The sequence below is a fragment of the Triticum dicoccoides genome, chromosome 7A (genome assembly GCF_002162155.2).
Source record: "Triticum dicoccoides isolate Atlit2015 ecotype Zavitan chromosome 7A, WEW_v2.0, whole genome shotgun sequence".
Lineage (NCBI taxonomy): Eukaryota > Viridiplantae > Streptophyta > Magnoliopsida > Poales > Poaceae > Triticum > Triticum dicoccoides.
In genome coordinates this window covers 4,007,878-4,070,456 of record NC_041392.1, presented here as the reverse complement: position 1 = coordinate 4,070,456, position 62,579 = coordinate 4,007,878, and the positions used below count along the sequence as shown (strand labels likewise).

The following is a 62,579-nucleotide window of genomic DNA, read 5'->3' as shown; positions in this document are numbered from 1 at the left end:
CTCACCCCCACTGGTACCTCGAAGAAAGATAACAGAAACATAGGTAAACTCGTGAGCACCGAGTTAATCAGAATCAACCGGCCTCCATAAGACATGAGTTTTCCTTTCCAACAGCTTAGTTTCTTCTCAAATCTATCCTCGATGCACTTCCACTCACCATTCATTAACTTACGATGGTGTATTGGAATACCAAGATATGTGAAAGGTAGAGACCCAATTTCACACCCAAACAATTGTGTATAAGCTTCCTGTTCGTCTTTGGCTCTACCAAAACAGAACAACTCGCTTTTATGGAAATTAATCTTCAGCCCAGACAATTGTTCGAAAAGGCATAACACTAGCTTCATGTTCCTCGCTTTGGCCAAATCATGTTCCATAAAAATGATTGTATCATCAGCGTATTGCAGGATGGACAGACCACCATCCACCAGATGAGGCACCACTCCCTCCACCTGACCGGCCTCTTTGGCCCTCCCAATCAGGATCGCTAACATATCAACCACAATATTGAACAAAATAGGCGACATAGGATCGCCCTGTCTTAGACCCTTGTGCGTTCGGAAGTAGTGGCCTATGTCATCATTAACTTTAATACCAACACTGCCTTTTTGCGTGAAAGTTTCCACTTGATGTCTCCAGCGCTCATCAAAACCCTTCATTCGTAGAGCTTGCTGGAGGAACGGCCATTTGACTTGATCATAGGCCTTCTCGAAATCCACTTTGAAAATAACCCCATCTAGTTTTTTCGTATGAATTTCATGTAGCGTTTCATGAAGAACGACAACCCCTTCGAGGATGTTCCTATCTGGCATGAAAGCCGTTTGAGAAGGTTGAACTACAGCGTGCGCTATCTGAGTAAGCCTGATCGTGCCAACCTTGGTAAATATTTTGAAACTGACGTTGAGAAGGCAGATAGGCCGAAATTGCTCAATTCTCACGGCATCTGTTTTCTTAGGCAACAACGTTATCGTTCCAAAATTAAGTTGGAACAGCTGCAAATGTCCCGAGAACAAATCATAGAACATCGGTATCAGGTCCCCTTTGATAATATGCCAACACTTCTTGTAAAACTCAGCCGGGAAACCATCCGGCCCCGGTGCCGTATTACTTTTCATCTTGGCAATAGCCTCGAAAACTTCCTTTTCCGAGAAAGGGGCAGTTAACACATCATTCTCCACAGAAGTAAGTTGAGGAATATCGCTAACCCTAGACTCATCCAGGGATACACAGCTCTCCTCTGGTGGTCCAAACAACCGTTTATAGTATTCAGTAATGTAGATTTTTAGGTTGTCCTGGCCGACTATTGTACCCTCATCTTGCTCTAGCTAGAAGATCCTCTTCTTCCGGTGCTTGCCATTGGCAATCATGTGGAAGAACTGAGTATTCGCATCCCCCTGGACAACTTTTCTCACCTTTGCCCGCAATGCCCACTTTAATTCCTCCTCACGGAGAAAATCCTTCAACCTCATCTCAGCCTCATGCTTAATATGAAGCTCAGTGGGTAACAGAAACATAGTTTCTGCTTTTATGTCTAAGGTTTGTATAAGTGAAAGGAGTCTTTCCTTCTCGACCTTATACACTCCACCTAGATGTTTAGCCCACCCACGAAGGAAGCTTCTGAGATGCCTAATCTTGTTCTGCCATCATTCAATGGCAGTTGTACCTCCTACATCTCTGGCCCACTCTCTGGCAACAAGATCCAAAAATCCTTCTCTTTCAAACCACGCCAGCTCGAAAGAGAAAACATTTTTGTTACCCGAGTAAGTAGCCCCACCAGAATCGAGCAACAAAGGAGTGTGATCAGAAATCCCGCGAGAAAGAGCCTGAACAATTAAAACTGGAAACTTCTGTTCCCAAGCAACACTAGCCAGAACCCGATCCAACTTCTCGTAAGTTGGATTTGGCATCGCATTAGCCCAGGTGAACTTCCTACCTGAAAGCTCAATTTCTCTCAAATCTAAGCTTTCAATAATGGTATTGAACATAAATGACCATCTCCCATCGAAATTGTCATTATTCTTTTCATCGCGCCTTCTAATAATGTTGAAATCACCCCCAACCAGAATTGGGAGCCGCTCAGACCCACAGACTCTAACAAGGTCTGCTAGGAAATCAGGTTTGAACTCGGCCTGCGCTGCCCCGTACACCGCCACCAAAGCCCAGTCAAAACCATCAATTTTGGACCGCACCCTGAACTTAACCGCAAAATCCCCCATGACCACACTGCGAACTTCGAGAGAGTCACATCTAACACCAAGTAAGATTCCCCCCGACCTGCCTCTCGGCGGAAGACAATGCCAGTCAAACTCCATCCCCCCCGACAACGTATTGAGAAATTGAGGTGAGAAATTTTCTCTACCCGTTTTCGACAAGGCAATAAAGTCCAAACTATGCTCAATAGATGCCTCCGCAAGGAACCTTCTTTTAGCCAAGTCCTTAAGACCTCTGCTATTCCAAAAGATTCCTTTCATATCTCATCATGAAATTATTTTAGCCGTGCGAATCCTAGCGCTCCTACGGACTGCGGACATCGAGTAAGTTTTGCGCTTCCACTTGCGCTTAGGGCTGGTCGGGCCCTCCCGGTCCAAAGTGCCCATAACCGCTGGGTTATCTACTTCCAACCCTATATTCTCGTCCTCCTCCTCCGGCTCCTGGAGGGGCGGTACTAGGTCATGACAGAAATTATGAAGTACTCGAACTCCCAAGGCATCAATCTCAGAGTCATTCATTGGTTTGACCGCAGCTAAGTTACGAATTACTTCTAAAGCCCTCTCGGCTTCTAGATCAAGCAAATCGTTAACAGAATTAGTAACTTCACCCTCATTACTACCAAGTGAAATTCCTAATTGGTGTGCCTTATCCACAATTTGATCGTGCGAGAAATGCATAATAGTATTGGAAGTATTTACGGACATACCAGTTGTGACTTGGACTTCACGAAGCTTGGCCGCCCTGACGACACAGCGCTGCTGCAGGTCGTCCACCTCCGGATGGCTCTGAAGCCGACAACTCATGCGTCGGCCCTCAGCTGCCTGGTCCGGTATCCCGCCAAACATAATGACCTCCTCCCGCGAGAATTTATCCGGAGAGCGACCGCCTGTCACTCCCCGAACATCGGACCAACCAAACTATGCCATGCAATACTACGTAAGTACGTACGCACCTCGACCGCTTCGGATCAAGATCAAGCTGAGTGCGACGAGCTTCTCGCTTATGCCGCTGTCGTCGCCGTAGCCGTCGCCTTCGCCGGAATATTGATCACGGGGTGATGGAGTACGTGTGGGTGGGTCACGAGGTGGTACTGTTGCTCTGCCAAGCGTCGATCGGTATATGTACTACGTAGTACCCATTGCAGCAACGTCGAGAAGCTTCTAACTTAGCCACACACCTGTCGGCCTCCGTTGTTTCTGTTGCCGACTCGAGGCTACGTACTTTACCTGTCCCTCACCCTCTTTCTTTTTGCACCAGGTCGGCACAGTAGAATGACATGTAAAAAAAAGTGAACGAAAAGGGTCGGCGTTGTCAGAGAAAAATCCTCTTTAGCTACGGTTCCTCCGTAGGATACTGCCCTTTTTGTTTTGAGAAACGCATAGGAATCTGCCTTGCAAGTCTTAGAAAACGCGCGTGCACATGGGCCGCATCACGCCAGCCATGCCCCTTTCTCTCTCTTTGGGAAGGCTTCTGCCTTTCTCTCTCTAAAATAAACTTTCTTTCCCGTTGCCTGATAACGCGCATCAGCCGCCTGCACCGCCCGGCCAACCACATGAGTCTCCAGATGGCCCGCTGCTGCCTCTCCACATGCCCGCTATGTCAGGGTGTGCATTATGTTTTTTCGGTCTGGTTTATACGGATTTTATATTTGGTTTATACGGTTTTATACATAGACATGGCTTGGTTCGGTAATAACGGTTTACTTTCGGTTCAGTTTGGTTCTGGTAATGACCAAATTGTCACGAATTTTTGAGCCAACATATAACCTTTCCAAGGAGGAAAACAATTAGAAAAGGATAAAGAAGGGATGCTCGATAAGTAGCCAGACTAATCATGTAAACCGAAGCACTAAGTGGGTCAGAAAGCACTATAGCAAGGCAGCCCATTATGCTTTTGAACCCAAAGAATCTAAATTTTGGATTAACCAAATAGTTTTCTATTTCTAACAAAAAAATATGCAAATGGTTTCATATTTCAAAACTCAAACCAAAACCGGAACCTAGAAAAACCGAAATTTCTGTTCGGTCTCTTTTTTGGTTATCGGTTTGGTTTCGCACACCCTGACCGCCATGAACCCAAGCGGGCCGCTCGATGCATGTCATGCTTCCACGTGGGTTTCTTCCCTTGGGTATGTTGCATGTCATCATTGGCTTGTTTATTCGTTGGTGGAGACACGCTCGTTATTCGTTACTCCCTTGGTTCTAAAAACCAAGAGGCATGATTCTTCTCTTTCTTCTCTCGACGGAAAGCATGCACTCATTGGTAGCCTCCAAGTGATGACCTGTAAGTGCACAATGTTGTTGCGGTTTGTTATAAGTAGAGTTTGTTGAACCCACAAGGAGTGACACGCAGAGAAGTACCAACCCTACAACTACGTTGTCATGACGCAGCTCCGTTCGTTCGCACCTAGACGGTAGTCTAGGAATGTTTTATTCTATCGGATGGTATGGAAAAGATAAAAAGAAAGGGTATTTTAGCTAACTACGAACAAGATAGTAAAAATGGTAAATGAAAAAAGAGTAAAATGTGGCGCTTGAGTAATCTAGGTGTTCTCAAGGGGCTCGAAATTCTCACTACTAGCACGATCTACCTAACATATGCATTTGCATAATTCTAGGTTGCGGATAACTAAGCCACTCTGCATTGTTTTTAATGGACAGGCGAAGTCTGGTACAATACAAGTAATACATGCGTAGTCTCGATTTTCACAACGGCCGGCTTATGCCAGCGATGCCTTTCTCCTGTTTTGGAAGGGTTTTTAACTTTTTCTCTCTAAAAGTAATTCTACATGATTCACATGGTTCCGTTTGTCCAAATATATTGCTTGCCTCCTTTTATCAGTACATGCTATTGAATAAGTTTTTTAGTAGTGAGTTGGTTGGGTCTTGAACTTGACAGTTGACACCTCTTGGCTCCGACCTCATATTTAAGACTAAAAAAACCTAGACGTGGAGAGGAGGCCGAGGGGAGTTGGAGTGTTGGAATATATTGTTCGTCTCTTTTCATCAGTTCAGATTTTTTATATAAAATGCCTAGTGATTTTTCTCCTTCCTGAAATATATTTATCACTTCCTTGGGAAAGCATAAGGTGGAGACCGCGGTATGAGTTTCTTTGATCTGTTAGCTTCTCAGAGAACTAAAAAGAATAAAAGTGTGTACTTGGAGAGGATAGATGGGACATCCCTCCTATTGCACATTGGTCCTCTCAAAGGGCATGTACTCCCTCCGTTTCTTTTTACTCCGCATATAAGATTTGGTCAAAGTCAAACTACACAAAGTTTGACCAAATTTATATTAAAAAATATGAACATCTACAATACTAAAACTATATAATATGAAAATACGTTTCATGATGCATCTGATAATATTGATTTCATATTGTGAATGTTTATATTTTTTAATATAAAGTTAGTCAAACTCTACAAAGCTTGACTTTGACTAAACCTTATATGCGAACTAAAAAGAAACGGAGGGAGTACATGATAGTTTCCCAACCAGTTGACTTCAACATTATTGGGCGATTCTAAGTGAGGATATTGTCCGAGCGGTTAAGATTTCCTTTCAGACTAGGATTGCCTTATGGGGTCAATGACACGATGATTGTAATCATCCCAGAAGTGAATATTCTGGTGATGTGAAGATTTTTGCTCCATCAGCCTTTGCATGTTATCTATAAAATTATATCCAAGTGCCTAATTAACTATTTGCCGCCTATTCTGGATGGTATGACTTCTCCTTCTCAGAGTGATTTCATTCATGGTTCTGTAATCACGGATAATGCCCTGGTCACCTTTCATGAGTACTTTGCAGGATGACCAAGCTTTTATTTGCGCCTACAAATTGGACTTCACAAAAGCATATATTAGAGTTGACTGGAACTTTAAGTATTTGTTGGCAAGGTATGAGTTGGTAACATGCCAGTAATTGAGCCCTCCAGAGTGTTTAATCTAGGTTGATGGCAAATGCAGTTTTGAAAACCATGTAGCACTTACTATTATTCTTGAAGTGATCGCAAATTGATCCTATGAAAAATATCTGGCGCTCCCCATTCCCGAGGAGCGCATGAGAGCTGGTTCTTTTCAGCCCATTAAGAATAAAAATTTGAAGCGAGAGGCTGATTTGGCTGAGAAATGTTTGTCTGGGGCAGCCAAGGAAAACTCTGATTAAATCAGTGCTTCAGGCGTACCAACTTATGCAATGAGGGTTTTCAAATTCCCAATGAGTCTATGTGATGAGTTATCTCAAATAATCTCCGACTTCGATGAGGATGAGTGATGAGTGGGATAAAGCAACCAAAGCTTAAAATAACATGGATGTATGGGCTTCCGTGACCTGTCTATACTTAATCATGTTCTTCTGGCTAAGACAGTCTTGGGGTGTGTTGATAAATAAATATTCTCTCTTTCTGCCACCATTGAGGGCTAATTATTTTCATAATGGTCACCTTCTGGATATTGTTTTCCCGTGTAACACGTCGTCCCTAAGAAAGGCATTGTGTATGGTTTAGAACTTTTGAAGGAGTCATTTGGGGCATTTATTATGGTTAGCATGTCCAGATTTGGAGAGATAAGATACTACCTCGTACATCGGTCATTAGAGTTTCAGTTAAAAGGAACACGACTAGATTGAAAGGTGTGGCTGGCTGAGTTGTTTGTTCCAAGCATGAGAAAGATGGGACGAGGATGTAGTTAGATGCTCCGTTTTTCATCATGACTTGTAGAAAGTTCTACAATTTCGCATTTCCTGTATCCCTGGGGAAGATTTTGTTGCGTGACATTATGGGAAGAGTGATTTGCTTCTCTGTCCAAAGTGCGGTACAAGTTGGCCTTGACCCATAAAATGGTTCATGAGGACGCTGGCCAGTGTTGTGGGGCCTAATCTGCTCCGATCCATGCCGGCGTTGGTTCTTGGCGGCGGCCGCCGCCGTCTTGTGGTGCCGGATGGCCGGATCTGGCGTTTGGGTGTGGTTCCGGGGGAAATCCCTGGACGGCGCGGCGGCCCCACAAAGTTGACGTCTTTGGCGCTGATCCCCTCCCTGGAGGCTTTGAGGTGGACCCTCCCCCTCCTGCCTCCTCATTGAGCTCCGGGGAAAGCTGGTTCTCCCCTGGTCTAGGCGTCGACGGCACCTCAGTGGCGTGCTCCTTCTTGAAGGCAGCGGTTGGGATTTGCTCTTGGTGGTGGAGCAGCCGGTATCTCGGTTCCGAAGCATGACGGACTGGTTTTCCTACTTCATCCTTCTCGGCCTCGCCCATGCGTTCGGATGATTCTTCGGTCTTCTTCATGGTGGCGTGCCTTCGCCCCACAGCTCGCATCCTGTGCTCCATGCTGCCTTTGCCGGCTTTGATTCTCATCTGGTTGGGCGTTTGTTGCGTGTGGGTCAGCGTTGTCTGTTTCTCCTATGGCAGCTCGGTCACCTTGAGCTGGGCTATGTGGTAGCCACTCTGCTGGTCGCCGGTGCGGCACCCATCGAGCCTGGGTGAAAGGGTAGTGGCCCTTTGTGACGGTGGAGACAGCTCAAGTGTTTCCGAAGTTTGGCCGTGGACGTAGCCGACGCTCAATGCTTGCACGGCGTGTCCCTCCTCCCGGGCTCTCAGTTGGCTAGTTGGTGTAGGCATAGTGCTGGTCGTCCACAACGATGCTGTGTGCTTGCCTTCGGCTGTTGTCATTGTGCTGTTCTCCCTAGCACCTTGTATGTTCTTTCCGCTTTACTTTGCTTTCACCCCTTTTGTAATGTGGTGCCCTTATAATCCTGGCCTGTTAATGGCTTTATTAATTCAAACTCGGGCTAGGTTCGAGCTCTTCTCAGGCTCGGCCGGCGCCTTCTCTATAAAAAAGTATTTTGCTTGTCATGAAATAACTATGAGTCTTGCCGTGTAGAGGAATAGCGAGAAGCATCATCAGATCAGATGTAGCACCCGTGATATTTGTGATTCTGAGGAGGAGCGTTTTCCCGGCCTTGGCCATGTGTACTAAAGCTCCTGCAATGAGGCTTGCTATGCAGGATATTTGATGCTGCCAGAGGAAGATTTAGTTATTAGATCAGGCCCAGACTGGTTACTTTTACTGCTGGCTAATGTGGATTAGTCGTCTCTGGCGAAGATTCTTCTTATTTTATGGAGAACAATGATTTAATTTCCGGTGATGGTAAGGCTGCTACTTTGGCTTCCGTGAATTTCTTATAATTACTGGACTTCTTTGGCGGTAGATAATTACTAGTTTGGCGTTCAGACCCTACACCGATTATAAACTTTTGGTTGTTTGTTTCGTTGGATAGCTTATCAGGCTTGTCGTGGATAATTACTACTAGTTTTTATGCGAAAAGGAAATTTAATTTGACTGCAATATGCAAGTTGCAAGTCACTCCGGTCTTCTGTAAGCAGATCATTGGGATGACAGAGAGTCTCGCAAGCAGACATGCAAATGGTTATTTAACTAGGGAAGTGAATAATCGCATGAAAAAGAAACACAAGACAACAAGCCAAATAACTTTCCACAGCGGATCTTCTCTCGCCTTCCTCCTCCTCTTCCGTGAAAAAGAACATGCCATCAAAAGAAGGAAAAACGATATTTGGGGCCTTTCTGCAGGCTTACTTAGAGGAGATTTGGGGCCTTGTTGAGTAGGCTTTCACTTAGATCAGTGTAATCACATATGACGTATCTGGTTCGGATGCTCCCGTTTGTTGAAATATATTGCGTCTCCTTTTATCAGTACAAGCTATTGAATAAGTTTTTTTAATAGTGAGTTGGTTGGGTCTTGAACTTGACACCTCTTGGTTCGGACATCATATTTAAGACCTCAAAAACTTAGACATGGAGAGGAGGCGGAGGGGGGTTGGAGTGTTGGAATATATTGTTCGTCTATTTTTATCAGTTCAGATTTTTCTCACTACTATTAAAAAATCCAACAAGAATTTTCTTACGTGCACCCCCATAAGCGTACACGGACTCATTACCACCATAGGATTAGACCCACCAATCTCAATCTAACAGCTATCCTTCATCTAATCCGATCGTTGGTGTGCACTTAGTAATTTAACATGACTGACCGCATCCACCGCAGAGGAAAACAACTATGCACATAACGCAGGAACCGTTCTCCCCTTATCCCTTCCGCTAATCGCTCTCCTTCCTCGCCCACCTCGCACCCCCGATCTCCATCGCCACGTCCTGCGCCGATCTCAGCTCGTGCTCCTATGCCCCCGGCCACGCCGACCTCCGGCGGCGCTCCTCCCATCCTGCACCTCCAACTAGGGATGGCAATGGGTCGGGTTTGGGACGGGTTGAGCTGGTCCAAATCCAACCCATGACCCATCTTCCTACCCTCTGCCCATCCACCAAATTATCCATGGGCAAAACTTGTGCCCATGCCCAAACTGGCTGGAACCCACTTACCCATGGAGCTTCATGGGCATAGAAAAGTCAACATGAAGCCTTCACAAAGATCAAATTAACTCATCATCATTCACTCATAAACGACAACATAAACTACATGCAAAAGTAGGCAACAAGTAATACGATGAGTCCTTAAGTGTGACATACCAGAGGTTGATTCTGCAGCATATAACTTATGGCACCAGTTGCATATTGCCTGCCATTTCCCATTGATCCGCTCTTTCTACTGTCACTGGCATATGGCCCCACATGTCATACGGATATCCACCGGATATCCATGGAGCAGAAACTATAACCGTGCCCAACCTGACTGTTCGTGGGTACCCATATCCACGGACCCATGGGCAGAAATGCGCTCCATACCCTTACCCAACCAGGTCGGGTATCCATGGGTATCCAGATGCATAGATAAAATTGCCATCCCTACCTCCAACCCCGACTCCGCCGCGCCCAACGCATCTTTAATAGAGCGCCTGCACACAGAGAACGCCGGGGTGCATGGGCAACCTCCATTGCACTCCCTCCGACGGCCGCCCGGCGGTAACCCAGCTCCTCCCCTCCCTCATCTTCACCACCAACCGAGCCCCCCAACGACGAACCAAGAGGAGGCGGTGGCGGCTGAAACTTTGGATCGCTGATGGGGCGCGGAGATCCAACAAGCAATGGTGACGGCGCTTCAAACTCTGCAGGTATTGCCCTCCTCCCATCTCCAGCACGTTTCCTATTTATTTGACTCTCCCTGGAGATGGCGAGGTTCACCGACGTGGAGCTGCTAGCAGCCACGGTGGGGCTTGGTGAGTGCAGACGTTCAGTCCACTATAATTAACACCCAGCACCAAAACCCAGATTGTTTTCATGGAAAATTCAAAGCTTGTCATGTGTACCTCTAATGCAGTATTAGGATTAATGGCACACAAGAAGAATCCATCAAACACGCTCTGCGCTGGATGTAAATACTACTTCTAGGTAAGTTTCTGGATCACACCGGTTCATAATTCAACAAGCATGCCAAGCTTCTCAAGACCCAGAAGTTCGCGTCCAAGCTTGACCAGCAGATTAAGTTTTTTTAATGTCCAGGTTAGTTTTTTGTTCATACCCTATGCCTCCATTGAGTTCTTCTAGCTGTTGAGCGTCCAAAGTGGAATTAGCTATCAAAATGGGTTCAAGCTAAACTCTAATTTATTTATTTCTTTGGATTCAGGTGCACATGTCATAGGTGCAGATGGGCTTGATCAAGCCGTTAAATTAATTTCATTTACGAACTGATGTGAAGGCGATGTTTTTTAGTAGATATTTCTTCAACATATGAATGGTGCTTGCTTCTTGCGTCCAAAGATGATTCACTATTTTGTTGCTTCAAATTAGGCTCGAACCAACCATACCTACAGTAAACACATCATAATTAGAGCTAAACTATTTTGTGTTCCATTGATTTTCATAACATGTTGTTTGGATTGTTGTTGCTAATTTCTTTGAAATTGATTTTCATAGCATGCCGTTTGACACTGTCGGCCTCGCGAACCAACCATACCTACAGTAAGCACATCGCTATTATTAGCTGAAACTTTTTACATTCCATTTATTTTATAGCATGCTGTTGGACATTGATTTTGCTAATTTCTTTGACATTGATTTTCATAGCATGCCGTCTGACACCGTCGGCCTCACCGTACTCAGCCAGGTTGCCACAACAAGGCGTCAGGTAGCCATTCACCGTGTTTCTCCTATTTTCTTTCTCCGTCCGTCAATCAAGCGCTTCAAAAGCTGCTATAGGTTCATGGGCCGATTTACTTTCAGGAGTTCCATATGAACTGGTTGACTGTGGGTGCGGGCATGGGTACATCAGAGAAGGGCTCCACTCTTTCAGAGCTAAGTATTTTTTTAACTAAATAAAGATCCATGTCTGCACTGTTATATATTTGGTTCAACTCATATTACAAGTATGCATCTATCTATATATGTTCCCAAACGAGTGAACCCCTTCCAATGTCAAGATTATGCATGTCTTTCACATTGTAGCTTCCCATTGCCCGTTCGTATGTGCCTCGAATGGCTTCACCATTGCAAAAGGTATTGTAGTCGTGCACAACATACTACACCGAATTCTTTGTAGCTTTGTGGAATTTTGCTGAAAACTGTTGTTATTATTTGAGAATTGAGAGTGATGTTATTTTCTTCCTATGTTGTAGAGTCCAGAAAAGTTTGGTGAAAGGGAACACTATCATGGTCTTTTATAGAGCTACAGATCAATCTTTACGAATGTTTTTCTGTAGGCAATTGTTTGCTCTGCTTGAAACTGTGAGACCGGTATTTTGATTTGTTGTTTCTTCTTAACTGCAGATTTGTCACCTACTATTAGGTACATATATTGTGTTACTACACATTGCCTCTATATGTGTTCACTTGAAAAGATAAGACTATTTTACCAACCAATACTTTCAGCTCCCATTTGAAGGGAATATTATGGTGCTCGTGGGCTTTATGTTATCTTACCATTCTATACGATAAAAATGATTCCGTTCAATTCCTGTCTATCAACCTCTAACATGTTGTTTGTTGCTTTTCTTTTCTTGTTATGGTTTTTCCTGCTCTTTTCAAAATCATTAACTCATTGAGCATATAAGCACAGATAATGCAAGGTTTCTTTTGGTGCTTTTAGAACTTAAAAATGGTTCATTTTTATTGTAAAGGAGGGTATGCAATCACTATGGTGGCATTATGATGGCTCTTGTAAGTTTCGCATGGGAGTTTAAGGGAAAACTTGATTGTTCACATAGAGAAGGTATGCTTTTAGCCCTCTGTTTTGTTTTAAACACGAAAGTATGTGCTTAGCATGTACTCTTTTCACAGAGAGGTGTTGATTATTTTTGTGGTGAGCTGTGATGCAAGATTTTGCCGTGATGTTACAAAACAGATATCGATATCGAAAACTATATACTTGAAGATCTTTGGGCAAGGTAACTGATGGGTAACGTAGTAATTTCAAAAAAATTCCTACGCACATGCAAGATCATGGTGATGCATAGCAACGAGAGGGGAGAGTGTTGTCCACGTATCCTCGTAGACCGAAAGCGGAAGCGTTATATCAACGCGGTTGATGTAGTCGTACGTCTTCACGATCCGACCGATCCAAGCACCGAATCTACGGCACCTCCGAGTTCTAGCACACGTTCAGCTCGATGACGATCCCCGGACTTCGATCCAGCAAAGTGTCGGGGAAGAGTTCCGTCAACACGACGGCGTGGTGACGATCTTGATGTTCTACCGTCGCAGGGCTTCGCCTAAGCACCGCCACAATATTATCGAGGATTATGGTGGAGGGGGGCACCGCACACGGCTAAGAGAACGATCACGAAGATCAACTTGTGTGTCATGGGGTGCCCCCTGCCCCCGTATATAAAGGAGCAAGGGGGGAGAGGCGGCCAAGGGGAGGAGGCGCGCCCAGGGGGGCAATCCTACTCCAAGTAGGATTCCACCCTCTTTCCTAGTCCAAGTAGGAGAGGGGAAGGAAGGGAAGGAGAAGGAGAAGGAAGGAGAGGGAAGAAAAGGAGGAAAGGGGGGCCGGCCCCCTAGTCCAATTCGGTGGGGGGCGCGCGCCCTGCCTCCTCTCTTCCACCACTTGGCCCATGAGGCCCATTGCTTCTTCCTCATATTCCCGTAACTCTCCAGTACCCCCAAAAATACCCGAATCACTCGGAACCTTTCCGATGTCCGAATATAGTCATCCAATATATCGATCTTTACGTCTCGACCATTTTGAGACTCCTCGTCATGTCCCCGATCTCATCCGGGTCTCCGAACTCCTTCGGTACATCAAAACTCATAAACTCATAATATAACTGTCATCGAAACCTTAAGCGTGCGGACCCTACGGGTTCGAGAACAATGTAGACATGACCGAGACACGTCTCCGGTCAATAACCAATAGCGGAACCTGGATGCTCATATTGGCTCCCACATATTCTACGAAGATCTTTATCGGTCAGACCGCATAACAACATACGTTGTTCCCTTTGTCATCGGTATGTTACTTGCCCGAGATTCGTTCGTCGGTATCTCAATACCTAGTTCAATCTCGTTACCGGCAAGTCTATTTACTCGTTTCGTAATACATCATCTCGCAACTAACTCATTAGTTGCAATGTTTGCAAGGCTTATGTGATGTGCATTACCGAGAGGGCCCAGAGATACCTCTCCGACAATCGAAGTGACAAATACTAATCTCGAAATACACCAACCCAACATATACCTTTGGAGACACCTGTAGAGCACCTTTATAATCACCCAGTTACCTTGTGACGTTTGGTAGCACACAAAGTGTTCCTCCGGCAAACGGGAGTTGCATAATCTCATAGTCATAGGAACATGTATAAGTCATGAAGAAAGCAATAGCAACATACTAAACGATCAGGTGCTAAGCTAAAGGAATGGGTCATGTCAATCACATCATTCTCCTAATGATGTGATCCTGTTAATCAAATAACAACTCTTTGTCCATGGTTAGGAAACATAACCATCTTTGATTAACGAGCTAGTCAAGTAGAGGCATACTAGTGACACTCTGTTTTGTCTATGTATTCACACATGTATTATGTTTCCGGTTAATACAATTCTAGCATGAATAATAAACATTTATCATGAAATAAGGAAATAAATAATAACTTTATTATTGCCTCTAGGGCATATTTCCTTCAGTCTCCCACTTGCACTAGAGTCAATAATCTAGTTCACATTGCCATGTGACTTAACACCAATAGTTCACATCATCATGTGATTAACACCCATAGTTCACATCGTTATGTGACCAACACTCAAAGGGTTTACTAGAGTCAATAATCTAGTTCACATCGCTATGTGATTAACACCCAAAGAGTACTAAGGTGTGATCATGTTTTGCCTGTGAGAGAAGTTTAGTCAACGGGTCTACCATATTCAGATCCGTATGTATTTTGCAAATTTCTATGTCAACAATGCTCTGCACGGAGCTACTATAGCTAATGGCTCCCACTTTCAATATGTATCCAGATTGAGACTTAGAGTCATCCAGATCGGTGTCAAAAATTTGTATCGACGTAACCCTTTACGATGAACTTTTTTGTTACGTCCATAATCGAGAAACATATCCTTATTTCACTAAGGATAATTTTGACCGCTGTCCAGTGATCTACTTCCTAGATCACTACTGTACTCCCTTGCTTAACACAGTGTAGGGTATACAATAGATCTGGTACACAGCATGGCATACTTTATAGAATCTATGGCTGAGGCATAGGGAATGACTTTCATTCTCTTTCTATCTTCTGCCGTGGTCGGGCTTTGAGTCTTACTCAATTTCACGCCTTGTAACACAGGCAAGAACTCTTTCTTTGACTGTTCCATTTTGAACTACTTCAAAATCTTGTCAAGGTATGTACTCATTGAAAAAACTTATCAAGCGTCTTGATCTATCTCTATACATCTTGATGCTCAATATGTAAGAAGCTTCACCGAGGTATTTCTTTGAAAAACTCTTTTCAAACACTCCTTTATGCTTTCCAGAATAATTCTACATTATTTCCGATCAACAATATGTCATTCACATATACTTATCAGAAATGTTGTAGTGCTCCCACTCAATTTCTTGTAAATACAGGCTTCACCGCAGGTCTGTATAAAACTATATGCTTTGATCAACTTATCAAAGCGTATATTCCAACTCTGAGATGCTTGCACCATTTCATAGATGGATCGCTGGAGCTTGCACATTTTGTTAACACCATTAGGATTGACAAAATCTTCTGGTTGCATCATATACAACTCTTCTTTAAGAAATCCATTAAGGATTGCAGTTTTGTTATCCATTTGCCAGATTTCATAAAATGCGGCAATTGCTAACATGATTCGGATAGACTTTAAGCATCGATACGAGTGAGAAAATCTCATCATAGTCAACACCTTGAACTTTGTCAAAAACCTTTTTCGACAAGTCTAGCTTTGTAGATAGTAACACTACTATCAGCGTTCGTCTTCCTCTTGAAGATCCATTTAATCTCAATGGCTTGTCGAACATCTGTCAAGTCAACCAAAGTCCATACTTTGTTCTCATACATGGATCCTATCTCAGATTTCATGGCCTCAAGCCATTTTGCGGTATCTGGGCTCATCATCGCTTCCTCATAGTTCGTAGGTTCGTCATGGTCAAGTAGCATGACCTCCAGAACAAGATTACCGTACCACTCTAGTGCGGATCTCACTCTGGTTAACCTACGAGATTTGGTAGTAACTGGATCTGAAGTTACATGATCATCATCATTAGCTTCCTCACTAATTGATGTAGTAGTCACAGGAACAAATTTCTATGATGAACTACTTTCCAATAAGGGAGCAGGTACAGTTACCTCATCAAGTTCTACTTTCCTCCCACTCACTTCTTTCGAGAGAAACTCCTTCTCTAGAAAGGATCCATTCTTAGCAACAAATGTCTTGCCTTCGGATCTGTGATAGAAGGTGTACCCAACATTCTCCTTTGGGTATCCTATGAAGACATATTTCTCCGATTTGGGTTTGAGCTTATCAGGATGAAACTTTTCATATAAGCATCACAATCCCAAACTTTAAGAAACGACAACTTTGGTTTCTTGCCAAACCACAGTTCAGATTGTGTCGTCTCAACGGACTTAGATAGTGCCCTTTTAATGTGAATGCAGCTGTCTTTAATGCATAACCCCAAAAACGATAGTGGTAAATCGGTAAGAAACATCATAGATTGCACTATATCCAATAAAGTACGGTTATGACGTTCGGACACACCATTATGTTGTGGTGTTCCAGGTGGCGTGAGTATGTAAAACTATTCACATTGTTTTAATTGAATACCAAACTCGTAACTCAAATATTTGTCTCCGCAATCAGATCGTAGAAACTTTATTTTCTTGTCACGGTGATTTTCCACGTCACTCTGAAATTCTTTGAACTTTTCAAATGTTTCGGACTTATGTTTCATCAAGTAGATATACCCATATCTGCTTAAATCATATGTGAAGGTCAGAAAATAACGATACCCGCCGCGAGCTTCAACACTCATCGGATCGCATACATCAGTATGTATTATTTCCAATAAGTCAGTTGCTCGCTCCATTGTTCCGAAGAACGGAGTCTTTAGTCATCTTGTCCTTAAGGCATGGTTCGCAAGCATCAAGTGATTCATAATCAAGTGATTCCAAAATCCCATCAGCATGGAGTTTCTTCATGCGCTTTACACCAATATGACCTAAACGGCAGTGCCACAAATAAGTTGCACTATCATTATTAACTTTGCATCTTTTGGTTTCAATATTATGAATATGTGTATCACTATGATCGAGATCCAACTAACTATTTTCATTGGGTGTGTAACCATATAAGGTTTTATTCATGTAAACAGAACAACAATTTATTCTCTTACTTAAATGAATAACCGTATTGCAATAAACATGATCAAATCATATTCATGCTCAACACCAAATAACACTTATTTAGGTTCCACACTAATCCTGAAAGTATAGGGAGTGTGCGATGATGATCATATCAATCTTGGAACCACTTCCAACTCTCATCGTCACTTTACCCTTAACTAGTCTCTGTTCATTCTGCAACTCCCGTTTCGAGTTACTAATCTTAGCAACTGAACTAGTACCAAATACTGAGGGGTTGCTATGAACACTAGTAAAGTACACATCAATAACATGTATATCAAATATACCTTTGTTTACTTTGCCATCCTTTCTTATCCACCAAATACTTGGGGTAGTTCTGCTTCCAGTGACCAATCCCTTTGCAGTAGAAGCACTTAGTCTCAGGCTTAGGACCAGACTTGGGTTTCTTCACTTGAGCAGCAACTTGCTTGCTGTTTTTCTTGAAGTTCCCTTTTTTTCCTTTGCCCTTTTCTTGAAACTAGTGGTCTTGTCTACCATCAACACTTGATGTTTTTCTTGATTTCTACCTTCGTCAATTTCAGCATTACGAAGAGCTTGGGAATCGTTTCCGTTATCCCTTGCATATCATAGTTCATCACAGAGTTCTACTAACTTGGTGATGGTGACTAGAGAATTCTGTCGATCACTATTTTATCTGGAAGATTAACTCCCACTTGATTCAAGCGATTGTAGTACCCAGACAATCTGAGCACATGCTCACTAGTTGAGCGATTCTCCTCCATCTTTTAGCTATAGAACTTGTTGGAGACTTCATATCTCTCAACTCGGGTATTTGCTTGAAATATTAACTTCAACTCCTGGAACATCTCATATGGTCCATGACGTTCAAAGCGTCTTTGAAGTCCCAATTCTAAGCCGTTAAGCATGGTGCACTAAACTATCAAGTAGTCATCATATTGAGCTAGCCAAGCGTTCATAACGTCTGCATCTGCTCCTGCAATAGGTCTGTCACCTAGTAGTGCATCAAGGACATAATTCTTCTGTGCAGCAATGAGGATAAACCTCATATCACGGATCCAATCTGCATCATTGCTACTAACATCTTTCAACACAATTTTCTCTAGGAACATATCAAAATAAACATATGAAAGCAACAACGCGAGCTATTGATCTATAACATTATTTGCAAAATACTATCAGGACTAAGTTCATGATAAATTAAAGTTCAATTAATCATATTACTTAAGAACTCCCACTTAGATAGACATCCCTCTAATCCTCTAAGTGATCACGTGATCCATATCAACTAAACCATGTCCGATCATCACGTGAGATGGAGTAGTTTCAATGGTGAACATCACTATGTTGATCATATCTACTATATGATTCACGCTCGACCTTTCGGTCTCCGTGTTCCGAGGCCATATCTGTAGATGCTAGGCTCGTCAAGTTTAACCTGAGTATTCCGCGTGTGCAACTGTTTTGCACCCGTTGTATTTGAACGTAGAGCCTATCACACCCGATCATCACGTGGTGTCTCAGCACGAAGAACTTTCGCAACGGTGCATACTCAGGGAGAACACTTCTTGATAATTAGTGAGAGATCATCTTAAAATGCTACCGTCAATCAAAGCAAGATAAGATGCCTAAAAGATAAACATCACATGCAATCAATATAAGTGATATGATATGGCCATCATCATCTTGTGCTTGTGATCTCCATCTTCGAAGCACCGTCATGATCACCATCGTCACCGCGCGACACCTTGATCTCCATCGTAGCATCGTTGTCGTCTCGCCAATCTTATGCTTCTACGACTATCGCTACCGCTTAGTGATAAAGTAAAGCATTACAGGGCGATTGCATTGCATACAATAAAGCGACAACCATATGGCTCCTGCCAGTTGCCGATAACTCGGTTACAAAACATGATCATCTCATACAATAAAATTAAGCATCATGTCTTGACCATATCACATCACAACATGCCCTTCAAAAACAAGTTAGACGTCCTCTACTTTGTTTGTTGCAAGTTTTACGTGGCTGCTACGGGCTTTAAGCAAGAACCAATCTTACCTACGCATCAAAACCACAACGATAGTTTGTCAAGTTGGTGCTATTTTAACCTTCGCAAGGACCGGGCATAGCCACACTTGGTTCAACTAAAGTTGGAGAAACTGACACCCGCCAGCCACCTGTGTGCAAAGCACGTCGGTAGAACCAGTCTCGTGTAAGCGTACGCGTAATGTCGGTCCGGGCTGCTTCATCCAACAATACCACCGAACCAAAGTATGACATGCTGGTAAGCAGTATGACTTATATCGCCCACAACTCACTTGTGCTCTACTCATGCATATAACATCAACACATAAAACCTAGGCTCGGATGCCACTGTTGCGGAACGTAGTAATTTCAAAAAATTTCCTACGCACATGCAAGATCATGGTGATGCATAGCAACGAGAGGGGAGCGTGTTGTCCACGTACCCTCGTACACCGAAAGCGGAAGCGTTATATCAACGCGGTTGATGTAGTCGTACGTCTTCACGATCCGACCGATCCAAGCACCGAATCTACGGCACCTCCGAGTTCTAGCACACGTTCAGCTCGATGATGATCCCCGGACTGCGATCCAGCAAAGTGTCGGGGAAGAGTTCCGTCGGCACGACGGCGTGGTGACGATCTTGATGTTCTACCGTCACAGGGCTTCGCCTAAGCACCGCTACAATATTATCGAGGATTATGGTGGAGGGGGGCACCGCACACGGCTAAGAGAACGATCACGAAAATCAACTTGTGTGTCATGGGGTGCCCCCCTGCCCCCGTATATAAAGGAGCAAGGGGGGAGAGGCAGCCAAGGGGAGGAGGCGCGCCCAAGGGGGGGCAATCCTACTCCAAGTAGGATTCCACCCTCTTTCCTAGTCCAAGTAGGAGAGGGGAAGGAAGGGAAGGAGAAGGAGAAGGAAGGAGAGGGAAGAAAAGGAGGAAAGAGGGGCCAGCCCCCTAGTCCAATTCGGTTTGGGCTAGGGGTGGCGCGCACCCTGCCTCCTCTCTTCCACCACTTGGCCCATGAGGCCCATTGCTTCTTCCTCGTATTCCCGTAACTCCCCGGTACCCCCGAAAATACCCGAATCACTCGGAACCTTTCCGATGTCCGAATATAGTCATCCAATATATCGATCTTTACGTCTCGACCATTTCGAGACTCCTCGTCATGTCCCCGATCTCATCCGGGACTCCGAACTCCTTCGGTACATCAAAACTCATAAACTCATAATATAACTGTCATCGAAACCTTAAGCGTGCGGACCCTACGGGTTCGAGAACAATGTAGACATGACCGAGACACGTCTCCGGTCAATAACCAATAGCGGAACCTGGATGCTCATATTGGCTCCCACATATTCTACGAAGATCTTTATCGGTCAGACCGCATAACCACATACGTTGTTTCCTTTGTCATCGGTATGTTACTTGCCCGAGATTCGTTCGTCGGTATCTCAATACCTAGTTCAATCTCGTTACCGGCAAGTCTATTTACTCGTTTCGTAATACATCATCTCGCAACTAACTCATTAGTTGCAATGATTGCAAGGCTTATGTGATGTGCATTACCGAGAGGGCCCAGAGATACCTCTCCGACAATCGGAGTGACAAATCCTAATCTCGAAATACGCCAACCCAACATGTACCTTTGGAGACACCTGTAGAGCACCTTTATAATCACCCAGTTACGTTGTGACGTTTGGTAGCACACAAAGTGTTCCTCCGGCAAACGGGAGTTGCATAATCTCATAGTCATAGGAACATGTATAAGTCATGAAGAAAGCAATAGCAACATACTAAACGATCGGGTGCTAAGCTAAAGGAATGGGTCATGTCAATCACATCATTCTCCTAATGACGTGATCCCATTAATCAAATAACAACTCTTTGTCCATGGTTAGGAAACATAACCATCTTTGATTAACGAGCTAGTCAAGTAGAGGCATACTAGTGACACTCTGTTTTGTCTATGTATTCACACATGTATTATGTTTCCGGTTAATACAATTCTGGCATGAATAATAAACATTTATCATGAAATAAGGAAATAAATAATAACTTTATTATTGCCTCTAGGGCATATTTCCTTCAGTAACACATTTTGATAAATAAGGGCAAATGGATTGGTTCTCTATATATTTACACAGATGGCTATGTCCTATTATTCCTTACTAGTAGTTTTTTTTGTGATGAACTTTAAACAATTGAAATTATCTTTGCACCATCTATCTCACTGCGTGGCATGTTAAGGCACCATGGTTCTTCTAAGTTTTGGGATGTCGGCCAAGCAACCGACCTTGTGATGGGACTGCAATTCTGGTTGGCCTTCCACCTGAAGAAGCTAGCCATTGACACCCCAAAAATCACAGCGGTTGTTCCCCTACTCCATGGATCCGTGGCACTCAACGGCCTTGGTTGAAACGATGGCGTCAAAACATAAAGCAGATTATGTAAAGTAGGAATTGTAAGAAAACAATCATATTACAAGAATGGATAAATAGTGGGTGTACCTGAGTGCTTTGAATGTGTTCTTCAAGATTCATAGGAATAAGAAGGCTACTAACAATTCGAAATAAGAATGCATTAGCTTTTCGGGTGAAGAAAGAACCTTATCAATAGAACAATTCGTTTGAAATATTTATTTACTACTACTATGAGATTATCCTTTTACATACACATGCGAATTTTCACATATGGTTTCAATATTAGTTGAGACGTGCGTTGCACGTGCACGCTTACTAGTATGAGTTAATTATAGAAAACTACCACATTTACGGCTAAGTTTGCAGAAATTTACCAAGTCTAGAAAACTTGGGTGCCCACGAATGCCAAGTTTTTCCTCTGGCTGGCTACCCTCGACCGATGTTGGACGGCCGAGTGTCAAGCACGCCATGGCTTGCCTCACGACCCCGCATTCTTGCTATGCGGCCAGGAGGTCGAGACTACAGACCACCTGCTTGTCTGGTGCGTTTTCTCCCGGATCACGTGGCATGTGGTCCTCTCATGGTGTCGACCGCCAATCTCCCTACCCAGTGACACCGCAAGATTCTTCCAGTGATGGGAGGCCACAGCCGGTACTTGCCCGGCCGGCTTGCAGAAAGGTTTCAGCTCCCTTGTCGCATGGGAAACCTGGAAACACCGCAACGCCGCCCTCTTCGATGGACAGCGGCCTTCTAACGCGGAGCTATTGCGGGTGATCAAGGACGAGGTGAAGCTTTGGGCATGTGCGGGTGCCAACGTATACTGATTGTTATCCCTGTAACCTGATCGTAGTAGACAAGGCTGAGCACCCTCCGTCATGCTCATCTCGCACTCCTCGAGACACCGACTTGTGTACGGCTTGATGAGTTGCTCCCCACCCTTTTCTGTTGTATGCGCTTGTCACTCTTCCACCTATCAATGCAATGATACGCAACAATGTATATTCCCGAAAAAAATCACCAAGTCGGTAATCCATTGCAAAAATCACCGCATTCTGAGTAAACCTTTTGCAGAAAGCACTGGTTGGATGATTTGGCCCATTTGATCACTTTTTGACAAGTAGGACCGGATTGTAAGGAGCTGACTTGGCAAAGAATTGACATACACACCCCTGAAATAAAAAACAAACACAATCAACCCCGGAGCTCCTCCAAGCGGCGCACCCTCTCTTCGTCCCCTTCTTGTTGCTGCTCCCCGGAGTTCGCCGCCTCCCGCACGACCTACAATGCCCCAGCCACCAGCGCCTCCCCCTGCCTCCCACCATTGAACGTGCTTTTAGCCACTTGCCTCAAGACGGCTGCCGTCCCACACGACTGCAACCCGGCTTGCCAACCACCATAGCCGCCGGCACCGGCGACCCTGCCTGTAGTTGAGATTTGGCATCATGCAGAGTGGGGAGGCTGAGGCCACTCGAATCCAACGTCTTAAGTGCAGGTAGCTAGGCGAGGGTGGCAGGGTGTAGTCGTGCGTACTCGTTGGGTAGGAGCGAGGCACGGCAGCTCAGGGCGCCTGGCCAAATCGCGCAGGAGCAGGGAGGGTGGCGGATGCAGAGAGGGCAGTGGCTAAAAGCTCGCTGGCTGAGGATGCTGATACGTCTCCAACGTATCTATAATTTTTGATTGTTCCATGCTATATTATATTCTGTTTTGGACATTATTGGGCTTTATTATACACTTTTATATTATTTTTGGGACTAACCTATTAACCGGAGGCCCAGCCCAGAATTGTTGTTTTTTTGCCTATTTTAGTGTTTCGCAGAAAAAGAATATCAAACGGAGTCCAAACGGAACGAAACCTTCGGGAACGTGATTTTCGGAACGAACATGATCCAGAGGACTTGGACCCTACGTCAAGACATCAACCAGGAGGCCACGAGGTAGGGGGGCGCGCCTACCCCCCCGGCACGCCCTCCACCCTCATGGGCCCCCTGTTGCTCCACCGACGTACTCCTTCCTCCTATATATACCTACATACCCCCAAACTACCAGATACGGAGCCAAAACCCTAATTCCACCACCATAACTTTCTGTATCCACGAGATCCCATCTTGGGGACTGTTCCGGAGCTCTGCCGGAGGGGGCATCGATCACGGAGGGCTTCTACATCAACACCATAGCCTCTCCGATGAAGTGTGAGTAGTTTACTTTAGATCTACGGGTCCATAGTTATTAGCTAGATGGCTTCTTCTCTCTTTTTGGATCTCAATACAAAGTTCTCCCCTCTCTTGTGGAGATCTATTCGATGTAATCTTCTTTTGTGGTGTGTTTGTTGAGACCGATGAATTGTGGGTTTATGATCAAGTTTATCTATGAACAATATTTGAATCTTCTCTGAATTCTTTTATGTATGATTGGTTATCTTTGCAAGTCTCTTCGAATTATCAGTTTGGTTTGGCCTACTAGATTGATATTTCTTGCAATAGGAGAAGTGCTTAGCTTTGGGTTCAATCTTCTGGTGTCCTTCCCAATGGCAGTAGGAGCAGCAAGGCACGTATTTTATTGTTGCCATCGAGGATAACAAGATGGGTTTATATCATATTGCATGAGTTTATCCCTCTACATCATGTCATCCTGCTTAAAGCGTTACTCTATTCTCTTGAACTTAACGCTCTAGATGCATGCTGGATAGCGGTCGATGTGTGGAGTAATAGTAGTAGATGCAGGCAGGAGTTGGTCTACTTGTCTCAGACATGATGCCTATATACATGATCATACCTAGATATTCTCATAACTATGCTCAATTCTGTCAATTGCTCAATAGTAATTTGTTTACCCATCGTGAATACTTATGCTCTCGGGAGAAGCCACTAGTGAAACTATGGCCCCCGGGTCTATCTTCCATCATATTAATCTTCCAATACTTAGTTATTTCCTTTGCCATATATTTTATTTTTCATATTTTATTTCTCTTTATCATAAAAAATACCAAAAATATTATCTTATCATATCTATCAGATCTCACTCTCATAAGTGACCGTGTAGGGATAGACAATCTCTTATCGCGTTGGTTGCGGGGATTTATTTGTTTGTGTAGGTGCGAGGGACTCGTGCGTGGCCTCCTACTGGATTGATACCTTGGTTCTCAAAAACTAAGGGAAATACTTACGCTACTCTGCTGCATCACCCTTTCCTCTTCAAGGGAAAACCAACGCAAGTGCTCAAGAGGTAGCAAGAAGGTGTTGGAAATATGCTCTGGAGGCAATAACAAATTAGTTATTATTATATTTCCTTGTTCATGATAATCGTTTATTATCCATGCTATAATTGTATTGATAGGAAACTCAGATACATGTGTGGATACATAGACAACACCATGTCCCTAGTAAGCCTCTAGTTGACTAGCTCGTTGATCAATAGATGGTTACGGTTTCCTGACCATGGACATTGGATGTCGTTGATAACGGGATCACATCATTAGGAGAATCATGTGATGGACAAGACCCAATCCTAAGCCTAGCACAAAGATCGTGTAGTTCGTATGCTAAAGCTTTTCTAATGTCAAGTATCATTTCCTTAGACGACCATGAGATTGTGCAACTCCCGGATACCGTAGGAATGCTTTGGGTGTACCAAACGTCACAATGTAACTGGGTGGCTATAAAGGTACACTACGGGTATCTCCGAAAGTGTCTGTTGGGTTGGCACAAATCAAGACTGGGATTTGTCACTCCGTGTGACGGAAAGGTATCTCTGGGCCCACTCGGTAGGACATCATCATAATGTGCACAATGTGATCAAGGAGTTGATCATGGGATGATGTGTTACGGAACGAGTAAAGAGACTTGCCGATGACGAGATTGAACAAGGTATCGGGATACCGACAATCGAATCTCGGGCAAGTACAATACCGCTAGACAAAGGGAATTGTATACGGGATTGATCGAATCCTCGACATCGTGGTTCATCCGATGAGATCATCGTGGAACATGTGGGAGCCAACATGGGTATCCAGATCCCGCTGTTGGTTATTGACCGGAGAACGTCTCGGTCATGTCTGCATGGTTCCCGAACCCGTAGGGTCTACACACTTAAGGTTCGATGACGCTAGGGTTATAAAGGAAGTTTGTATGTGGTTACCGAATGTTGTTCGGAGTCCCGGATGAGATCCCGGACATCACGAGGAGTTCCGGAATGGTTCGGAGGTAAAGATTTATATATGGGAAGTCCTGTTTTGGTCACCGGAAAAGTTTCGGGTTTATCGGTAACGTACAGGGACCACCGGGAGGGTCCCGGGGGTCCACCAAGTGGGGCCACCAGCCCCGGAGGGCTGCATGGGCCAAGTGTGGGAGGGGACCAGCCCCAGGTGGGCTGGTGCGCTCCCCCACAAGGGCCCAAGGCACCTAAGGGGAGGAGGGGGGCAAACCCTAAGGGCAGATGGGCCCTAAGGCCCATGCTCCCTGCGCCTCCCTCTCCTCCCCCCTTGGCCGCCTCCCACAGATGGGATCTGGGGATGCCGCACCCCTTGGGGTGGGAACCCTAGAGGGGGCGCAGCCCCCTCCCCTTCCCCTATATATACTTGAGTCCTAGGGGCTGCCCAACATGCGATTCAATCTCTCTCTTGGCGCAGCCCTACCCCTCTCCCTCCTCGTCTCTTGCGGTGCTTGGCGAAGCCCTGCTGGATCACCATGCTCCTCCACCACCACCACACCGTTGTGCTGCTGCTGGATGGAGTCTTCCTCAACCTCTCCCTCTCTCCTTGCTGGATCAAGGCATGGGAGACGTCCCCGGGCTGTATGTGTGTTGAACGTGGAGGTGCCGTCCGTTCGGCACTAGGATCATCGGTGATTTGGATCACGACGAGTACGACTCCATCAACCCCGTTCACTTGAACGCTTCAGCTTAGCGATCTACAAGGGTACATAGATGCACTCCCCTTCCCTCGTTGCTAGATTACTCCATAGATTGATCTTGGTGTTGCGTAGAAAATTTTGAATTTCTGCTACGTTCCCCAACAGTGGCATCATGAGCCAGGTCTATGCGTAGTTTCTATGCACGAGTAGAACACAAAGTAGTTGTGGGCGTCGATATTGTCAATTATCTTGCCGTTTCTAGTCTTATCTTGATTCGGTGGCATTGTGGGATGAAGCGGCCCGGACCAACCTTACACGTACGCTTACGTGAGACCGGTTCCACCGACTGACATGCACTAGTTGCATAAGGTGGCTGGCGGGTGTCTGTCTCTCCCACTTTAGTCGGACCGGATTCGATGAACAGGGTCCTTATGAAGGGTAAATAGAAATTGGCAATTCACGTTGTGGTTTTTGGCGTAGGTAAGAAACGCTCTTGCTAGCAACACTGTAGCAGCCACGTAAAAACTTGCAACAACAATTAGAGGACGTCTAACTTGTTTTTGCAGCAAGTGTTTTGTGATGTGATATGGCCAAAAGGATGTGATGAATGATATATGTGATGTATGAGATTGATCATGTTCTTGTAATAGGAATCACGACTTGCATGTCGATGAGTATGACAACCGGCAGGAGCCATAGGAGTTGTCTTAATTTATTTATGTCCTGCGTGTCAACATAAACGTCATGTAATTACTTTACTTTATTGCTAACCGGTAGCCATAGTAGTAGAAGTAATAGTTGGCGAGACAACTTCATGAAGACACGATGATGGAGATCATGATGATGGAGATCATGGTGTCATGCCGGTGACGATGATGATCATGGAGCCCCGAAGATGGAGGTCGAAAGGAGCAAAGTGATGATGGCCATATCATGTCACTATTTGATTGCATGTGATGTTTATCATGTTATTACATCTTATTTGCTTAGAACAACCGTAGTAAATAAGATGATCCCTCATTAAAATTTCAAGAAAGTGTTCCCCCTAACTGTGCACCGTTGCGAAAGTTCGTCGTTTTGAAGCACCACGTGATGATCGGGTGTGATAGATTCTTACGTTCACATACAACGGGTGTAAGCCAGATTTACACACGCGAAACACTTAGGTTGACTTGACGAGCCTAGCATGTACAGACATGACCTCGGAACACAAGAGACCGAAAGGTCGAGCATGAGTTGTATGGTAGATACGATCAACATGAAGATGTTCACCGATGATGACTAGTCCGTCTCACGTGATGATCGGACACGGCCTAGTTGACTCGGATCATGTAATCACTTAGATGACTAGAGGGATGTCTATCTGAGTGGGAGTTCATAAGATGAACTTAATTATCCTGAACATAGTCAAAAGATCTTCGCAAATTATGTTGTAGCTCGCGCTTCAGTTCTACTGTTTAGATACGATCCTAGAGAAAATTTAGTTGAAAGTTGATAGTAGCAATTATGCGGAGTAGGTCCGTAAACTGAGGATTGTCCTCGTTGCTTCATAGAAGGCTTATGTCCTGAATGCACCGGTCAGTGTGCTGAACCTCAAACGTCGTCTGTGGGTGTTGCGAACATCTAACATACACGTTTTGATAACTACGTGATAGTTCAGTTAAACGATTTAGAGTTGAGGCACCATAGACGATTTCGAAACATCGCGGAACATATGAGATGTTTCGAGGGCTGAAATTGGGATTTCAGGCTCGTGCCCACGTCAAGAGGTATAAGACCTCCGACGATTATCTTAGCCTGCAAACTAAGGGAGAAAAGCTCAATTGTTGAGCTTGTGCTCAGATTGTCTGAGTGCAACAATCATTTGAACCGAGTGGGAGTTGATCTTCCAGATGAGATAGTGATGTTTCTCTGAAGTCATTACCACCAAGCTGCTAGAGCTTCGTGATGAACTATAACATATCAGGGACATATATGATGGTCCTTGAGATATTCGCGATGTTTGACAGCACGAAAGTAGAAATCAAGAAGGAGCATCAATTGTTGATGGTTGGTGAAACCAGTAGTTTCAAGAAGGGCAAGGGCAAGAAGGGATACTTCATGAAACGGCAAATCAGCTGCTGCTCTAATGAAGAAACCCAAGGTTGAACCCAAACCCGAGACTAAGTGCTTCTGTAAGAAGGGGAACAGCTACTGGAGCAGAATTACCCTAGATACTTGGTAGATGAGAAGGCTGTCGATAGAAGTATATTGGATATATATTATGTTAATGTGTACTTTACTAGTACTCCTAGTAGCACCAGGGTATTAGATACTGGTTCGGTTACTAAGTGCTAGTAACACGAAATAAAAGCTACGGAATAAATGGAGACTAGCTAAAGGTGAGCTGACGATATGTGTTGGAAGTGTTTCCAAGGTTGATATGATCAAGCATCGCACGCTCCCTCTACCATCGAGATTGGTGTTAAACATAAATAATTGTTATTTGGTGTTTGCGTTGAGCATAGACATGATTGGATTATGTCTATCGCAATACGGTTGTTCATTTAAAGAGAATAATAGTTACTCTGTTTATTTGAATAATACCTTCAAAGGTCTTGCACCTAAAATGAATAGTTTATTGAATCTCGATCGTAGTGATACACATGTTCATGCCAAAAGATATAAGATAGTAATGATATTACCGCATACTTGTGGCACTGCAATTTTAGTCACAATGGTATAAAACGCATGAAGAAGCTCCATATTGATGGATCTTTGGACTCGCTTGATTTTGAATCACTTGAGACATGCAAATCATACCACATGGGCGAGATGACTGAAAGGCCTCATTTTCAGTAAAATGGAACAAGAAAGCAACTTGTTGGAAGTTGATGTGTGCAGTCCAATGAGTGCTGAGGCACGCAGTGGATATCTTTTGTTCTTACTTCACAGATGATTTGAGTAGATACTGAGTATATTTACTTGATGAAACACAAGTCTGAATTATTGAATGGTTCAAGTAATTTCAGAGTGAAGTTGAAGATCATCGTGACAAGAGGATAAAATGTCTATGATATGATCATAGAGATGAATATCTGAGTTGCGAGTTTGGTACACAATTGTGACATTGTGGAAATTGTTTCACAACTAACACCGCCTGGAACACCATAGTATGATGGTGTGTCCGAACATCATAACTGCACCCTATTGGATATGATGCATACCATGATGTCTCTTATCAAATTACCACTATCGTTCATGGGTTAGGCATTAGAGACAACTGCACTCACTTTAATAGGGCACCACGTAATTCCGTTGAGACAAAACCATTTGAACTATGGTTTGGAGAAACCTGAGTTGTCGTTTCTTAAAAGTTTGGGGCTGCGACGCTTATGTGAAAAAGTTTCAGGTTGATAAGCTCGAACCCAAAGAGGATAAAATGCATCTTCATAGGACACCCAAAACAGTTGGGTATACCTCCTAATTCAGATCCAAAAGCAATAGGGATTGTTTATAGAATCGGGTCCTTTCTCGAGGAAAAGTTTCTCTCGAAAGAATTGAGTGGGAGAATGGTGGAGACTTGATGAGGTTATTGAAACCGTCACTTCAACTAGTGTATAGCAGGGCACAAAGAGTTGTTCCTGTGGCACCTTCACCAATTGAAGTGGAAGCTTATGATATTGATCATGAGACTTCGGATCAAGTCACTACCAAACCTCGTAGGACGACAAGGATGCGTACTACTTCAAAGTGGCACGTGATCCTGTCTTGGAAGTCATGTTGCTAGACAACAATGAACCTACGAGCTACGGAGAAGCGATGGTGGGCCCGGATTCCGATAAATGGCTCGAGGCCATAAAATCCGAGAGAGGATCCATGAAAACAAAGTGTAGACTTTGGCAGAACGACTCGATGGTCGTAAGGTTGTTGAGTATAGATGGATTTTAAAAGGAAGACAGACAATGATGGTAAGCGTCACCATTGAGAAAGCTCGACTTGTCGTTAAGGTGTTTCCCGACAAGTTCAAGGAGTTGACTACGATGAGACTTTCTCACACGTAGCGATGCTAAAAGTCTGTTGGAATTATGTTAGCAGTTACTGCATTATTTATGAAATCTTGCAGATAGGATGTCAAAAACATTGTTTCCTCGACGATTTTCTTGAGGAAAGGTTGTATGAGATACAACTAGAAGGTTTTGTCAATCCTGAAAAATTCTAAAAAGTATGCAAAGCTCCAGCAATCCTTCTAAGGACTGGAGTAAGCATCTCGGAGTTGGAATGTACGCTTTGATGAGATGATCAAAGATTTGGGTTTATACAAAGTTTATGAGAAACTTGTATTTCCAAAGAAGTAAGTGGGAGCACTATAGAATTTTTGATATGTTGTTGACATATTGTTGATCAGAAATGATGTAGAATTTCTGGAAAGCATATAGGGTTATTTGAAAAGTGTTTTTCAATGGAAAACCTGGATTAGGCTACTTGAACATTGAGCGTCAAGATCTATAAGGATAGATCAAAACGCTTAATGGTACTTTCAAATGAGAACATACCTTGACATGATCTTGAAGGTGTTCAAGATGGATCAGTCAAAGAAGGAGTTCTTGCCTGAGTTGTAAGGTACGAAGTTAAGACTTAAAGCTCGACCACGGCAGAACAGAGAGAAAGGACGAAGGTCGTCCCCGATGCTTGGACATAGGCTCCATAGTATGCTATGCTATGTACCGCACCTGATGTGTGCCTTGCCACATGTCTGGCTAGAGGGTACAAAGGTGATCTAGGAGTAGATCACCAGATAGCGGTCAAAATTATCCTTAGAGGAATAAGGATATGTTTCTTGGTTATGGAGGTGATAAAGAGTTCGACGTAAAGAGTTACGTCGATGCAAGCTTAACACCTATCCGGATAGCTCTGAGTAGAGATACCGAATACGTATAATGGAGCAACAATTTGGAATAGCTCCAAGTAGAACAGTTATTTGAAATGGCTCCAAATATAGCATAGAGATTTGCGAAGTACAAACGGATCTGAATGTTGCAGACCCGTTGACTAAAACCTCTCTCAAAAGCAACATGATCAAACCCAGAACTCATTGAGTGTTAATCACATAGTGATGTGAACTAGATTATTGTCTCTAGTAAACTCTTTAGATGTTGGTCACATGGCGATGTGACCTATGAGTGTTAATCACATGGCGATGTGAACTAGATTATTGACTCTAGTGCAAGTGGGAGACTGTTGGAAATATGCTCTAGAGGCAATAACAAATTAGTTATTATTATATTTCCTTGTTCATGATAATCGTTTATTATCCATGCTATAATTTTATTGATAGGAAACTCAGATACATGTGTGGATACATAGACAACACCATGTCCCTAGTAAGTCTCTAGTTGACTAGCTCGTTAATCAATAGATGGTTACGGTTTCCTGACCATGGACATTGGATGTCGTTGATAACGGGATCACATCATTAGGAGAATCATGTGATGGACAAGACCCAATCCTAAGCCTAGCACAAAGATCGTGTAGTTCGTATGCTAAAGCTTTTCTAATGTCCAGTATCATTTCCTTAGACCATGAGATTGTGCAACTCCCGGATACCGTAGGAATGCTTTGGGTGTACCAAACGTCACAACGTAACTGGGTGGCTATAAAGGTACACTACGGGTATCTCCGAAAGTGTCTGTTGGGTTGGCACGAATCGATACTGGGATTTGTCACTCCGTGTGACGGAGAGGTATCTCTGGGCCCACTCGGTAGGACATCATCATAATGTGCACAATGTGATCAAGGAGTTGATCACGGGATGATGTGTTACGGAACAAGTAAAGAGACTTGCCGGTGACGAGATTGAACAAGGTATCGGGATACCAACGATCGAATCTCGGGCAAGTACAATACCGCTAGACAAAGGGAATTGTATACAAGATTGATCGAATCCTCGACATCGTGGTTCATCCGATGAGATCATCGTGGAACATGTGGGAGCCAACATGGGTATCCAGATCCCGCTGTTGGTTATTGACCGGAGAACGTCTCGGTCATGTCTGCATGGTTCCCGAACCCGTAGGGTCTACACACTTAAGGTTCGATGATGCTAGGGTTATAAAGGAAGTTTGTATGTGGTTACTGAATGTTGTTCGGAGTCCCGGATGAGATCCCGGACGTCACGAGGAGTTCCGGAATGGTCCAGAGGTAAAGATTTATATATGGGAAGTCCTGTTTTGGTCACCGGAAAAGTTTCGGGTTTTATCGGTAACGTACTGGGACCACCGGGAGGGTCCCGGGGGTCCACCAAGTTGGGCCATCAGCCCCGGAGGGCTGCACGGGCCAAGTGTGGGAGGGGACCAGCCCCAGGTGGGCTGGTGCGCCCCCCACAAGGTCCCAAGGCGCCTAAGGGGAGGAGGGGGCAAACCCTAAGGGCAGATGGGCCCTAAGGCCCATGCTCCCTGCGCCTCCCTCTCCTCCCCCCTTGGCCGCCTCCCACAGATGGGATCTGGGGATGCCGCACCCCTTGGGGTGGGAACCCTAGAGGGGGCGCAGCCCCCTCCCCTTCCCCTATATATACTTGAGTCCTAGGGGCTGCCCAACATGCGATTCAATCTCTCTCTTGGCGCAGCCCTACCCCTCTCCCTCCTCGTCTCTTGCGGTGCTTGGCGAAGCCCTGCTGGATCACCATGCTCCTCCACCACCACCACACCGTTGTGCTGCTGCTGGATGGAGTCTTCCTCAACCTCTCCCTCTCTCCTTGCTGGATCAAGGCATGGGAGACGTCCCCGGGCTGTACGTGTGTTGAACGCGGAGGTGCCGTCCGTTCGGCACTAGGATCATCGGTGATTTGGATCACGACGAGTACGACTCCATCAACCCCGTTCACTTGAACGCTTCCTCTTAGCGATCTACAAGGGTATGTAGATGCACTCCCCTTCGCTCATTGCTAGATTACTCCATAGATTGATCTTGGTGTTGCGTAGAAAATTTTGAATTTCTGCTACGTTCCCCAACAGAAGGATTTCTGGCGCCGTTGTCGGGGAGGTCTACACAAAAGTCACCATACCAAGTACCCATCACAAACCCTTATCTCCCTCATTACATTATTTGCCATTTGCCTCTCGTTTTCCTCTCCCCCACTTCACCCTTGTCGTTTTATTCGCCCTCTCTCCCTCCATCCTCCCTCTCTTTCTATATTCGCCTCTTTTTGCCCGTTTCTTGTTTGCTTGTGTGTCGGATTGCTTGCTTGTCACAATGGCTCAAGATAATACCAAATTATGTGACTTTACCAATACCAACAACAATGATTTTATTAGCACTCCGATTGCTCCTCTTACCGATGCTGAATCTTGTGAAATTAATGCTGCCTTGCTGAATCTTCTCATGAAAGATCCATTTTCCGGCCTTCCTAGTGAAGATGCCGCTACCCATCTAAATAGCTTCATAGATTTATGTGATATGCAAAAAAAATAAAGATGTGGATAATCATATTGTTAAATTGAATCTATTTCCTTTTTCGCTTAGAGATCGTGCTAAAGCTTGGTTTTCGCCTTTGCCTAAAAATAGTATTGATTCGTGGAATAAGTGCAAAGATGCTTTTATCTCTAAGTATTTTCCTCCCGCTAAGATTATGTCTCTTAGAAACGATATTATGAATTTTAAGCAACTTGATCATTAACATGTTTCACAAGCTTGGGAGAGGATGAAATTAATGATACGTAATTGCCCTACACAGGTTTGAATTTGTGGATGACTATACAAATTTTTTATGTCGGATTTAATTTTACGTCTAAAAATCTTTTAGATTCGGCCACGGGAGGCACTTTTATGGAAATCACTTTAGGAGAAGCTACTAAACTCCTAGATAATATTATGGTTAATTATTCTCAATGGCACACTAAAAGATCTACTAATAAGAAAGTGCATGCGATAGAAGAAATTAATGTTTTGAGTGGAACGATGGATGAACTTATGAAATTATTTGCTAATAAAAGTGTTTCTTCTGATCCTAATGATATGCCTTTGTCTACTTTAATTGAGAATAATAATGAATCTATGGATGTGAATTTTGTTGGTAGGAATAATTTTGGTAACAACGCGTATAGAGGAAACTTTAATCCTAGGCCGTATCCTAGTAATTCCTTTAATAATTATGGTAATTCCTACAACAATTCTTATGGAAATTATAATAAGATGCCCTCTGATTTTGAAACTAATATTAAAGAATTTATTACTTCGCAAAAGAATTTCAATGCTTTGATTGAAGAAAAATTGCTTAAGATTGATGAGTTGGCTAGGAACGTTGATAGAATTTCTCTTGATGTTGATTCTATGAAACTTAGATCTATTCCACCTAAGCATGATATCAATGAGTCTCTCAAAGACATGAGAATTTCCATTGATGATTGCAAAGAAAGAACCGCTAGGATGCGTGCTAAGAAAGATTGTTTTATAAAAGCGTGTTCTTCTAGTTTCCATGATAATAAAGATGAAGATCTAAAATTTATTGATGTGTCCCCTATTAAATATTTGTTTTGCAATTTGAATTTTGATAATGATGGGACTGATTATGATCCACCTTTACCTAGACGGCGTTCCAAGAATTCAGAGTCTTTAGATCTTGATGCTAAAATTGTTAAAAGTGGGATTGAAGAAGTCAAAACTTTAAATATTACTGAACCCGCTATTTTGGATGGGACTGTCAAAGACTCAGTCGACTGAGACTTCGCCAAGTCTCAGTCGGCTGATGTCATCTAAAGGAGATTAGGCCTATTTCTTAGCTCGTCATCTGCTGGACTATATTCGGCTTAGGTTCTGGGCTTTCTTTTTCTGTTTGTTTGTTTTTTATTTTGGGCCTGGCTCTTTACTGTGTTTGTGTATTTGGGCAGCCTATTCGTTTGTTTTCTTTGACACAGCAAAAAGGTACTCAACAGAAAAAGAATAGGCCCAGGCGGTATGTGTTTAAGTGGTTTATTTTTGTACTAAGAAGCACTCAACTCGTTGTACGTGTCTATGTGCTTGTTTGGTACGCTTGGGAAAAAAATAAGAAAAAGCATCAACTATGCATAGATGTGCTGGTTTGCTGGAAAATTTCTGTAGCTTTGTAAAATTTGTGTGATTATGTTAATTCCCAGCAGCTATAAACCAGTGTTTATAAACAAAAAATAAAAAAATAAAACAGCTGCTATGATTTTTGACAAAAAAGAATTACTACTATTGATTATAACTGATAGTAATTCAGAATATCATGCCCTGGCACAGAATTTGCTAGCGACACCACTCTGAGACTAGACAGGTGCGTATTTAAAAAATCAAAATCTGAACAAAAATATATAATCGGAACAAATGCCCAGCAGCTACTAGTTACGATGTCTGAACAAATTTGCAAGACGAAAAATGACTTGCCACATCAATTAAAACCACCGTCAACCTGTTTTTATAGAGTTTAAAAATATACAAAAAATGAATTCTTAGAGTTTGAAAATATACTGTCCAGCAGATAAAAAAGTCTAAAAAAATGTATTCTAACTTTCAGATGTAAACAAGGGGACTGGACAACAAAAATAAACGGAAAAACTTTGGCTACTTCCTTAGTTTCATCGACAGTTTAGACACACACACAAAAAGTGGGACTTTATAACTGATTTAAGTAACAAAACAAAAAAAAAGAAATGGAAAAAAGAAGATAATATAACTTTTTTATGTAACATAATATGAACAACAATGAAGATGGTCCCTCACACTCTTGGTAAAAAAAAGGCATGCAGTTGCCCCCCTCTTCTACCGCCCTTCGACAAAACAAAGGTGAGTTGCAGTCAGATAACTAGACATGCAATTGCAGTAGGTGGTGACACTGCAGTTGTCTGCCTAGTGTCAGACATGCAACTACCCCTTCCTCTCCCGCCATCCTCCGACATAACAAATGTCAGTTGCAGTCGGGAGGGTGGCCCTGCAGTTGCAGTCCAGGATGTCACTTGCAGTTGCATGCCTAGTGTCAAACATGCAACTCCCCCTCTCCCTCGGCCGCCCTCCAACAAAACAAATGTCAGTTGCAGTCAGGTGGTGGCACATGCAATTGCAGTTGGGGGCGACGCTTGCAATTGTGTGCCTAGTGTTAGACATGCAACTACCCTCCCCTCTCCCGCCGCCCTCCAAAAAAACAAAGGTCAATTGCGGTCAAATGGGTGCACATGCAATTGCGGTTGGGGGGGGGACACTTGAAGTTGCATGCCAAGTGTGAGACATGCAACTTCCCCCCTTCCACAACCTCCCACCGAGGAACAAAAGGTCAGCTGCAACCGAATAGGTAGACATGCAATTGTAGTTGCGTGTGCAGTGTCAGACATGCAACTACCCCATCAATCTCTTACCATCCTATGACATAACAAGATGTTAGTTGCACACGAGAGGGTGGACATGCAATTGCAGTTGAGGACGACATTTGTAGTTGCATTCCTAGTGTCAAGCATGCAACTACCCCTCTCCTGTCGCCGTCTCTGAAAAAAACAAATGTCAGTTGTAGTCGGGTGGGTGCACATGCAATTGCAGTTAGGGGCGACGCTTGCAATTGCATGCCTAGTGTTAGACATGTAACTGCCTTCCCCTTCTCTCGCCACCCTCCAACAAAACAAAGGGCAGTTGCAGTCGGAGGGGTGCACATGCAATTGCAGGCGGGGGCGACACTTGCAATTGCATGCCTAGTGTCATACATGCAACCGCCTCCCCTCCCACTGCCCACTGACAAAACACCACTGGCCCTTCCCCGAGCAAAATACCACTGAGTTGTAGTCATGTTGAAGACATGTCGTTGCAGTCGGTGCCGACACTTGCAGTTGCGTGCCTAGTTACAGACATGCAACTATCCCCACTTCCCCTCCTCCCACAAAACAACATAGAGCGACATGCGGTGGGATAAAGAAAATGAAAAATAAAAGCGCCATCGTTGAGCCACTACCTCCCCCTAGAGCCACATGAATGTTATTGCATACACACACACACACACACACACACACTTACACTTGGGGGTTGTTGCATGTCGATGAACATGCAATTGGTCGGGGGCAGTTGGTTGCCAAGGGTGGACATGCAACGGTCCACCTCCGATGGCAGTTGCGTGTCAATGGTTGACATGCAACCGGAGAAGAAGGAAAATTCCCCCGTGCGCGGGGGTGGGGGTCATCTTGGGATATTGTTCTTGTGTGGTGGTAGATAAAAACAAAAGAAATAAAAAACACCGGCTTTGGGTCCTCCCCTAGCGACGCGCGCACACAGGCACATACAGCTGGGGGCAATTGCATGCACTACTAGGAAAAGGTCTACAGATAGGATTGATACTAATGGCGCACCAGGAAAGTAGTGCGCCACTACTATATACTAATGGCGCACCTGTTTGTGATGCGCCATTAGTGTGGAAGACACTAATGGCGCACCAGAAACAGGGTGCGCCACTAGTATTATTATTTTTTTTCCATTTTTCCACACATACTAATGGCACATCAGGTCTATAATGCGTCATTACTAGTTCTAACTACTAATGGCGCACCAAGCAGACAGTGCGCCATTACTGCAAAAAAAAATTATTCTTTTTTTGCAAAACTACTAGTGGCGCATCTTCTCACAATGCGCCATTACTAGTTTAAACTAGTAATGGCGCAGTATTACAAGGTGCGCCATTAGTATATATATATATTTATTTTTCTTTTTTGCAAAACTACTAATGGCGCACCACCTGCTGGTGCGCCATTAGTAACCAGGGTTACTAATGGCGCATTTGCTGGTGGTGCACCATTAGTAACCTGGGACCCCAACAAGATATTTTGGACAGCCCCACACCTACCCACTCACTTTCCCCACTTTCCCTCCACCTCCTTCTCCAAGCTTTCGGCCATCTCCTCCTCCTCACCTCATTTCCACCATAGATTCATCAAAATTAAGTGGTGAAATTACCTTTTTTTGATAGGTAAGTAAGGGAAAGCTATCTTCATGATGTAGATCTACTTTTTTTCTCCCTAGCTCGCTCCAACAACGTGCACATGCACTTTTTGTGGCCTAGCTAGATCTATGTATGTTTGTGGTGTTGCATGTGTTTGTGGTGTTGCATATATGTTTGTGTTTGAAGGTACTGGTATTTGAAATGCGATAGTTGCCAATATTTTGCCAGAATGTTTTGATTCATTTCCGTTTCGGCGAGAATTTTGGCACTATGCATTCTTTTTGGTCCTATTTTTAGGGAAGGTCATGCCAAATTTTTTCTTGGTTCTAAAATATCGTTTTGCTCTACCCCGCAGGCGACCATGGTCCGCACGATGACTGAAGGCATCGTGAATAGGTTTTTGAGCTCCACGAAGGCCGAGATGCTTCAAAAGAACGAGACGGAGATAAGATGTCCGTGTCGAAGATGCAAGCTGAAGAGCCTTATTGCGGACCCGGATTCCGGGCGGGTGCGGGACCCCCTGCTCTTGCGTGGTTTCATGGATGGCTATCGGTGGCAAGGTGATGAAGATGACTATGAAGTCATCCATGGCCGGGGCCGGGCAAGAAATGAGGAAGGGCGACAAGACAAGTACCACCGCGGCGAGGGCGGGCCAGAAGACGAAGAATCTCCAGGACATGATCACGACGGTGATGCTGTACACAGTCATCATGTAGAAGATGTCGAACATGATGATGAGGAAGATCAAGACGAAGGGCATGATCATGAAGATGAAGATGCTGGAGCAGACGACGATGGAGGCTAGGTGCAGGACCCTCATATTCAAGAGCTGCTTCTCAAGCAGACGGATAACGCAAGAGCTGCCGCCCGAGAGAAAGCCAAGCTGGATCAACTGGAGATAGACGCGGTTACTCCATTGTATGAAGGATGCAGGCCCGAGGATACCCGCCTAAAAGTAACGCTCATGGCTCTGGAGATGAAGGTAAAACACAAAATGACCGACGCATGCTTCAACGAGAACATGTCATTCTGGCACGAACGTCTTCCCGAGGGGAACAAGTGCCCGACCAGTTTCGAGGAGGCAAAGAAAATTGTGTGTCCTCTGGATTTACCGCACATGAAATACCATGTGTGCATGAACAATTGTATCATTTATTAGGACGAGCACGCGGAGTCTACCATATGTCCGGTGTGCGGCGTCACTCGATACAAGAAGAGGAAGAAAGCTCCTCGAAAATCGGTGTGGTACTTTCCGATCACTCCTCGTCTGCAGCGGTATTTCATGGACCCTAAGGTAGCAAAGCTCCTGCGTTGGCACGCAGATAGGGAGGGGAAGAAGCGGGAAGATGACGGAAATGATCCGGAGATAAATAAAAAAGACAAGATGCTGAGTCACCCTAAGGATGCGAGCCAGTGGCAAGCGTTGAACTTTGAATACCCAGAATTTGGGAAGGATCCAAGGAACATCGTGCTGGGCGCGAGCACCGATGGAGTCAATCCGTTTGGCAGCCAGAGAAGCACAAATAGCACCTGGCCTGTGTTTGTGTGGATGTACAACCTTCCCCCCTGGTTGTGCATGAAGAGGAAGTACATTCACATGAGTATGCTAATTGAAGGGCCGAAACAACTAGGGAACGACATCAATCTGTATCTGGGGCTGCTGAAGGAGGAGCTAGACACACTGTGGAAAACGCCAGCCAATACGTGGGATGCCGCAGAGAAAGAATATTTCCCTATGAGAGCCGCACTGCTCACGACGGTGCACGACTATCTCGGTTACGGATATCTCGCGGGGCAGGTAGTCCACGGATTTTCTGGATGCGTAAGGTGCATGGATGACACAACGTATCGCCAGCTAGATAGAGATCCCGGGTCTTCGATAACCGTGTTCATGGGACATCGAAGGTGGCTTCGCGACGATGACCCGTGGAGGAAACGCAAGGATCTGTTCGATGGTGAAACCAAACCCCGAAAACGCCCGTGTACGAGGAGCGGCGAGGAAATAGACGAGTTGTTAAAAAATTGGAAAGACTGCCACTGCCGGGAAAGAAGCAAAAGGCGCCAGAGCCGGGAAAGAAGCGAAAGGCGCCAGAGCCGCTGCTGAAGGTATGGAAAACGAGGTTTGTTTTCTGGGACTTGCCGTACGGGAAGATCAACCGTGTGCCTCACAGCGTTGATGTCATGCATATCACGAAGAATGTGTGCGAGAGTCTGCTTGGTACCCTGCTCAACATGCCAGAGAGGACCAAAGATGGGCCGAAAGCAAGGGAAGACTTGAAATCAATGGGCATCAGGCAGGAGCTTCACGCTAATGATGATGATGATGATGATGATGATGATGATGATGATGATGATGATGATGATGATGATGAGGTGAAGCAGGACACAGAAAGTCATCGCAAAGGCAAAAAGGCCAAGAAGACCGGAAATGACTACCCTCCCGTGTGCTTCACTCTAAGTCAGGAGGAGATCGAGCAGTTTTTCACCTGCCTCCTAGGAGTAAAGCTTCCTTACGGTTATGCGGGGAAGATAAGCAGATACCTAGACCCAGCGAAGCAGAAGTTCAGCAGGATGAAGTCTCACGACTGTCACGTGCTGATGACGCAGATACTTCCAGTTGCAACCCGTGGGATCATGGACGCGCACGTCCGTGAAACGCTATTTGGCCTATGCAACTTTTTCGACGTCATCTCTCGGAAGTCGATTGGCGTGAGGCAACTCAGAAGGCTACAGGAAGAGATCATGGTGATACTATGCAAGCTTGAGATGTACTTCCCGCCTGCATTCTTCGATGTTATGGTGCATCTGCTGGTTCATATCGTGGAGGATATCATCCAACTCGGGCCGACGTTCCTGCACAGCATGTTGCCGTTCGAAAGGATGAATGGTGTCATCAAAGGATACGTTCGCAACATGTCACGTCCAGAGGGAAGTATAGCCAGGGGCTTTCTGACCGAAGAGTGCATCTCCTACTGCACGAATTATCTAGGCATCGAGAACCCCGTTGGTCTGCCCGTCAACAGGCACCTCGGCAGGCTCGCTGGATGGGGTCACCGTGAGGGTCGCCGCGAAATGCATGTCGACTTCGAGGGTCGACTCGCCGACTTTGAAAGAGCAAACCTAGTCGCGCTACAACACATAGACGTGGTCGATCCTTGGGTGGTAGAGCACAAAACCTTTATTGAGAAGACGTACAATGACCGAGGCCAACAGAGGACGGACGTAGATATACTCAAAGAGCACAACTCATGTTTCACGCGTTGGTTCAAGCAGAAGCTTCTGTCGTACCCTTTACATGAGGATTCTTCCGCGGAAGAACAACTCATATTCGCCTTGTCATAGGGCGCCGAGCACAACCTGATGACCTATGAGGCATACGATATCAACGGCTACACATTCAACACCGAGGACAAGGACATGAAGAGCGATGGTTATCAGAACTCCGGGGTAACGATGGAATCCTACACCGGCAACGACAAGGACAGATACTATGGAAGGATCGAGAAGATCTGGGAGCTGAGCTACGATGGAGAGAAGGTCCCGATGTTCCGTGTCAGATGGGCCAAGAGCGTCCTAAAAGAAGACCGGTATTTCACCACCATGGTTATACCTGAAGCCAAATCCAAGACCGCAGGCGCAAACGTCACCGCGAAAAATGAGCCATGGGTACTGGCTTCCCAAGTGGACCAATGCTTCTTCATTACCGACCCGTCAAAGCCCAGTCGTGTTGTCGTGAGGAGAGGCAAAAGGAAGATCATCGGAATGGATGTAGTAGCCAATGAGCAAGACTTCGACAAGTACGGCGACCCGAAGATCGAACATGACGACGACGATGAAGTAGCAGCACACACCACAAGAAGAAGCAGGACCACCCTACCTAAAGGATGTCCGTTCCACACAAGAACTCCATTTGCGAAAAAAAAGGGCAAGAAGATTGTGAACAGATAGCTAGCTAAGATCGATTGTATTTAAATCGTAGTCTTCATTTCTCGATTGTATTCCATGGGCACTTTTTGATATCATGAATATTTTTAAATTTCACGGGCACTTTTTGAATTCATGAGGACACTCGATCTCGATCCCCCTCCACTGCCGCCGACGAGCACCCGGCCCCCCGCACCCTCCCCCGCTCCACCGCCGCCGCCGATGATATTTTCAAGTAACAAATTTGAACATATTTTTTAAAAAATTATTACTGTTTTTATAAAAAAATATTACTGTTATGATTTAAACAAGTTTGAACATATTTAAACACAAATAAATATCAAACAGCATTTAAAATGCAAAAAAAATATTGCAGAGCCTGGGAATCAAACCCAGGACCTCCTGGTGTGTGTGCTGCGTGCTGACCAGTCGGGCTAGTGGGCGGGTTCTAATGTGGATTGGGTTAGGTGCAACATAACCTGTGCTCCAACTGTAATAAAACTAATGGCGCACCAGAGGTGGGTGCGCCATTGCTATAAGAAGAAAAAACTACTAATTGCGCACCACGAGGTGGTGCGCCATTGCTATAGGATACCCCTTCGCCCGATCCCCCTTTCCTCTCCCCCTCGCCAGTTCCCTCTCCCTCGATCCACCGCGCCGCTCCTTCCCTCATCCCTCCCTCCACCGCGCCGCCGCCGCCGCTGCCCCGACAGACTGCGCCGCAGTCGCCCACGCGCCCCCGCCACCTCCCTCTCCCCTTCCTTCCCCTCGAGCCCGCGACCTCCTCGGACGGACGGCAGCGCGAGCCTCCCCGCGCTCCTCGATGGACGGGCTCCTAGACGAACGGACGGATGGCGGCTAGCCTCGTCGGACGCGCTCCTCGACGGCGGCGCGAGCCTCCCGGCGCGGCTGCTGCTCATCGACGAAGGTTAGTCTCTGTCCCTCCCTCCCTCTCTCCCCGCTCATCCCCATGCCCCCACGGGGCGGCGACCTAGGGTTAGGAGCAGGAGCTCGCCGCTGCCGTCAAGGAGCGCGTCCGACGAGCATGAACAGGTGGGTAATCTGAGCTCGTTTAGCGTTCTGGGTGGTTCTTGGTGGTGCCTTGGCCCTTTGCAACCAATGTGGTTGGGGAGATTAGGCTCTGACATTGTAGGTGGTGTTCATTACGACCAACGGCACCACATCATGTGTGTTCTTTGGTCCTTGAACCAGTACATAGTTTCACCGGCATTAATGCCTTTAATTGAACAGTACACAATAAAGTTGCAAAATTCAGATACTTCATAGACATGTGTGTGTTGCTTTTGTTTCTGCTAAACTGTCTATGGTAGATAAACTGAGCGTTGTGGCCATGCTTGATGCAGGAGCTCAAGAACCTGCGGCCGCTGCTCTACTCCGCCTCCGAGTACTTCGAGAAGTCCTACCTCAGCACCCACCAGAAGTAGATGTGAGTAGCCACCTCAGCTGTTCCTCCTCTCCTCCATTAGAACAGTTGATCAGTGTAAAGTAGTCTGAGTTAGAGAAATGTTGATCAGTGTTATGAGTGTTGGCCAAAAAGCTCTGTCAGTAGCTAACTGCCTCATGTTCTGCTCTGTGAACTGCTATGTGGTGCTGCTCATGGATGATGGTAGGAATTTATGCAAATATTCAGAGACACAAAATATTGAAGTTGTTGTAACTGATTACTTTCCCAAGTGAGAAAAATACATTCTATTCTACCTATTTCAAACTCAGTGATTGTTGCAGCCAAGAAATGCCTAGCCAATGTTAAATGGTCCTATAAATGACAGTACCCTAACAACTATTCTGCTCATGATCTTATTTTTATTTCTTTGATGAAAGTTGGTTCTTTTCTTCCCAAGTTCACAAAAAATCTTTTACATTTCTAGTGGTTGCCAAAAGCATAATATGACCAGGACAAACATAAACTTTAAGGCTGAAAGGAAATCAAGTAATGAACCACATAGGAATAGAAGGTAAACAAACTATGCTAGTTGAGAATGTACCTCAGGAGTCGATCAGAAGTGCGGCGTATCAATATTTCCTGAAAACCCATGTTGGCTAGGATAATTTGCTTTTATTACCTTATTTACACCAAGTTTTAGTTAAACAATGATACTTGAATAATTTTGTGCTATTTCTGTAATGGTTTTGTGGACAGTATTTGACCTTATGGTAACTAGTTGGGGTCAGGTTTTGGGGTTTTGATTATTGGTATGAAGTACTGACAGAGGATCTTATTCACACCAAGTTTTAGTTAAACACTGGTACTTGAATGATTTTGTGCTACTTCTGTTGACAGAGAATGGCATGTTAATACCATATAGGTACCCAAATATGTAGGTGTAGTTTGTGTTTTTATTTGTTCACATTGTCGCTGTATTGCTCAATTAGACAATTAGTCTTTATGAAGAAGAAGAATAAAGCTGTTGTTGCTGCTGTTATGCCTGTATTCACTGCTGCTGCTGTTGTACTTGTGATGATGTTGTACTTGTGATGATGCTACTTGTGATCTTCTGAAATGACCCATTGGGGACTTCATTGCGCGGGGATAATGAATTTGCAGGTACCCCGAGAGGCCCTTGAGTTTGCCAGAATGTCGATTAACTTCCGTTCCGGCAAATTCGGGTACTCCGTATGTCCTATTTTCAGCAAAGGTCATGCTGAAATTTTCCGTGAATTTTAGCATGACTTTGCTAAAAATCGGACATGTGAGGTACTTTCTACTAATGCATGGGCCGGGGTATCTTAGTACTTAATTAAGTAGGATCAACTGCCCCTTTATTCTTGCTGTATTAAACCATAGGTGGTAATAGAGCCAAGTGATTAGTGCCAAGTGATTAGGCCCAACCTAGGGTGCTTCGGCATTGATAAACCCTAAATGATGAAAACTTAACTTGGCTGCCCCGGATGCCTCGGTGTCGATGAGAACCTAAATGATGTACGCTTAGGCTTTTAGGGTGCCTCGGCATCGACAAACCCTAAATGATGAAAGCTTAGGCTTTTAGGGTGCCTCGGTGTCGACAAACCCTAAATGATGAGACCATGATCTTGTTCCTTGACAATAACCAACTTTTTCACCAAACTTTTTTCCTATTTAGAGCGAAACATGGCCCATAACGATGAGGCTGGTGGTTCGGGCAGCAAGCAATTCTGGGAGCTCCCGCCTTCACCGAGCCTCAGATAGATGAGGTGCGAAATATTATCAGCCCCAACACGCTCAAGAAGGCGGTCTGTGAGCAGAACTCGGTCCCATTACAGGAGATCAAGAAGAAGGGACGGAAACGAAAGACTAACAAGGGCGCCCGTGCGAGCCAGCCGGCACCGAGTTCGATCCGTGCTCAGGACGGGCCACCTTCACCTAAGGATATCTCGAGGAGGGTGCATGTGACGGGTAGGGCGATGCTACCGCCAAATATGCTGAATGCTGCAACAGGTGCTATGCGAAGTCTGCACGACAGTGTTCTTTCTTTGGAGAAGCGGCATCTCTGAGAGAAGGATGTGGCATACCCGGTTTTCGTGGCCAAGGTGCTAGAGGGCAAGGGCTTTGTGGATGGCGACATCGGGGGTACGATCGTCCTGCGGTTTGATGACATCTTTGCGATGTTTAACCTTCATCCGCTGCACTACACCTTCGTTCGGCTGTTTTCACTGAGTATGGAGATGCGGATCATTAGAGACAAGACCCCGGACATCGTGATAGTCGACCCCTTCTACATGTGTGCCAAGCACTTGAGCAGCGCTGGGGACCGCCAAGTTGCGAGTTCACACCTCGAAGGCGTCATTCTGGCAAACCTAGATAAGGATAACTTCCTTGTTGCTTACTTTCCCGAGTAAGTCATCCCTTAACCACCCCGTAACATATGATTTCTTAGATTTCGATCGTTCTTTTTTTTCTAACATTCCATGTTCTATGCAGTGACAGACATTGCACACTCATCCTCTTAAGCCCGAAATATTCCATGGCCACGTATTTCGACCCGAACCGTAACTCCAAGATAGACTACACAAATGTCAAGAAAGTTCTTGATGATGTTCTCCCCAGCTACGCCAAATCTGGAGGCACCTTCACCAGGCCGGTTCGTAAGTACGGCAAGCACATGTTCTCACACAATACGAAGTTCTGCTGCGTCAAGCAGCCGCCTGGCGGTCAGAAGGATGCCTACTACGCCCTCCATCACATGCGAGCGATCGTAAGGGACCATCATCACCTTCTGCTTCCAGATAATCTCAAAGATTGGGCCGCGAGCTTGTCGGCAGTCCAGGACGCGGACCTCAGACAAGAATTCTTTCGCATCCAGTCGGAGTTTGCGGACATCATCCATCAAGATGTCCTTCATACCGCGGGGCAGTTCTTCCTCAGATATCAACCGTCCAACAGTGAGATAGATGAAACGCTACAAATGCAGGGTGACAACTCCCGTGATTTCATGACCATCACGACAGACGGCGGCTTCACCCACGCTCATGTCTGATGAGTCGAGTCGAAAGTAGTAATGTGTAGTTCTGAAACATTGATCGTGCTATGTAGGACCTTGAAGTAGATCTGTCTAGAGGGGACGTGATTAGACACTTAGTGCTAAAGTTGCAGTTTTTTAAACTTTTTCGGTTTAAGTGGAGTTTAGGCACAATTTCAACATTCACAATACATATCAAGCAAGTATGCAAAGAGTATATAGGCAGCGGAAAGTAAAGCATGCAACTTGCAAGAATGTAAAGGGAAGGGTTTGGAGAATTCAAACGCAATTGGAGACACAGATGTTTTTCCCGTGGTTCGGATAGGTGGTGCTATCCTACATCCACGTTGATGGAGACTTCAACCCACGAAGGGTAACGGTTGCGCGAGTCCATGAAGGGCTCCACCCACGAAGGGTCCACGAAGAAGCAACCTTGTCTATCCCACCATGGCCGTCGCCCACGAAGGACTTGCCTCACTAGCGGTAGATCTTCACGAAGTAGGCGATCTCCTTGCCCTTACAAACTCCTTGGTTCAACTCCACAATCTTGTCGGAGGCTCCCAAGTGACACCTAGCCAATCTAGGAGACACAACTCCAAGAAGTAACAAATGGTGTGTTGATGATGAACTCCTTGCTCTTGTGCTTCAAATGATAGTTTCCCCAACACTCAACTCTCTCTCACAGGATTTGGATTTGGTGGAAAGAAGATTTGAGTGGAAAGCAACTTGGGGAAGGCTAGAGATCAAGATTCATATGGTAGGAATGGAATATCTTGGCCTCAACACATGAGTAGGTGGTTCTCTCTCAGAAAATGTGTATTGGAAGTGAAGATCTATTCTGATGGCTCTCTCCATGAATGAAGAGGAGGTGGAGGGGTATATATAGCCTCCACACAAAATCCAACCGTTACACACAATTTACCAATCTCGGTGGGACCGAATCAACAACCTCGGTCGGACCGAAATAGTAAACCTAGTGACCATTAGAGATTTTCGGTGGGACTGACATGCAACTCGGTAGGACCGATATGGTTAGGATTAGGGCATAACGTAATCTCAGTGAGACCGATTACACAAACTTGGTGAGACCGATTTGGTAATAAGCTAACCAGAGGGTTGGTCAGGCAAACTCGGTGGGACCGATTTTGGTAATGAGCATATACAGTGAGTTTGCATTGTAACCTCGGTAGTACCGATTGCACAAACTCGGTGAGACCGATTTTGGCAGTGGACATACACGGTGAGATTACAATCCCATCTCGGTGAGACCGAGATCCCTATCGGTAGAACCGATTTGCTAGGGTTTGGCAATGTCTATGACAAGTGAAACTCGGTGGAGCCGGATAGAAAGAATTGGTAGGTCCGAGTTTGGCTTTGGGTTTAGGTTATATATGGAAGCGGGAAAGTAGCTGAGGATTTTGGAGCATATCATTAAGCACTTGAAGCAAGAGACTCATTAAACAACACCTCATCCCTCCTTGATAGTATTGGCTTTTCCTATGGACTCAATGTGATCTTTGATCACTAAAATGTAAAATGAAGAGTCTTGAGCTTGAAGCTTTAGCCAATCCTTTGTTCTTAGCAACTTGAAGGAGTTCCCACAACCTTTAGTCCATGCCACTCCATTGTTGAACTTATCTGAAACATACTAGATAAAAGTGTTAGTCCAACAAGAGATATGTTGACATTAATTACCAAAACCACCTGGGGAGCACTTGTGCTTTCAATCTACCCCTTTTTGGTAATTGATGGCAACATACATCAAAGCTTTAGATAAAGATACATAGAATAGCAAGTAAAGCTCTGGAAGAACATGTAACAAACATGGGCTCCCCCTACAAGTATGCACTCATGTGAATATATAGAAGCATGTGAGAGCGTAACCATGACAGAGTAGTCAATGTTTTACATGTATCTTGGCCATATGCATCAGAGCAAAAGGATTATTAAGGAAAATACCTTCATGCTCATGAGTCCTCCTTGCAAACAGTATGTACATAAGCAAGAATTCCTCATACTCATGATTTTGATGCATACACTTACCTTGTAGTCTTGAGTTGGCTTAGGATGGAATGAACCTGCGCAAACAAGGTTAGATAACACAGATACATCCACTAGCCAGAGCAAACAAAAGGAACCACAAGAATACCAAGACTGGGATGACATGTAGAGAGTGAGTACAGGGTACCACATTGGATTAGACATGTCCTCAAGAGTAAAGATATGCAATGAATTTGACTGATTTCTTTCCCTTAGGTGTCTCGCTCCCCCTGAATCTAACATGAGATATTGGGAGAAGATAGGGAACAGAAAATCAGAGCTGAAAGATACAAATGGATAGAACTTAATGCAAATAAGCACATATGAACATGTCTTTCCCCCAAAAAGACATGTGGCATCTCTCCTCTTGAACATCAAGCATCTGGGATCCTTGAGTATTCTCTCCCCCTGGAGATCTCTTTCTCCCCCTTAATACTTTCTCCCTTGTAGGTGATAAGCTTTGATGTGATCTCTCTCTCCCCCTTTGACATCAATTTCCAAGAAGGGCTTTCTGGAATCTGTCGAATACGTTTGGTCCTTGAGATTCAGCACAAAGCAATGGATAAAACTGTGATGCTTGTAGAGGACAAGATTCATTGAGTGGAGCTGAAACAGAGGACATATTGAACAAGTAGCAAACTGTTTTTCCTGTAGTGAAATCGGCGGCACCGAGTGGAATGTTTCGGTGGTGCCGAAAGTATTCGGTTGGACCAAAAACTACAATTCGGTGAAGCCGAGTTCAACATAGAGAAAGCACTTGTCACCTCAGCTCACTAAACATGTAGGATCTCACAAAGATTTGCAATGAGTTATCTGAAGGATTTGCAAGGAATTGAATGCAGAAAATGCAGAACAAAAACAAAGGGAAAGGAAAAGAAACGGAAAGATCTAGATGAAGTTTTTTTTTAAAAAGAGAAAGAAAATAAATATGCACGAGACAAATGCAATAACACAGAAAGGAACACTAGAGAACTTCATCTAGAGTTGGGCGGTGACATAGTCACCTATGTTAGAGTATATTGACCTAGGAGTCAAGTGAGAACACTTGATCATAGGTCATACTCATCGTTTAAGCTCGAAATGGGGTTACCATTTTTCGTTTAAGCATCTTGATGTATTCACATCTTGTTGAGTTGCTTTGACTCATGACTTGGAGTAAAGCTTCTTTAAGATGGAATATCATACCTTGGGTGGTGGTGTGGGTCTTGCTCATGTAGTTGAACTTGTGTGGGTGCTCAAGGTTGATGTAGCTCATCAAGAGTTGGGAGCACCACTTGGAGTTTGAGTTCATCTACCTACATGGGTTAGTTCTTGCAAGGAAGAGCACTTGTGTATCCAAAAATGACAATCATGAAGATCAACATAGAATTTGTCAAAAGATATGTTTGAATGGTTTTGTGCTTCCTTGTCTTCAACCACCATTGTGTAGGGACTTGGTGATGTAGAGATTGCTCAAGATGTTAGTGAGTTGCAATCTCATGGAATTAGATTCAACCAAGTACCTACATGGGTTAGATAACATGCAAGGTACAAATATATCCAAGACATAAGATAGTCATCATAAGAGATATATCATGGATTAGTCATAAGCTCATGTCTTGCATGTATCCAATGGAGTTCCTACTCCAAGTTCGAAGCATCAATGATGTTCAATTCACCTCTCAACCTGCAAAACACTTTCTCATCAAGAGGTTTAGTAAATATATCCGCTAATTGCTTATCGGTGCGAACATGCTTAAGATCAATGTCACCCTTAGCAACATGGTCTCGAATGAAATGATGACGAACTTCAATATGCTTAGTTCGAGAATGTTGTACAGGATTATGTCCAATTTTGATAGCACTTTCATTATCACAAAGCAATGGAACATGTTTCACATAGATCCCATAATCTTTAAGAGTTTGGGTCATCCAAAGTAATTGAGCACAACATGAACCAGCGGCAATGTATTCCGCTTCGGCGGTGGATAAGGATACCGAGTTTTGTTTCTTGGAGGACCAAGACACAAGAGATCTACCAAGAAATTGACAAGTACCCGAAGTGGACTTTCTATCAACCTTGTCTCCTGCATAATCCGAGTCGGAATAGCCAACAAGATCAAAAGAAACCTCTTAGGATACCAAATGCCAAAGTTTGGTGTATGAATTAAGTATCTCACTATCCTTTTCACGGCCTTAAGATGACATTCTTTAGGAGCAGCTTGATATCGTGCACACATGCACACACTTAGCATAATGTCGGGACGTGAAGCACATAGGTATAACAATGAACCAATCATAGAGCGATAAACCTTTTGATCAACCGGTTTTCACCATCTTTGGTCAAATCAAGATGTCCACTAGTAGGCATGGGTGTAGGCATACCTTTGCATTCTTGCATATTGAACTTCTTGAATAAGTCCTTGGTGTACTTCGTTTGAGAGACAAATGTACCTTCCTTAGTTTGCTTGATTTGCAAACCGAGAAAGAATTTGAGTTCACTCATCATAGACATCTCAAACTTCTCTGACATTAGCTTTCCAAACTTTTCACTAAAGAGAGGGTTAGTTGAACCAAATATGATATCATCAACATAAATTTGGCATACAAATAGTTCTCCATTAACCCTTTTAGTAAAAAGAGTAGAATCAATTTTACCAATTTCAAAACCACTTGCAATAAGGAACTTGGTCAAGCATTTATACCATGCTCTAGGAGCTTGTTTAAGACCATAAAGAGCTTTGTGAAGTTTGTAAACATGATTTGGTTTCTTAGGATTGATAAAGCCGGGAGGTTGTTTGACATAAACTTCCTCCTCTATTTCACCATTTAGAAAAGCACTTTTAATGTCCATTTGGTACAAAGTGATATTATGGTGATTAGCATAGGCAAGTAAGATGCGAATGGACTCAAGTCTAGCAACGGGAGCATATGTCTCACCATAGTCCATACCTTCGACTTGTGTGTACCCTTGAGCGACGAGACGTGCTTTGTTGCGAACCACTTGTCCATCTTCATCTTGCTTGTTGCGAAACACCCATTTGGTACCAATGATGTTGTGATTGTTGTCGGGCTTCTCAATGTCCAAACTTGGTTTCTCTCAAAGTTGTGTATCTCTTCATGCATAGCGTTTATCCAATCCTGATCTTCCAATGCTTCTTCAACCTTCATAGGTTCAATGCTAGAGATGAATGAACAGTTTTCACAAAAGTTAGCTAAACGAGTTTTTGAGCGAGTGATTCTCCCGGTTTGAATATCATTGTAGATTTGCTCGACGGGATGATCTTTGGCAATTCTTGCTCGAACTTGTGAGAGCTTTTGCTTGGGTCTTCGTTGAACATCTTCTTCATCTTGTTCTTCTTATTGGCCCTCTTCATTGTTGACATTGTCGTTCTCTTGTCGTGGTGGAGAAGGGGGTTGTTGATGTTCATCTTGGTGCATTTCCTCGTCTTCTCCATCTTGATGTGTCCCACTTGTGGATGCTTTCGTGTAAATTCTTGGTTCACCTTGTCGTGAAGTAGAAGCTTCCACTTGGACGGACGAGGTACTCTCCTTTACCTCCGTTGGACGAATCTTGCCAATGGACAAGTCTTGGGTTGCTTCTGAAGGGTCTTTGTCTCCTACATCAATTGGCAATTGCTCTACTTGTGAGCCATTAGATTCATCAAACTTCACATCTATCGTCTCTTCAACCTTTCGGGTGAAATTGTTGTAGACATGGTAAGTGTGAGAGTTTGAGCCATAACCAAGTAGGAAACCTTCATGAGATTTAGGAGCAAACTTTGAACGACGATGCTTGTCAAGAATGTAACACTTTGAGCCAAATACTCGAAAGTATCCAACTTGGGGTTTGTTACCGGTGAGGAGCTCGTATGCCGTCTTGCCGAGTAGCTTGTGAAGATACAAGCGATTTGTTACATGACAAGCTGTCTCAACCGCTTCTGCCCAAAAGTGCTTCGGCGTCTTGTACTCATCAAGCATCGTTCTTGCCATTTCGATGAGCGTCCAGTTCTTCCTCTCAACAACTCCATTTTGTTGAGGTGTGTACATAGCCGAGAACTCGTGTGAAATCCCTTCTTCGTCAAGAAAGGTGTCCACATTTGCGTTCTTGAACTCCGTTCCATTGTCACTCTGAACCTTCTTGATCTTCACGTCAAATTGATTTTGCGCCTTCCTAGCGAAGTTTTTGAAGATCTTCTGGACCTGCGACTTGTCATCAAGAAAGAACACCCACGTAAATCTTGAAAAATCATCAACTATAACTAGACCAAAAGAATTTCCACCGAGACTCTTGTAGGTGTTGGGACCAAAGAGATCCATGTGAAGTAGCTCGAGTGGACTCCTTGTGGTCATGATGTTCTTCACGGGATGCCTTCCTCCAACCTGTTTACCTGCTTGACATGCACTGCAAAGTCTATCCTTATCAAATATGACATCGTTAACTCCAAGGATATGATTTCCTTTAATAAGCTTGTCATGGTTTCTCATGCCAACGTGACCTAGTCGTCTATGCCATAACCAACCTTTTGAGGATTTAGCAATAAAGCAAGTTCTAGGTTGAGCCTTTTTAAAGAAATCGACAATGTAAAGATCACCTCTTCGTATACCAGTAAAGACCATTTTATTATTGTCTCGACGAAACACTTGGCAATCTACCTCAGTAAATAGGACATTCAAACCGAAATCAGCAAGTCTAGATACTGAAAGTAAGTTGTAGCCGAGAGATTCAACGAGCATGACATTTTGAATGGAACTGTCATGTGAGATGGCCACCTTACCAAGGCCAACCACCTTACCCTTTGAATTATCTCCAAAGGTGACATATTTTCGAGGGCCGTCATTTTCAGCAAGCTCACGGAACATCTCTTCATCTCCGGTCATATGATCAGTACATCCACTATCAAGAACCCATTCCTTTCCTCCTGACACATATCCCTGAAGATTTGCCATAAGGCCAAAATGTCTCATTGCATCATCAAGATCGAAGTCACTATCATCATCATCATCATAGTATCCATGTTCAACACCATCTTGTGATTCATCATTTCCTAGAGAGGGTAATTCATTAGATAAATGATCATTAAAGTGGTCACTTTTATGAATTCTTATAGCTTCGGATATAATATCACTAATGATTCCAACGTTTCCTTTAGCACGCATGAGATTGGTAAGCTCAAATAGACAATCACCAAAACTAGGATCACTAGAGTTCATTTTACTCAAGGCAATAGATTTATGGAGAATTTCATCAAAAAAATTCAAGGAATAATCGGGAAATCGTTCCTCAAGAAATTTCCATATAGTATAGGCACAATTAAGAGTAGGCAAACTAGCAATCAAGTTTTTGGGCAATCCTCTAATGATGAGCTCAACAGTTCTAAGATTGTGAATCATGTCAATATCTTCATCTAGGGTAGGATGCAAAGGATCAATATGAGGTGCACAAGGGCTAGCAATATACTTGTTCAAATGATATTGATTGAAAATCACAAGCATCTCATTCTTCCACTCATGAAAGTACTCTCCATCAAGAATAAGCACTCTATGTCTAAGACTCCCTAAAGTAGACACATCCATCTTCCTCCAATGGTGATTAAACCAAGGCAATGGAGACCAAGGCTCTGATACCACTTGTAGGACCTTGAAGTAGATGTGTCTAGAGGGGGGGTGATTAGACACTTAGTGCTAAAGTTGCAGTTTTTTAAAAAATTTCGGTTTAAGTGGAGTTTAGGCACAATTTCAACATTCACAATACATATCAAGCAAGTATGCAAAGAGTATATAGGCAGCGGAAAGTAAAGCATGCAACTTGCAAGAATGTAAAGGGAAGGGTTTGGAGAATTCAAACGCAATTGGAGACATGGATGTTTTTCCCATGGTTCGGATAGGTGGTGCTATCCTACATCCACGTTGATGGAGACTTCAACCCACGAAGGGTAACGGTTGCTCGAGTCCACGGAGGGCTCCACCCACGAAGGGTCCACGAAGAAGCAACCTTGTCTATCCCACCATGGTCGTCGCCCACGAAGGACTTGCCTCACTAGCGGTAGATCTTCACGAAGTAGGCGATCTCCTTGCCCTTACAAACTCCTTGGTTCAACTCCACAATCTTGTCGGAGGCTCCCAAGTGACACCTAGCCAATCTAGGAGACACCACTCTCCAAGAAGTAACAAATGGTGTGTTGATGATGAACTCCTTGCTCTTGTGCTTCAAATGATAGTCTCCCCAACACTCAACTCTCTCTCACAGGATTTGGATTTGGTGGAAAGAAGATTTGAGTTGGAAGCAACTTGGGGAAGGCTAGAGATCAAGATTCATATGGTAGGAATGGAATATCTTGGCCTCAACACATGAGTAGGTGGTTCTCTCTCAGAAAATGTGTATTGGAAGTGAAGATCTGTTCTGATGGCTCTCTCCACGAATGAAGAGGAGGTGGAGGGGTATATATAGCCTCCACACAAAATCCAATCGTTACACACAATTTACCAATCTCGGTGGGACCGAATCAACAAACTCGGTCGGACCGAAATAGTAAACCTAGCGACTGTTAGAGATTTTCGGTGGGACTGACATGCAACTCGGTAGGACCGATATGGTTAGGGTTAGGGCATAAACTAATCTCGGTGAGACCGATTACACAAACTCGGTGAGACCGGTTTGGTAATAAGCTAACCAGAGGGTTGGTCAGGCAAACTCAGTGGGACCGATTACACGAACTTGGTGAGACCGATTTTGGTAATGAGCATACACAGTGAGTTTGCATTGTAACCTCGGTAGTACCGATTGCACAAACTCGGTGAGACCGATTTTGGCAGTGGACATACACAGTGAGATTACAATCCCATCTCGGTGAGACCGAGATCCCTATCGGTAGAACCGATTTGCTAGGGTTTGGCAATGGCTATGACAAGTGAAACTCGGTGGCGCCGGATAGAAAGAATCGGTAGGTCCGAGTTTGGCTTTGGGTTTAGGTCATATATGGAAGTGGGAAAGTAGCTGAGGATTTTGGAGCATATCATTAAGCACTTGAAGCAAGAGACTCATTAAACAACACCTCATCCCTCCTTGATAGTATTGACTTTTCCTATGGACTCAATGTGATCTTTGATCACTAAAATATAAAATGAAGAGTCTTGAGCTTGAAGCTTTAGCCAATCCTTTGTCCTTAGCAACTTGAAGGAGTTCCCACAACCTTTAGTCCATGTCACTCCATTGTTGAACTTATCTGAAACATACTAGATAAAAGTGTTAGTCCAACAAGAGATATGTTGACATTAATTACCAAAACCACCTGGGGAGCACTTGTGCTTTCACGCTATTAATGTCTTGCTTTTCTCTTCCGATCCTTTTGTTGCATACTTACATATTGGTTATGTATTGTCTGTTGTTTGGCTTGTGCATAGAGATGCCGTCGTATGTCGTGTACAAGGGTAAGGTTCCCGGAGTCTACGACGACTGGGAGGAGTGTCGGAGACAGGTTCACTGTTTCAGCGGTAATAGTTACAAAGGGTACACCACTAGGGCGGAGGCCGAATCTAGATACGCCCGCTATCTAGCGGGAGAGAGGAGGGAGCGTTGGAGGAACCGGATGAAGACCAGTTTGATCGCGATGATGCTCATCGTGATGACCACAGCTCTCTTCTATGTGATGGTAGTTTAGATGATCGATATCGACTTGTAATGTGAAGACAAACTCGATACTCGCGGTCTTGAGACTTGTAATGTTTTATCTTTGTTCGGTCTTTTGAATTCGGAGACTAATATTATGAATTGTATTCGGAGACTAATCTTCTATTGTATTCGATGAATCTGATGTTGCTGTGTGCTGCTGTCTATATTCTGTCTAATAATATATTTTATATTCTGTCTAATAATATATTTTGTAACCAGCGCAAAAATTAGAAAAGGAAAAACAAAAAAAAAACAAATATTCATACTAATGGCGCATCAGCACCAGGTGCGCCATTAGTATGCCAAAGGATACTAATGGCGCATCAGCAGAGAATGCGTCATTAGTATGACAAAGCCATGCTTACGTATGGCCCCCCGGGAGGCACACTAATGGCGCATTGTATTACATACTAATGGCGCACTAGTTGGTGCGCCATTAGTATCTGGTATACTAATGGCGCACCAGTGGTGCGCCATTAGTAAGATATACTAGTGGCGTGCTACTAATGGCGCACTGGTAATGCGCCATTAGTAGGCAAAACCAGTGCGCCATTAGTAGGCCTTTTCATAGTAATGATGTCGAGGGTGGAGATGCAGCTGCCACCGCTAGGGGGGATTTCGTGTCGAGGGTGGACATGCAACTGGAGGAAAAAAGGGCACCCCTCCCCCAAAGATTATCTTGGAATATTATTCTCATGCAGTGGGAGAAAAACAAAACAAAAAAGGAAGAGAAATGAAAAATGCCATTGCTAAATGTCTAACTAGTGCCTCCTAAGGTCGCGTCACATGTTGATCCTAAAAAAAAGGTCGTAACACATAAAGTTGTGCATTGAACATGTTGCGTATAGTTGCAACTTGTGCAATTAGGCATGAGAGTCAGATATGCCACATGTAGGCAAAAATAAAAAGTTATTAGAAGTTTCATTTCTATCAACATAGTGTTCCTTGTGTTAGGGCGCACGACAAGTTAGGCGAAGTTTTTTTACAAACAAAAAGAAAATTTTAAAAAATATAGCCAACTCTACCTTTAGTTGCATTATGTCTCTTCCTCGACACCAACAAGGCAACAACCAATTTGTAAAAACAACTTTCGCCAAACAAAAAAAAGTACATGCAACTTTTTCTTGTGGGAAAAACATCCATCTATTCATCAAAACATCATGGCGGTACAAAGAAAACTAGGAGAAAGAAAAATTGCATCCATGCATGTAGACCAACTAACGACAACTATAAGCACCGGAATGAGTCAAATGGTGGGCCCCATCATCGTCCCTCCCTCACCAGAGTAGAACTTTAGTCTACTAACAAGTACAACCACGAAAAAATAAACCAAATAAAATAAAAACATACAGTATTGTTTATTCGTATTTACATTTAGGAAAACAATTTATAATAAACACGTAAGCCAAAAACAAGTATAACTACAAAAAGAAAAGGAAAATAAACATGTATAAAATTAGTCATATTTGGATAAATTACTTAAAACAAAAGGTACAAGATGACAAGTTTGACACTCTAATATGGTTAGTTGCACCAAAAATTATGTGCAGTTTAAATGTATGAAAACTATTTTGTAAAACAAATAACACAAAAGAGGTCATCTAAAGAAAAATAACATCAGCGTAACGCACGTATGTGACCTAGCCGGCCGCCACCGCCCAAAAAGCTAGGGTTCTCCGCCTCCCGCCGGCTCCGGCGCCGATCCGTCCCGTCTCCGGTGGCCTTAGGGCCATGGAGGCGGAGTGGATCTCAGCCCTTGCCGGTGGGAGGGCTCTATTTTTAGATCTTTTTTCGAGCTTTGTTAGGGTTTGGGTCATGCTCAGGAAGACGAGACGGTGGCGGCTCCCTGAAGATGGAATAAAGGTCTCCCCGCCTAGCCCCCGTTCCGGTGATGCGTCGAGCATATCATAGATGGGCGTGTCGAGGTGTGTCTCCAGCGGATCTGTCGTTGGTGGATTTGCTCGGATCTGTTCGTCGTTTGTTTTTGTTCATGTGTCTTTAGGTTGGTTCCTTCTGATCTACACTCTTCATCCGCGGCGGTTGCTGTTCTGGTGCGTTGGTTCTATGGGGCCTTAGCACGACGACTTCCCGACTGTCTACTACAACAAGGTTTCCCCGGCTCCGGCGAGGGAGGGGCGATGACAGTGGCGCGCCTTCGGCTCGCTTCAGTGCTTGAACTCGTCGCTAGGTGGTCTATGGATCTGGATGTAATCTTTACTATTTCTAGTGTTCGTTGTACTACCTTGATTGAAGATGAATAGATTGGAAGTTTTCCCGAAAAAAAAAAGAAAAATAACATCAAGACGCCCTTTGAATTTCCCCTCCTAAGCCCCGGCAGTTTAAATTTGCAACCATAATTATTTTTAATAAGAAACCTGCCACAACAATGAAAAAAAGACCGAAACCTTGCCCCAGGCTAGCCCCGACAAAGAAGAACAGAAGGACAGGGCCCAGCCCAAAAACAAACAGAAAAAAACAAAACAAATGGGCTGGTAGTGCAGTTGTACGAATCTTGAAGCATCCACCGATCCAACGGACGGGGCGTCGACTGAGACTTCGAAGTCTCAGTTGACTGAGATTTAGCATCTCCGATTTTGGATTTCAAAGATTTTAATTCATGATAATTGCTCTTTGATAGATTGTATTTCCTTGTTGCAATCCATGCTAAATTATCCTCATGCTTATCGTCAAAATAAAGCTTTTATTAAATATATCGTTGATGCTTTGATGCAATCTTGTGAAGAAAAACTTGAGTTGGAAGTTTCTATCCCTAGAAAGCTTTATGATGAGTGGGAACCTACTATCTATCTATCTATTATATAATTAAAACGATAGAAAACGAACGGTGATGATTTGACACTTTAAAAACTAAGATGAATCAACGGTGAAGATTAGGCAAGTACTAACATAAAAAAACGGAAACCCACTTCGTATGTTCACCCTCGCAAAAAAAACAGGGAAACAAAAAAGGAACACGTCAGATGATTTGGAACACATCATATCTGCACAATCCTAACAGAATACGCACTCAAAAAAAGGAAACCTAACAGACCACGCCATCACCTGTAGGCAACGAGCCCTAGCAAACCACGTAGGAGATCTCATCTCATAAATATAAGATAAAAAAAGGAAAAGCAAGCTAGCCGGCAGATCGTACATAGCATCTTAACGGAATCTGGATCTTAGCCGGCGGGGCATGCCAAGCCGGCCAGCCCGTACACGGCGCATGCATGCGTGTAGATCCGGCCCGCGGGTCAGCTCTCGCAAGAAACGAACATGCACACACGCATATATGGGAGCCTTTGTGCGCGTCGTCGTCGATGAGGATCGACCCTCGCGGAGCAGGTCGCTACCGTTGTGCTTGATGGAGATGAGGATTAGAAGGGAGGATATCATTCATGATCAACTATGCATGCTAAGAAGAAGGATTCTTGGAAAAAGATCGTTCCTCTCGCCGATAGGTGATGGCGATTAACCCTCCCCGATCTCTCCTGTTACACTAACACCGACGCATACTGCTAATCCCATCATTCCAGTGTGATCCATGGTAACTGAAGACCAAAAGCTTTCCTTTGCAGTCATTCTAGCAAAAGAAAAAAAACCATGGAAAGTATGGGACATGCCAGCATGTGCGTACATGGAATCCAATTCTACATGCAGGATCCATGGTTCCAGTTTTACATGCACGCATGCATTGACGGCTCCAGGTTTGATTGCTAAACTGTGAATTTCTAGAAAAGTAAATTAGAATTATGGGCAGCAGAAGCAGGCAATGACTGTTGAGAGTGAGGTATGCTATTTTGTATCTCGCGTTCGTGCACATATGCTTCACATTGCATCGCTAGGGCAGGGCTGTCGTTGTTGTAACTACCGTCATCGGCAACGTCCCGTGAGGCTATCCATTCACTAGTAGAAAAGGAGGCAAAGGTTCAGGCCGGGTAAGCCCATTAGTCCCGGTTCAGTCTAGAACCGAGACCAATGGGTGCATTATTGGACCCGGTTCGTAAGCCCAAGGGGCCGGCCGGGCCACGTGGGTCATTGGTCCCGGTTCGTCTGGACCTTTTGGTCCCGGTTTGTGGGACGAACCGGGACCAATGGTCCTGGCTCCTGGCCCACCACCATTGGCCCCGGTTGGAGGCATGAACCGGGACCAAAGGCCCCCCTTTAGTCCCCATTCATGCTACCAACCGGGACCAATGGTGGTGCCTATATATACCCCCTCGCGCAAGAGCAGAGCACACTGCTCTCTTTTTTCTGGCCGAGGGGGAGAGGGCTTGGTGGCGCTCTAGCTCACCTCCTATGCACACAAGGTGTTCGATGGAATGCCCGAGCCACACTACTTAAGCTTTCTCCTCTCCAAGCTCGACCTCCAAGCTCCATTTTTCTCAATATTTGTCCAGCTTTAGCGGTCCGTCACGCCCCGTCCACCGTCTTCATCGCCGTCGATCACCCGCGCCGATCTCATCACCGGCACCACCGTGGTGAGCCTTTTGTTCTCATCTTCTTTCTGAAAGGAAAAATATTCTTACTTGTATGTTTAGATAAATACTTGTATCATTTTCTTACTTTTATTATTGCATCTTATATAGTGCCATGGTTTTGGTATCTGCCCCCGTCGGCCCTCGTCCTGTCTATGATTCGGATGTGGTATATATTATCTTCATAACTATTGGTTCATTTATTGTTTATGAAAATTATGCCGACCAACGTGACATAGATTTTATTTATCTAGGAGGTATGTGAACCAGAAATTCCAACCGACCCTATTGTTTAGAGGTTAAATTTAGTTGAAGAAGAAAACAATTTCTTGAAGGAAAAAATAAAAAAATTGAGGAGGAGAAGATGATATTGGAGTTGCATGTTGCGGATGTCGTCGATGATCACAAGATCAAGATGGATGCAATGCGCTTGAAGATTAGAAAGATTAGAAAATATGCCGTTCATACCGAGGCTTGGTATCATTATGCCGTTGGATCAATTGTTACCTTGGTTGCGATTATGATTGCGTTTGTTTTCGCATTGAAATGTTTTACATAGTTTCAATGTATGGTTTAATTAATTAGATGCTCTGGAGAGCTATATGTTGTTAGATGAGAACTATGTATGTACTTTGGTTTTAATGTGATGATGAACTTATATTAATTTGGTCACTAAATTATCTATTCATGATGTTCTGTAATGGTTTTTGACACACTTAATTATATATAACGCACGCAGATGAACCGGCAATGGATGTACGGTGATAGACACACCTCCGAGTACATTAAGGGCGTGCATGAATTTCTCGAAGCGGCTAAGGCAAACAAGCAAAATGGTTTTATGTGTTGTCCATGCCCTAATTGTGGGAATACGAAGTCTTACTCTGACCGGAAAATCCTTCACACCCACCTGCTTTACAAGGGTTTCATGCCACACTATAATGTTTGGACAAGGCACGGAGAAATAGGGGTTATGATGGAAGACGGCGAAGAAGAAGAGTACGATGACAACTATGTTCCCCCTGAATACGGTGATGTTGCAACGGGGGAGCTGGTGAAGATCAAGAGGAACCAGACGATGTGCCCAATGATGCTGCAACGGGTGAAGCTGCTGAAGATCAAGAGGAACCAAACGATGTGCCCGATGATGATGATCTCCGCCAGGTCATTGTCGATGCAAGGACGCAATGCGAAAGTCAAAAGGAAAAGCTGAAGTTCGATCGCATGTTAGAGGATCACAAAAAAGGGTTGTACCCCAATTGCGAAGATGGCAACACAAAGCTCGGTACCGTACTAGAATTGCTGCAATGGAAGGCAGAGAATGCTGTGCTTGACAAAGAATTTGAGAAGCTACTGAAAATATTGAAGAAGAAGCTTCCAAAGGATAACGAATTGCCCGACAGTACATACGCAGCAAAGAAGGTCGTATGCCCTTTAGGATTGGAGGTGCAGAAGATACATGCATGCCCTAATGACTGCATCCTCTACCGCGGTGCATACAAGGATCTGAACGCATGCCCGGTATGCGGTGTATTGCGGTATAAGATCAGACGAGATGACCCTGGTGATGTTGACGGCGAGCCCCCCAGGAAGAGGGTTCCTGCGAAGGTGATGTGGTATGCTCCTATAATACCACGGCTGAAACGTCTGTTCAGAAACGAAGAGCATGCCAAGTTGATGCGATGGCACAGTGAGGACCGTAAGAAAGACGGGAAGTTGAGAGCACCCGCTGACGGGTCGAAGTGGAGAAAAATCGAGAGAAAGTACTGGGATGAGTTTGCAAAGGACCCAAGGAACGTATGGTTTGC

The 62,579-nt window shown here is 44.3% G+C and overlaps 1 long non-coding RNA gene across 1 annotated transcript; it reads left to right on the top strand.

Annotated features, from left to right (window-relative positions):
• Positions 1-10,697: 10,697 nt before the first annotated feature.
• Positions 10,698-11,950, top strand: LOC119328355. The gene is made up of 3 exons (XR_005158933.1): positions 10,698-11,139; positions 11,245-11,305; positions 11,401-11,950. It is a non-coding gene; the product is annotated as an uncharacterized LOC119328355 (long non-coding RNA).
• Positions 11,951-62,579: the final 50,629 nt, after the last annotated feature.